General features: G+C 45.3%; 2 protein-coding genes across 3 annotated transcripts; both read left to right on the top strand.

Annotated features, from left to right (window-relative positions):
* Positions 1-33,422: 33,422 nt before the first annotated feature.
* Positions 33,423-35,015, top strand: LOC135388316 (uncharacterized). Its single transcript, XM_064617794.1, has one exon. The coding sequence runs from the start codon at positions 33,423-33,425 to the stop codon at positions 35,013-35,015; it is 1,593 nt and encodes a 530-aa protein (XP_064473864.1).
* Positions 35,016-50,869: 15,854 nt separating this feature from the next.
* Positions 50,870-58,362, top strand: LOC135371794 (uncharacterized). Of its 2 annotated transcripts, none has more exons than XM_064605751.1 (12): positions 50,870-51,043; positions 51,105-51,260; positions 52,144-52,206; positions 52,369-52,416; positions 52,484-52,531; positions 52,604-52,618; positions 53,069-53,125; positions 53,337-53,417; positions 53,487-53,683; positions 56,346-56,505; positions 57,628-57,744; positions 57,963-58,362. In XM_064605751.1, coding segments are annotated over exons 1-7 (444 nt in total). In that variant the 5' UTR covers positions 50,870-50,931; the 3' UTR covers positions 53,071-53,125; positions 53,337-53,417; positions 53,487-53,683; positions 56,346-56,505; positions 57,628-57,744; positions 57,963-58,362. The 2 variants fall into 2 exon arrangements, with proteins under 2 accessions (XP_064461821.1, XP_064461819.1); XM_064605749.1 differs by having other exon boundaries at positions 52,604-52,622; positions 57,963-58,361.
* Positions 58,363-72,089: the final 13,727 nt, after the last annotated feature.

Here is a 72,089-nt window from a genome sequence, read left to right on the forward strand (position 1 = left end):
TGCAATGACACACCACTAAAAGAAAATAAACGACACTATATGGAAGTGTTACTCGGTAAAAATGACACTAAATCAGACCGTCTGAACAGAGGTACTACTATGTAAATGATGTTCCAAGTACATGATACTAATACACTTCACTTCAGTGCACTTCATTTTAATCGCATGTTTTCCTGCTTTTATGGCATATTTCTACTAGCGTGCAGTGTTTAAAGTGCACTGAGAGGGCAAGTATTGTATTAAAGGGATCGTCATCATGTGCGTATAATCGAACATGTCAAGCGGCACGCATGACTGGCTCAGTTACTGTTAGTAATCTCTCTACATCATGCAACGTTTACACACCATTTTCGCACTATAGCTAACCCGAAATGCATCTCTTTAGATGGACAGATCGCATCCGAGAATGTATGTCTGAGACCAGGACGATAATCTTTGTCACCGCTTCACAGTCAACTTGGCTAAGTTCCTCTTCCTGAAACAGCTTATATATTAAATGCACGAGTTTTAAAATAATCGCACTCCGTATGCAGCTAACACCATCATGACGTAAGCCAGGCGCACGAATGAGAGCGCATCGTAGGTGATTGTCTCCGAAGACGTCCGCTTTGCGTTTGCATCGCAATATAGCAGTATGTGAAAAGTCATCGGTAAATACGCCGGCTTACAGTTTGGGTTCTGACATGAGAACGTTGCATAGACATAGTGTTATGCTCCTAGCTGTACGAACATGTCCGGCGCTTACTTGAAACAGCATTCCGCAAACCTATCACAAGCCAGACACCGTCCCCTAGTATTCCGGCTCTTCCGCCCGCCGGTCCGTCGGTCGGTCGCCAGTGCTACCAAGGGGGTGTATACCGAAATAAACTGTCCCAAAATAAATCCGATTATAACTCCCACGATTTCGAAAATTTGCCACCCTCAATTATGCCCTCTCTCGTCCCTCGGTCGTCCGCAGTCATACCGACGAGTTTCGAAATCCACAAACGAAAAAGCGCCTCTACGTCTCTCTCTCACCGGTCATCTACAGTAATAGCAGCGGTGTCGGCTCGCGTCCCGCACCGACGAGGTTAAAGCTCACCAGCCGACGAGAAATGCAGCCACTCCAACCAACAACAGTCCGACGACTGGTGGCCACCAGTGCGGCCTCCAGGTAGCACTCACAGCACGCTGCCCGCAGGTGCATGTGGCATCCAATTTATTGCTCTGTAGACGAAAGCGTGCTGGACAAACGCAATGTATCCTGGACAGGCCCTGGTCGCAGGTCACAGCAAACGTCAAGGCACAGGAGACCTTAAATATGGCGGCGCCCGTGATCGGCGGCTAACCTGTTTGTAAACAATACGGTTGTTGTTTCTGGACAATATTTTCGATGTCTTTCGATCGCGGTAATTATTTTTATCCAATAATCTCGCAGTAAAACGCGTAGTTTTGCACATAAGGCCTCGTAGTGTTCATGACTTCCAAAGATGTGATGACGACCGCACGTTAAGACAAATGGGATACCATGTTGCGGAAGAAGCGCCGCATAGCTTACGCTGTCAAAATACGTTTATCTCTTGGCTTTATGACACGAAAATATGGCGGTAAGCGGCAAAACGACATGTAAACAAAGTGACATGACCTCAAAATGACGTTTTCTATGACAGGACAAGATGGCAAATTTGCCAAGAGCACCCGCTTGAGGGTAGTTACAACAATGTTGGGTTTGTGTCACCATTGTGGGCCAGTAAGCATCAACTGCGTACTGTTGGGTTTGTGTCGCACTGCTCGCGGAGGAATAGAGCTCTGGGTGTCTCTCTCTTTACGTGGATCATGGCATTGAGTCTCGTGTCGTCCAATGTGCTTCCCGCCGGTGTCGTTTTCCCTGGACTCACCGAAACGCTACCACTCTCTAATGTACACTAGCTCGCTTGTGCGCCACACTCCTAAAAATTAACTTCACGGCATAGCACGCTTCTAGCCGGCCATTATCTGGAATGACATCGTTATCTGCCCTGACTTGTCGAAAACTGGAGGCCTATGCCTATCTTTTTGTGACACTTATGCTCTTCATAATTGTCACAAATAAGGCGTACGCTTCCCGTTTTCAACAAATCGGGGCAGATAACGATATCGTTCGAGATGATGGTTGGCTAGGAGCGTGCTATGCGGTGAAGTTCATTTCTAATCTAAGTTTATCTCCCCATCAACAACACCCCCATCCCAAGATGCTAGGCTTTCCGTTATCTTGGCGTCACCATTGACAGTGCTTTACACTGGTCTAGGCTAGAGTAGTATTGGATAAACACAACTTAACGAGCAACATGACGCCTTCCTCCTCTCTCACCCCCCTGTTACCCACAATTTTGCAATTTCCACCCCCACCCAATTTTTTCTTTACATTTTTTCGATTTTTTCACTTAAAATCGCTCATGCACGCATAAGAATGCGATAATAGAGCGTAGAATATAATTTTCAATTAATAAATTCAATTACTATTCATTCCAACGAGAGAGAGAGAGGAGGAAAATATCAAATTATCGTTAAGTTGTGTTATTCTATAATGAGACACACGAAAAGAAGCGCACATACACATAAATGCACTTTCTAAACTCATTTAATAATTCAAGTCATTACTATACACATTCAATTCATTAATGTGTTAGTCCAGGTTCGGTAACAGCATCAGCCCATGGGCGCCGCCATTTGCAAAGCGTCACACCAGGCAGGTCGGAAAGCATCACGTCAGGTGGCAGCACCGCTGTCATCATGGGGACTTCCGTGGAATGCAGAAAGAAACAAAACAAAAAAGTGGTAACGAGGGGAAAACACGCGCGAAAACAGGCACACACACACACACACACAAAATTTTCACCATCGCGAATATGTGCGGACATGCACCAACGAGAATAGCAACAAGGGTCATTGACAGAATGGCGTACAAGGGAATTGCGAACATGTTTGGGCATGCACGGACAAGAATAATAACAACAAGGGGAAGACTTTCTGCTAATCGCAACAAGGTAAATCGACAAACATACACTACTCCAATATATGCTGACAAGTAATCGCAGTTAGGGGGTAGGTAAACGCGACAACAGAAGAAGAAGTATTAAAATGACAACTCACCGACATCCAAGCATATCTGTGTGCACACACACCACCCTCCATCTTCTTTACATGACTAAAGCATTCACCAGCACATCAACGGTCACGATACGAGCGACGCGCCAGACGTCCGCACCCGACGAGAGGCAAACAGAAAACTGAATCTGGCGCCCTCTCCGCGGAGCATACGTCACACGCGCGCAGCGCCACCACGTCTGCCGTCGGACGTTTCGGTTTTGGTCTCGTCGCCCTTCACGTCTCGCGCGCTCGCAGCGCCACCACGTCTGCAGTCGGACGTTTCGGTTTTGGTCTCGTCGCCCTTCACGTCTCGCGCATGCGCTTCGAGCACGGTGGTGGTGGTGGTGGTGGATTCGCTTTCGTTCTGACGCCCATTTCTTTATGTTTTTTATTTGGAAGCGCCGTATAAAGGGAGAGCGCGCTATCCGCGCGTTATCAGACCAATACTTGGAAAACACCATGTGTGGTTTATTCTCCTGCGTTTCTCGCCGTCGCCAGGAAAAGACAAAAAACGAAGAACTTCGCGAATTTATTTGCGGCATCGTGGAGGAAGCTTTTCAAGTCCACCGCCTGGAATGGTTGCAAGCACGTCAAGAAATGTGTCAGGACAAGATGAAGACGCTCGACCGCATCTTAGCGGCGGACAGACTGACGAGAAAAAAGTCCACCTTTAGTCTGGATAATCTGTATTGGGAACGCAGTTCGGACTTAGAGCACGACGACGACGTGTAAATAAAAGAGATGTATTTCTCTACGAGTCTCAGTCTCTTCTTTTTCTTCGCGCAACGTGTGCACACACGTCATGTCTAACCCCGAACCTTTTCGTTTCCCCCATCCTTTTCGTTGTATTTTAAGTGGCCCCTCCATGTGCGGTAAATTCACATTCGTAACGAACGTGTTGAGGAACCTGAACAACGTCGTGGACAAGCCTCCCTCGCAAATATTCTACGTGCAGAAATATGCGTCGCCGAGCATGCAGGACGAATTTGGGGACTCCGTAAAATTTACCAAGGAGCTACCTCGCGAGTGGGATACGTCGCGCGCCACGCTCATCATCGTCGACGATCATATGACCGACGCCAATTCCTTGAAGGAGGTGACCGATCTTTTCATTCGGGGTTCTCACCACGCCAACGCGTCGATCTTCTTACTCGTACAAAACATCTTTTTCAACCGTAGCCATTTTAGAACAGTATCCTACAACGCCAGTTACGTCGTCCTGTGGCGCACCGTGCGCAGCGTGCACCAGATGGAACATTTCGGCCAACAGCTATTCGGTAGAAAAAGATTAGAGTATTTTCTGGACGCATATAAACAAGCGATGTCGTCACCCCACGCTTATTTACTCGTGGATCTTTACAACTATACGCACGAGGACCACAGGTTGCGTAGCAATATTTTTCCGGGTGAACGTCAATATATCTACGCTCCGAAATGAATCTCCGTCCTAATCTCACTTTACTCAAAGTACTTTCCACTTTACCCCCTCCGCGCCGTCGCCATGTCTTGAGACGTTCTTCCTCCTCCGACATGAAACACCTCTCCGAAATTTGTCTCAATGTATTGAATGGAAAAGTTTCGTTGGCTCCAGATACGTTCGCGCGTTTGAAGAAGCACAAACGCTTCTTACGCCGGCTCGCATACAAAAAGATTCACAAGAATCCGCAACGTTTGAAGCACTATCTGTCTCAGCAGCGAGGACAGGGCGTTCTTTCGTCGGTGGTTCCTCTCCTGCTTTCCGCCGTGTTGAACCTTTTCGACAATGGCCAAGAGAATTGAAGTGACCAGTTCTATCGGAAATATTCTTTCTTCTAAGGAGAGTGACGACGTCAAAGTGAAACTCATACTGCAGGCACTGTACCGCATACTCAAGCAGTACGGATTCGATCCCTACGACAATAAAAACAAGACGTCCGACGCTACAAATGACTTTGACTATTCGCTCCTCTCTCCAGAGGTTGACGAAGAGGAAGCGGAAAGAGATTCGTCTTGGAATTAGAAAAAGTTATTTCCTGGGATCGCGAGGGTTGTGTCTTCGTGTCGGGCAAGCCCATCAGGCACTCGTTTACGAACTCGTTAATTATTTGTTACAACGTAAGACGGAGAACAAAGTCTCGAAACTATTGCGCCTGATTTCCCTGCCCAAACCTCGCGAGTCTCAGCAGCAGCAGCAGCAGCAAGCCTCAATTGCGTGGACGACTTATGGAGGGATATGAGAAACCAGAGGGTGGTTTGGGGGGCGTGGACCGCTATAGAAAAGCGCATCACTTGAGCAAAAAGAAGGCTCTTGCCATTCTCAGAAAGCTGGATGCCTACACCCTTCACCATCCGGTGAGAAGAAAGTTTAATAGGAGACGCATCATCGCGCTCAAGATCAACGACGTGTGGCAAATGGATCTCGCCGACTTTTCAAAATACAAGAGATTCAACGGTGGCTACCACTACATTCTCGTGGCGATTGATTCCCTCTCCCGTTTCCTGCGCACCCTCCCGCTAAAGACGAAACGCCCCGCCGAAATGAAAAAGGCCATGATGCGACTTTTTCGGTGTGGTAACGTGCCTACACACATCTTTTGCGACAGAGGCGGGGAATTCTACAACAAGACCGTCAAGGAGTATCTCTCACGAAAGAAGGTACACATGTATTCTACCTTCTCTCCAGTAATCAAAGCATCGCAGGCAGAACGCGTCATACGCACTTTACGCGACAGAATATTCCGTTATTTTAGAGTAACGGGAAAATACCACTTCGTTTCCGCGCTTCCCAAGATCGCGCGCGACTACAACAACACCAAACACAGGACTTTGGGCATCAGCCCGTCCGAAGTCACACCCGAAAACGAATTGGAGCTGTTCAATAAGATAAATGGGAAGCCCGTCGTACCCTCCGTGAAAAAGAAGCTCAAAGTGGGGGATAAAGTGAGGATCCTACTACACAGAAAAGGTTTTCATAAGAGCTCGGAAGGGAGTTGGTCGCCTCAGATTTTCACCGTCTCCCGCCTGAGAGACACCTCTCCTCCCGTCGTACACCTGGAAGATTACCGGGGTAAGAAAGTAGACGGATCTTTCTACCCGGAGGAGGTACTCGTCGTAACCCGTGACGCCAATCAGCCTTGGCCAGTAACGAAAGTGCTGAGAAAGAAGCAAGTGAACGGTCAGAGCTTCTCCTTGGTTCACTGGTTCGGTTACGACAAAGAACACGACAGTTGGGTTCCCAGCAGCGACGTGGTCAAGATTGGGAAATGACGTCAGACATCTACGTCCACCTCCTCTCGAACGCCAGCATAGATAAGTTTCCTTCGAATAAACTCAATGCCTTCACGGTAGCTTTCGATACTCCCCTTCAACTCTCGGATCGCTATAAAGTCGGACTGATGGATCTCAGCATAAGTAACGATTTTTTAAATATCGGAAAAGCAAGATGCAAAAATCGAGGTTTCTTTCGAGGACAACTTTTCGCGTCACCTCGGATCTCGAGAGGGATTTGGGAAAAGCCCTTTCGGAATTTAATGTTTCTTTCGTGTACAATAAATCGCGATACGACTTTGTATTACCCGAAGACGTGAAAGCCGTGGAATTGGACCCTCGGCTCGCACAGGCGCTCGACTCGTTACTGGCATCACGCGAATCAGGTCGTGCGGTGAAGCCTCTCAAAATGAGCGAGCGCGAAGCCACCTCAGTCTTATTGGAGCACGCTGCACCCGTTGCTTTCGGCGACGTCACTTTGAATTCGCAAACCACGTCCCTTCGTAACGCACTCAACAAGTATTTCCAATCACACAAGATGGAAGCAACGCTAGAATTCGCGGATAACGTCTACTCTCTGAAAACACCGAAAGAGTTCAACATTCCAGAACCTTTTTTTAAAGCTGCTACAGTTCACACCCGTCGAGGGGCAAGAAGGAACTCTGCGCACCTCGCTCCCTGTAACGCGTCAATTTTCTTTCGTGATCAAGACGAAAATTCCTCGATCATTGCAAGTACATCTACCTCCCGGCTATTATGCTACGCCCCAAGCACTTCTGGATGCGATTAACCAACGCGTTGGTGAACGCGTGCACTTCAGCTTCGATCGAGCCGAACAGAAATGTAAAATTCGGCTTTCCGAGGGAACCACCACATTGAGACTTTCCGAGTACCTGGCCGTGCTTTTAGGTTTCGAATCGCGTACCCTGTTCACAGGGGAGGAGGAGGAGGAGGATGCCACGAGCTCAGTCGAGGTACTCCTGGAACCCCCATTTCACAACATAATCATCTACACGGATATCGTAGAACCCACCTACGTGGGGAGCGGGAAAAAAATGATATTAAAAATACTACCCTTTTATTACGAGAATGACAAGCACGTCGTTACCTACACGTTAGATAACATCCAGTATTTTAACCTGTCTCAATTCGAAATTCCCTCAGTGACGATCGTTCTCACAGACGAAACGGGAAGACGTTTACCGTTGCGATCTAAAGGTAGAACCAATCTAACGTTGCATTTCAAATATGTACCGTAATTCTTCAAAAATAATCCCCGTGTATACGGGTCCCCTTTTTCAACGCGGTGGTGGTGTGTTGAGCAACATATCCAAATTTATTGTACCCATCTGGCAACAAATAATCGCCTATCGCCAAGAAAACGTTGAAGCGCTTGACGCGGAATTTGGCCGACGGCGAAGGAATATCGCGAGCAGTAAAAAAAACGGCACTTGCGACGGGGAGAGACGTGTTGGATTCCATGCAGGGCTCGGGGAAGAACAATGGGAGGCTACGCCGCAAAAGACAACAAAAAGCCACACCTGTCGAAGCACCTGCACACGTCTTTGGTTCTTTTTGAGCGAGAGGGTCACATATCCACTTCGCTCCCGTCATGACGTCAACGAAAGGAAAAATACAGACGCAACGGTCACCGCATTGTCTTACGAGTGACGTGATGATATTCGACCCCCCTTCTGTTCAATACGGAGTGGAAGATACTTCGTACCAACTTTTTTATCCGGTCAACCCAGGCAAAAATCTGGAGTGGGACCACTTCGAAGTGGATTATCGGACAGGAACCACTTGGAATGTGGAACCATTCAATGGCTGGGACCAGTTAAAAGTGGAACGAGTTTCACGGTGGTACCACTTGTAGTGGAACCAACGGAAATTATCCAGTGGTCCCCTCTGCTAAGTGGTCTTGGATCCGACCACTTAGCAGATGGGACCACTAAATGCATGACCCAAAGTAATGCGTAGAAAAGCACATACTGTTGAAGTAAATATTGTTTATTCTGCTATGAGCATACACTAAGGATAAATAAAGAATCGATACATCTCTCACGTACTAAGTCGCACACGGGTAATCACTCACTGCGTTCAGACGAGGCATGTGCTTGTGTTGAATTTGCGATGCACTCACGGACAACAGGGCACATGGCGTTTTGTTGACCACCTCACACTTGTATTTTCTCAGAGGAGATGACATCCGTCCATGTAGGTCGCGGCATGTACCATTTTCCTCTTCACCAACGATCCTAATCTTTATACTCGTCTTAACCATGTTTCTCAGGTTCCTCTAGCTCCTGAAATAAAACACATAATCAGTAGTAATCGAAGCACCACGGTAAGCACTTATACCTCTTAAAATCGGAAGAAGTATTCTGTGCAGTCCGTTTGGCGTTTCATCGTCCGGTTCTTCTGCGGACGCTGTGTCTTCCTAGCGTCGAAACTTCTCCGAGATATCGCCAATATGTTTCACATGACTCATTGTCATCACGTTGTCTTAGAAAACGCACTAAAACCACGTAAATAGTGCACAGGAGATGCCCGATATCTGCCACGGCAACCGAAGAGAAAAAACGACCTCGCAACGACGCGTCAAGTTCCAACCAGGGGCACGAAGCTGTAGTAGAAATCTATTGTAGCTGAAAACTCACGTGACCTCCGGAGCTCGACCAATGACTGAGGACTAGCCACCCTATTTTTTTTCTTTTTTGATTATGTCGCGAATGACGTAAATGACGTGTCATCCGTTTCTCTCTTACTACTTTCCTCCTCTCTGCTCTGCTTCCCGTCTTCTTTTGTTGTTCCTTTTTTTCTTCCATGCACTGTTTTTTTGGTGCGCGTTTGTCGGAATGCAGTGGAAGTTACAGGAATACGACGGAGCCTAGGTTGTTTTTGTGACATAAAGTATTTTATTGTGCGACATACGGTTATACAAGCAAGACGTACATAGGATGATATTAATATTGCTCCAGAATTTGCTTGAAGAAGCCTGATAATGTCGGACTGTCTCTGGCAAGGACTGCTACTGGGAACTGGAGCTCAGTGGCTGCAAGATGAAAAAAATGTGTATCAGAAAGCCCAAATACGGGCGAAGGCTCGAGTCTAACCAATGGCTGGGGTTTCTCGACCAAAGTCCACCGCAACGACAGGTTCTCAGCTGATCACCAATCCGCAAAAAGAACGTCTTCGGAGGAGGCTTGAAGGTTAGGACCAAGGGCAGATCTCCCGTCAGTAGCCATTCGTAATCTGCACGAAAGCAGTGTAAGAAGCACGTATTAAAAAAAAAAAACACAGATACACGCACAGTCTTCTTCAGTCACAGAGTGACACTGATGATCCATCTCCTCCATCTTCTTCTTCTTCTTCTTGTTCTTGTTGCTTTACGAGACGAATTCCTTTACAATGCACGTCGAACGGTACCGTCCGACAGCCGAGAAACGGTCGAATCAATCGGTCCGTCCAATGCTTTTGCTCTGAAAAAGTGCTTGAATATAAAATAAATAACACAGAAAAAAAAATATAATGTACCTTTGGACCACAAACCACCGCAGTTGGTGCAGAAGAACCGTGCGCTGCCAATCTCCCGAAACACGTGAGGTGGGAAGAAACCGACTTCACGAGCCGCAAAGTTGTTGAAAACTGAAAACGAAACACTTCAAACAAACTTTTTTCTCAAAACGGGCATCACTTACGAGGATCTTCCAAGCTGAGCATGGTTTTCTATACGATTGCTCAAACTGTCGCTACTGCTTCGAAATTTATACTAACGTTTATTCCCTCTCTCTTTCTCTATCGTCCTTGAACGTGTTGGAACATGTTTGGAAACAGCGGTCAGAACCATCATTTGGAAGCAACGATAGCAACTGTCTTATTAACATTTGAATTCGCGCGCACGCGCGCGTCATATTGAACGATAAAATGGCGGTTTCGCGTATGCGATACTATTACGCCGGATGCATGCGAGCGTGAGAAAGCACGGTTATAAGATGGACCGTTCCTCTTGCCACCTCATCCTCTATTCCCTGCCTATCATCAACCAACCAACCAACCAAGCGATATGGCTCGTCGTTGCCAATCCATCTTTGACCTCCTGGTCCACATCCGTCCCCTCTTCGGTAAGTCTGTTCGACATTGTATAGCGTCTTGTTTATTTATTTATTTATTTTATTTCATGCATTTCTGTAGGGTTTACAGTAATCGCAGTGGTAGAAGTGTTCTTCCAACTGATACCGGCGACGGGGTGCGACGTTCCCCGCATGGACGTGGAGGCCTTCTTTCAGTGCTTCACGTTCAATGAGGACGTTGAAATTCAGGACGCAACGGTGGCAGTGTTCATGGGGTACTACGTGACTGAGTGGACGCAGATTGCTATGCATCGGGGAATGGACGGAGAGGTATTTTTTAGACTCCCCCGAAACTTAGAGGGAGAGCTCTGTCTTGAAGGTAATCTTCCCCTAAGTTTTGAGGCCGCAGAGCGCCTCCTCCGGTCCCTCACCACTCAGTGGAACCAAGTGAGCAGTGCGGGATGGAGAGACATCCTCGAACGGTGGATGCGCACACAAATCCCGTAAGTTTTCCGAGAGATCTTTCTTGTTCGATGTTCATTCTTTTTGTTTATTTCTATAGGCACAACCCTTGGATCCTCGATGAACATGAGGAGGAGGAGGAGGAAGGAGGAGACGTCGACCAGGTCGAATAACTGTATATACAGAATAAAAATTTTCCCTGTCTTCATTCTCTCTCTCTCTCTCTCTCTCTCTCTCTCGCGCTAGCTAATCGTTCGTGAGAACCCAGCTCAATAGAGGAATACGAAACCGTGTAACCTGAGCATGACAAGTGAATATGGGGGAGCAACCTACAACATGCACTCAGTCAGTCAACCAGTTAGTCTTCCTTCTAAACGTCCATCCGAAATTCGCGATGAGGCGTTTTGAAAGTGTGACGCAATTGTTGCAGGACATGGTGAGTGCTCATCATCATAGAAAGTGTTATTTATTTATTTATTTATTTAACATTTGCATAGGGTACACCATCCTGGGTATCGTGTCGCTGTTTTTTCAACTCATGGATTACAACGACGTCCCCAGGGTGGTCTTCGAGGACTTTTTAGAGTTTCTCGTTTTCCCCCTGGACTACGTCGTTGAGGAGGCCCTCAACACCATCCTCCTCGCCTATTACAGGGCGGAATGGGAGGGCAGGGGTCTCCATCGCCACCCTTTATACCAGAACCTTTTGTCAGTGCCCAGAAGCATGGTGGATGACCTCACCGACCTCGATGTCGATGAGGGCATCCCCCTATCCACTGGAATGATCGAGGAGATTATGCACTCACTGATCTTCCAGTGGAATACCTGCGCGCACAGGCGAAGCGGACCCCAATTCGTAATCCAGTAAGCTCTTTATTATTTTATTTTTGACAAGATAATCACTCTCGTGATTATATATTAGCATGTTGATGGTGCACGACCCGGAGGATGATGCGGAGGACGTAGGGCGAGGACGCTAGGTTAGGATACTCGTTAAAGAAAAGTTGTCTTCCTAACGGCGCTTTTGATTTCATCCTAGACCCTCCCTTCTTTTTTTTTTGCACGTGGTAACGTGCTTCGAAACAACGGTTACAACAAACACAAGCAATGTGATGAAAACAGGAGGCTGGACACGAACCCTCATCTTCTGTGTTCCAGCCTGAGAACATCAATTGCCATCATGTACAAGCAACGAGCTTCGAAACAATGGTTACGGTGACAACAACAACAACAACAACAACAACAAAAATCAAGGAGCATCGAAACGACGGTTACGACAGAAAAAAAGGTGGAGCTTGGAACGCAAGTGTCGGTTTCACTCCGGTAAGACTGAGAGGGGGAGAGAAAGAGGAGAGCGGTGTCAACTATAAAAAGACAGTCTTCGTAGGAATTATTGCAAGCCCGCAAGGGCCATCCCTCAACGACGTGGACCGTTTCGTGGAAAACAAACATGTAAGCCGAATGTGTTTGATGATTGCTCTGTTTGTTCTAAATTGTGTACTTTTAGGGGATGATAGTCGCTGACACAATCTTTCATCACGCACAAGTTCTACAGGGGCACCGTTAACTGTGTCCATCCTTTCCCCAACAACCACAACATCAACAGAAACAACTACTACCTCAAGTGTTTCTTATCAAGAAGGAAGAGTGAGTATTTTTTTTTCTTTAGAGGGGGAATCTCGTATTGATTGTGCTTGGCCGCAGTGCCACGCTCCCTCGTATGCCAGTACGACCCCATCGACGCCATGCTCGTGGCCGTAGAAAGAGAACACGAGGATAGAATAGAGAATCTCAGTAACAGCCCGATAGTCATTTCAGATGATAATGATGATGATGATGATGATGATGACGAAACACTTATCAGTCCGTCTTTTGTAATGAATCAAACAGATGATGAAAACAACGACGACGACGACGAGCCCCTAGATGGGCACGACAATGCGGACGAACTACTCATGTGGGAAGGGGATCAGTCGTATGCAGATTTCATTCCTCTGTCTGGGTGGGTGGGAGTTGAAACACCAGATGCAAGCCCAGAATTTCGATGGGAAGATGTCCCCGTGGAGGGTCGCAGAATCGTAGAATTACGAGAACACGTCGTAGAGAATCATCCCTCCGTCACGGAGAGACGATTCCTTCCTTTTTTTGTCACAGATGAGGCATTTGACGGAACGGCTACTAGGTACACGCTTCTCTGTTCCCCGCACGACGACAACGTTGACGACTCTATCTACCGAGCATAGCTCCTGTAATCATGCGCGTGCTGGAAGCTTATCCCATGCCTTTCAAATTTTGTCTGTGCTCGAAGGCGCTCATGGTTAAGAACGGAGCCGACGGGATAACTTCGCACCTCCTTCACGTAAATCTTCACATGAGAGTGGTTTATAACCGTCAAGAAATCGAAGGCGCGTTAAATGCTGCCATCGCAGAGTCCTCGCAACGCGTCGAAAACTATTCGAGAGAAGGGTCGGGCTTCACTTCCAGAGACGTTCAATGTGTCGACCTAAAAATAATATGTTTGAAACCGAAGCGGGTTGGGTGCACTATCGAACTTCCCGCGTCCTTAAAGAAAAAAAAGAAGGATCCTGACAAACGTCAAGTTACCGTGGAACCACGAAAATGAGTGTTTCAAGTATAGCGTGCTGGCGCTCTTACATCCGCTAAAAAATAACCCCAACGATTTCGTCAGATACAGAAAATACATGGATCCTACGAATCCGGAGACGCGCGTAACGTACTGGCCGCCCTGCTTCCCAGTCACTTACGAAGGCATTTCCCTGTGGGAGAGAAAAAACAAAATCTCCGTGTACATCTACGTGTTCGAAGAGCAAACGTCGACGGTGAGCACGGGGAGGGTTCCCTCTATGCTGTATACAGATAAAGTACATTTGCTCGAGGTTAGGGGTCATTTCTATGGAATCAGAAAATTTAGCACTTTCATGGGACGAAGTGACTATTTTTATTGCGAGAAATGCACCAAGGGGCATCTAACGAGAGAGGCGTTGGAGCGCCACGAACGCCTATGCCGGGACGTAAATGAAACGATTTTGGAAATGCCAAAAGCGGGAGAAAGCGTCTCCTTCACCAAGATACAGCACATACATCCCTACCCCTATTTCGCGGTACTGGACACGGAAAGCGTTTTGGAAAAGGATGCGCTCGTTAAGGACGCAGTGAGTGTGCACAGGATGAGCTCGTACTGCATCGTTCTAGTGCGAAGTTGCGATGGAAAAATAATGGACGCAGATGGGTATTTGGGACCTAACGCGCCAGAAAAATGCTTGCTCGCACTCAAGGGATTTAGCGAACAAATCGATAGGTTGAACCGCCTCCCCTCTCCGTTGGTCATGAGTCCGGAAGACCACCTTTGTCACCAATGCGCAACACATTGTAAATATTGTGGGGTAGAATTTAATCGTGACACGCGGAAGGTGTCCCATCACAACCACACCCGTTTCGTAGAGCCCGGATCCTCGAATTTTGTCGCGACGCTGTGTGATACGTGTAACCTTACGTGTCGTAACACCAAAGAACTCGTCGTGTTAGTGCACAACCTGCAATACGATTTGAGCTCCCTTCTCCGCCACATGCACGTTCTAAATCTGGGTGAACCGTGGATCTTAGCGTCTACCACAGAAAAAATACGAGGGTTCAGCATTGGCGATCTCCATTTCCGCGATACCACACAGTTTTTCAACCTGTCCTTGTCGAACCTGGTGGAAACGCTACTTACCAGCGGTGGCGAAAGCGCCTTCCTTTGTACGCGTCAAATGTTTGATGACCGTTTCCGCTGTCTCCTAAGGAAAGGCGTTTATCCGTACACCTTCGTCGACAGTTTCGAAGCGTACGATTTGCCCGCGCTACCGCCAAAGGAAGCTTTCAAAAATGACCTGAACGATGAAGATATCTCGGACGAGGACTATCAGTACGCCCGTGATATTTTTGAATATTTTGAATGTAGCAACCTTGGCGATTACACGCGTCTCTACGTCACGCTCGACACCTGTCAGCTCTGCGACGTCGTGGTGTATTTCAGGAAGATTACGCTAGAGACGGATGGGATAGATATCTTACGCACCGTATCCCTCGCCAGTTACGCGTGGAGCAGCGCACTGAAGCTCACCAAAGTCAAACTCGAGCTCATGAGCGATCGTGAGATGTACGAAACGATCGAGAAGGGAATCAGGGGAGGCATTTGTAACAGCTTCCACAGATATTGTCGGGCTAATCACGAGGGATACGACGATTACGACCCTCAACAAGAGAAAAAATTTATTCAGCACTTAGATGTAAACAGTTTGTATGCTTATGCCATGACTTTCCATCTTCCGACAGGAGGTTTTGAGTGGGTCGATCCTTCCAGCTGGGGCGATATCGATTTTCTCAAAATTCCTCACGATTCAGAAGTGGGATACGTGTACGTGGTAGACCTGTCCTATCCCGAAGAACTGCACGCGCTCACGAGGGACTTCCCTCTGGCACCCGAACACAGAACCGTGGACGAGGGTCAACTATCCCCCTACCAAAGGAACTTGAAGGAGGCATTGGCACTGAACGCGCCACCCACGAGGAAATTGTTACTGACATGTTACGACAAAGAAAGTTACGTCGTGCACTATTATCTGCTCGCTCTCTACGTGAGGTTGGGCATGAAAATACAACACATTCACGCCATCCTCTCGTTCCGCCAAGACAATTTTTTGTCCGCCTTCGTGCATAGAAACCTCGCATTGAGGAATGCCTCAACCACGAAATTCGAGCGTTTACTGTATAAGACCATAACAAATAGCACGTTCGGGAAAACGATTCAAAATGTGAGACGCATGAAGAGGTACACCATAGCCTACGACAAAGAAAGCGCGCTCAGAAAAGCTAGTTCCGTCGACTTCCAGCATTTCCACATCCTGAGTGACAAGTGCATCTTGTACGAGATGAAACAGCGTCGTGTCAAATGCACGCACCCCCTTTACGTGGGCTTTGCCATTTTAGAGATATCCAAAGTCCGAATGTACAGCTTCATTTACGAGTCGCTCTTTTCTCGCTTAACCTGTCCAGTGCAGTTGATCTATGGAGATACGGACAGTATAATTTTTGCTCTCACGTGCGAGAGCCTCGTAGAGCAGCTGATGAAAATTCAGCACGAGCTAGATCTCTCCTCCTATCCACCGAACCATCCACTTTTCAACGCCGAGCACGCGAACCAGATGGGGTACTTCAAAGACGAAACGGGAGGGGGAGTTATTCAGGAAGTCGTAGCCATTCGAGCCAAAATGTACAGCATTCTCTTGGCCGGAACACACAAACAGATTGCGAGAGCGAAAGGAGTTAAGAAAGACGTGGTGAGGAGACACTTATTGCACGAAGTGTACCGAGATTCTCTATTCAATGAAAGGGCAGTCTCTCAGAAGCAGTGCACCATCCAGAGCATCAAGCAAACAATGTACACCATTTCGAGAGTCAAGAAGAGCTTGGTCCCCTACGATGACAAGCGCTATCTGGTCGACGCCGTACGTTCCTTTTCTTACGGCAGCTGCGAATACGAGGGTAATTTCCGCTCTGTGTGTCTCAATGCATTGTAACAGAACACTCTCGTTTTCGCAGCACCGGAAAACCCGGAAGAGAGCCCTCGAACGTCATCGGGGATTGAGTAATACAACAAAGGACCAAGTCTGTGCACGCGTTGTCATAAGAATCGAGAGAGTCAAAAAAATAATAAAATTGTTGCTCAGAAATATAGCTTCTGTCTTTCGCGCGCGCGAACGCAGGAAGAGGATGTGGTTGGTCATCGTGCTAGCACGATGGTGAAATTGACGTATAAACGACTGTCTATTGCACCATCACTCTAGCCCGGTAGTCAAGCGTAAGGTCGACACTGCGATAAAAAGACGAAGACAGGAGGAGCACGGGTCATCGTGGCAGTGTGGTGGCGGAATGGATGTATAAAAAGAATGACCATTCCGACATCGTGCTGGTTCAGTGACCCGCGCAATGACGTCGCTGCGATGAAGATTACCCGTACCTTTTTTGGCATGTCCGATCTTCTCGTAATGTTCTGTTCGTGTGGATCGAGCAAGTCAGGGAGAGTGCGAGCATCTATCGACGTGCTCAAGGGAAGAGTATATGTTTAGATTCAATAAAGATGTTTCCATGAAAAAACAACAACAAAAACAACAGAGTCTCGTCAAAGTTATTCAGACTGTTTAATGCGTTCCATTTCGATGACTAAACGGTATTTCAATAAATCAGTGACAAAATTGACAATGTAGACTGCTTGCAGATGATGTTGGTTCCGCAGTGAATACTTAATATGAGCAACGGCGCGAGCGAGGAGGTCCACGATGTCTGCAGACACGTAGTTGAATTCGGTGTTCGTCGACTTCAAAAATTCACTGATCACTCCGAAGGGTCCATCCAGAACGCTTATAGAGACGTTCTTGTAACGGGCGTATATCCGACGCACCATTTCCTGTAGGGGGCCTGGGGATATCTTTCCTATATTGCCAAAAGCCACCATGTCTATGACGTACCGAAAAGCAGAGATGACAAGCTCGTTTCGGGGACTCTCCTTGCTGAAACAGTCATTCTCCAGCTCTTCCCAAGAAGCGTGGATACGAGGACAAGTTTGCAAAGCGTGGTAAGTGAACATTTCCAAGTATTGGTCTGAATGATAACGCGCGGATAGCGCGCTCTCTCTTTGTACGGCGCTTCCAAATAAAAAACGTAAAGAAATGGGCGTCAGAACGAAAGCGAATCCACCACCACCGTGCTCGAAGCGCATGCGCGACACGTGAAGGGCGACGAGACCAAAACCGAAACGTCCGACGGCAGACGTGGTGGCGCTGCGAGCGCGCGCGCGCGCGAGCGTGTGACGTATGCTCCGCGGAGAGGGCGCCAGATTCAGTTTTCTGTTTGCCTCTCGTCGGGTGCGGACGTCTGGCACGTCGCTCGTATCGTGACCGTTGATGTGCTGGTGAACTCTTTAGTCATGTAAGGAAGATGGAGGGCGGTGTGTGTGCACACAGATATGCTTGGATGTCGGTGAGTTGTCGTTTTAATACTTCTTCTTCTTCTTCTGTTGTCGCGTTTACCTACCCCCTAACTGCGATTACTTGTCAGCGTGTATTGGAGTAGTGTATGTTTGTCGATTTACCTTGTTGCGATTAGCAGAAAGTCTTCCCCTTGTTGTTATTATTCTTGTCCGTGCATGCCCAAACATGTTCGCAATTCCCTTGTACGCCATTCTGTCAATGACCCTTGTTGTTATTCTCGTCGGTGCATGCCCGCACATATTCGCGATGGTGAAATTTTTTTTTTTGTGTGTGTGCCTGTTTTCGCGCGTGTTTTCCCCTCGTTAGCACTTTTTTTGTCCCCCAAGTCCCCATGATGACAGCGGTGCTGCCACCTGACGTGATGCTTTCCGACCTGCCTGGTGTGACGCTTTGCAAATGGCGGCGCCCATGGGCTGATGCTGTTACCGAACCTGGACTGACACATTAATGAATTGAATGTGTATAGTAATGACTTGAATTATTAAATGAGTTTAGAAAGTGCATTTATGCGTATGTGCGCTTCTTTTCGTGTGTCTCATTATAGAATAACACAACTTAACGATAATTTGATATTTTCCTCCTCTCTCTCGTTGGAATGAATAGTAATTGAATTTATTAATTGAAAATTATATTCTACGCTCTATTATCGCATTCTTCTGCGTGTATGAGCGATTTTAAGTGACAAAATCGAAAAAAAAAATTAAAAAAATTGGGTGGGGGTGGAAATTGCAAAATTGGGGATAACAGGGGGGGTGAGAGAGGAGGAAGGTGTCATGTTGCTCGTTAAGTTGTGTTTATCCAATACTACTGGCTAGTGAACCAAACGGTGTGTAAAGGCAAGAAGACTCTTAATTTACTCCGAAGCATCTGCGGCAAGTCATGGGGCTGCAGTTCAAGTTCGCTGCTCACGCTGCACAGAGCCCTTATTTTCTCGCGTATCCTGTACGTGTCACCGCACGTAGATCTGGAACCTTCACAATGGAAGGCTCTTGAGCGGCTCCATCGGGCAGAAATAAGAATGGCGCTTGGAATACCCAGCTTCTTTGAAATTACCCAGACTTACCACGGCAGTTCTACTGACAGAGTCGAGAAGCGCTCTATGGGACGTGATGGACACCGACCTGGGCTGCAGCAATATTTTGCCAACTCCACACGACACTGACAGGCAAATGGCCGTTCAGTAGCTTGTTGAACTGCACCACCCTGGGATACGGGACATCATGCACCATCATCGCACCCTTCGTCCCATGAAAAACCTTCCTCGAGGCTTACAGACCATGGCCTATAGGCTAACAAGTGGACAACTGTCAACAACCTGGAACAATGGAACACATCCTGCGAGACTATCGAGCATACGATTCTGCGCGCGAAACCTATCTCCCTCGCTGTAGCTCGGGAACGCTAGCGGACATCCTCTATCCCGGTGGTTCTGCCGAAGGTTCCGCTAAAGCAAGAAACTTTATTCTGCTTCTGCAGAACGCAGGTCTTGCTCAACGACCCATCTAACACTTTTGCTCTCCCCGACCAACTCATGCACACTCTACGCATCTCCACCCTTCATCCTCTATCCTCCATCCGTCTTCCTATGCTTTCTTTCCTTGCTTTTTTTTTCTTCTATAGTCGTGACGACGCCCACTTCTGTGTGGCAAACGGCGAGCCGACTTCCTCCTGACTTGCTCCTGTGTTGCTCTTCGTGCAAGACTGATATTCTTGTCATCTGTAATGTGAATTCCTAGATACCTCTACGTGCTTGTCCTTGATATTTCTTGCCCATTTAAAAAAAAAATTGGGGTTGTGGTCTTTGTTTAAGTTGAAACCAATCCAGTTTGTTTTGCTTGTGCTGGAGGACATTTGGTCCTCACCTGCGATAACTGTGCGCAGCGAAAGGAGGTCTTGTATGTCACCTGCAGTCTCTGCAAAGAGAACTGCATCATCCGCAAAAGCTAGGCTCGAGGTCTTTTTGTATCCCATTTCCCCTTTCGTAGTGAGGGCGTTTTCCTAAGGCGCGGTCCGGGTGTGGGCGATGCGTACAAATTTACAAATAGCCGCCGTCGGCGTCCGGACAGCAAACGCATCGGGTTTTCGGGGTTTTCTGCCACCGCCTTCGCCGCTCTTCTGTATCGGGCAGGGCTTCGAAATACGCGTCCGGGTCCCTCTTCGTGTATCCATCTCAGGAGATCGTTCAGTTACACATTGAACAGGTTTGGTGATAGCGGACAGCCCCGTCTTAGCCCTGTAGTAGTTTTGGTCCATGTCTAGCTTAGCGCGCCACTCGATTTGGGCCTAGAAATTTACATACCTGAATAAATTATCCAAGGTGCATCTAATCCATAACACGCTCTTTCAATACTCTTTCTGGTCTGGAAACTCCGCCGGAGTACAATAGAACAGTTTCCGTAGGGTCCGGAGCCGTCGCGAGGGGATCGGCCGTGTCGATCTGAGGGCGTCTTCCTCGTCTTGCAGACGACGCGGCAATAGCCTTACACGTGTTCAGTTGACAAGCGGAACATTTGTTTGACAGCATCGACAGTTCATTTGCGTTATTGTGTGTTCGCATTTGCGTGCGAGAATGCCGATGATATGTTGTGTCACCAGTTGTGATATAGGAAAGCGCACCTGCAAGGTTAAAGCATCGCTTTTTAGCTTCACGGCGGACTCAGCTGAGCGCGAAAGATGGAAACGTGCGATCCGACGTGTGGAGACTGCAACCTTCAGGTTTGACTCGCCGCATACAAGAGTGTGCGCCCTGCACTTTGACCCGACGGACATTATCAGGACCGACGACTTCGTCATAAACTCCTAGGTGGTGTCCCACGACCGCGTCGTGCCAAAAACTGCGTCCCGGGGCCGTTCCACGGAACTTTCCGAATTGCCCGTCGTACTTGACGACGCCGAAGCCACAGAGCCGCGTGCGTCAGGCGCGCGTGCCGGAGTGCTCGCCCAATGGGGAAAGACGTGGGACAAAGCGGAAACTGCCTACAACCACCCCCACCCACGAGGACCAGTGCTCGAAATCTACGCCCCTCCGCAAAATTCTGAGGCTGCATGTGAATGAGAACGTTTGCCCTCTAGGTGATCATGACGACGAAAAGGAGAACGAGGACCCCGCGTACAACGCTGACGGGGCTCAGTCTTCAGTGGCTGACAAGTCCTGCCAAACACAAGAAGTAGACGCGACAAAAACTGAGTTGCAAAGGACAAAATGCAAGCTCAGGCGTGCACAAAATGCACTACGCAGTCTCCAGCGGAAGCTTGCTCAGAGGACAGCACAGTGCCGTACGTCCCATGTAAACAGAAAGGAACCCTCGAAGCAGAAGATGCTGCCAGAGCGCCAGAAACTGATACTGGACTAATGTGTCATGAAGGTTGCTGCAAAGTCCTAAAAAAAAATGAGGTGTGGTTCAGATTCCCCAGGTATGCACTAAAACGTGACTGAAATCACAGTTGGCCAGTGATAACGCACTCTTACAATAGTAAAACATGGCTTTGTGACTAATAATCTCTATACTAATTTCTGCTACAGATACAGCTTGGAGCGGATATACGATGCACTGCTCCTGAAAATAAAGTCCACAGCCGTGTATACCTTCCTCATGGAAAATGATTACCTGCCTGTCCCGGATCCACGGACACTTCGCACATACATTGGGAAACTGGATGCGAACTTTGGGTTCGGTCCTAATATCTTCGGACTTTTAAAGGAAAAGCTGAAGGATACGCCGGAAAGGGAGCGTAAAGGTATGTGCCGACATATTTCGAACTTTGTGTAGCTAACCTGTCGCCATCCATAGTGAGCATATCTAACCAGCACTGATACAATTTCAGGAGTTCTTATGTTCGACGAGATGAGCGTGAGAAAAGTGCTACATCTGCGGCAGTCGGACATGGTTCTAGTTGGCAAGGTGGATCACTGTGACCAAACGACCCCAAAGTTAAAAGTTGAAGATGCAGACCACGTATTGGTTTTCCTGTACAGACCGTTCTTTGGTGGATGGTCCCAAACCATTGGTACCTTCTGTACTGCGGGAGCGACACCTGGCCATGTTCTCGCAAAACTCATTCTGCAGTGCATCGTCCACCCACCTTTCGAATGCATCAGTCCTGGTAGAGAGTATCACATGCGACAATTCGACTACAAACCAGGCTGCACTAAGGAGTGATGGCCGCTAACTACTTCTACAGTAGTTTTAATTATAACCAGTCGACCCCCGTTTATCCGGACTTCAGTTATCCGGATCCCGCGGTATCCGGACAAAAGGCACGGGAACGGATTTTCCTCCATGTATTTTGTTCTCGTTTATCCGGACTTCAGCTTCCGGACTCGGACAAGAATTGCAGGGAACGAAAGTCGAAAATTCTTGTAATCCAGCTTCAGTTATCCGGACTACCGTGAATAAGAGGAGACGCTGACTCCACTTCGTCACCATTTTCGCTGCGTTTGGGTTATTCCAGTCACACGTCAGTGACCTACATTCTCCCGAAGGGGACACAACCGTGCACGATGACCCCCTTTTGTGCGTTCGGTCACGTTGACCATAACCCAAGACGGTGCCGATGACGCCACTGAGAAAGAAGGCCCCGTTGAGGAAGAAGCCCCCGTTGTGACAGTTGAGCATGCGAGATCGGCATTAAGGACTGCACTGACATTTTTCTAGCAGCGCAGCAACGTGGCTCACGTCTATGCAATTAGCAAAAGTTTGAAGGAATTCAGTGCCTACACTACTATGAAACAACTGTCATTCACGAGCTTTCTGTGTTTAAATTAAACCTTGCTCTGTATGACGTTTCTGTTCGGTCGTTTCATTTATCCGGATGCCCCGGTATCCGGACGATTTTGCCGGGAACGGCACCGTCCGGATAAACGGGGGTCGACTGTATTAACTATTTTGCGATGGAGTAGTTTAACTAGTAGCTCAACTACTTTTCAGTGGAGGTAGTTAAAACTACTTGTTTACTACTGCAATGTATTTTAACTACATCTATAACTACTTAACGTTGTCCATCAACGCGAATCTCATTCTATGTGTTCTTGGACACCTAAATATGAATCACAAGCAGCGATATAAGTGGAGATTTAGTACACATGCACGGCACAATTGCTCTGCACCTCCGTTCTCATCAAACAAGTAGCTCGAGGTAAAAGTCGGAAGCACAATCGTGCCGTAAAGCTTGCGGTAAAATCGGAAGTAGTTGGTGACTGCAGTAGCCTAACTACTCTAGTTAACTACCCGAAATAGTAGTATAACTAGTAGTTTCCACTACATTTCTGCAAGTAGTTGATAACTACTTTTTAACTACAATCAGGTAGTTTAACTACATGTAGTTAACTACTGGCCATCACTGGCACTAAGGAATTTGGTATACATAACACTCAACTTTACTCTCATTTTAAAAGTTGTTGTGAATAGAAGCAGGGAAGGAACTTGCTATGGGATTTTTATTAAGTAACTCCTGTATATTAAGGCTATTGTTTTGCGTTCATTGTTTAATACTTTGGACATTACTGCACCAGAGACCCATCCTGAACGCCTTGCTGAAGATGATGTTGCACTGAAACTGTCTTTTTCTTAAGGGATATCAGGAGAAGGTGACCCCAGTACATCATTTGAGCATCCCAGTATTCCAGACAGGCGAATTTTCTGCATCATCGATGTTCCGCACATCTTTAAGTGCATTCGGAATAACCTGCTGAAAGTTGGGAAATTCATTGTAAGTTCATGCGTTACATATAGCTACATAACACGAATTCCAACTGATACTTTATCTGCAATTCTAGCTTCCTGGTGGAAAAGAAGTGTATCACCGTCATTACCACGCCCTACTCGAAGAGCAGCAAGCTGGTCTCCGCTCAGTGGCAAAACTTACGAAGGCTCACGTGTTCCCAAATGGGTTCCAAAAGATGAACGTAAAGCTTGCTGTCCAGGTGAGCTTTTTCTTTTCTTAGAGTCTCAGCCATTCATACTTGCTGCTAAACGTTTAATATTTGTATGACATCAGCATAGGGCATCATTATGCTGAAATGGGTTTTACTTCAAGGAAGAATACAAATTCGTTTTCTTTTTAAGCTTTTCAGTGAATCGGTTGCTCCATCCGTGGAGTTCTACAGCACTAGACAAGAGTGCAACAAGCTGCATGACTGTGAAGCGACAGTGCCTTTCACGCGGAGGCTGAGTACCCTGTATGACTGCTTGAACCTACAGCGACCGGAAGATGTTGCTAAGGCTGGGCCGGGACAGCTCAATGTAGCTTTTGGAAACGCAGTGGACACTCAGTGTTGCAGTTTCAATGCATTTGCTTACGGCAAACTGAATACCTCTTATTTAGGTCATCAAAGAGAGCATCACGTGGCTGGAGGACTGGTGCAATTATAGGAAAACGCTGAACCAACAGCAGCAAGCTTGCTTTCTCAGCAGGCAAACCTGTGCAGCGTTAAGGATAACTCTGAAGAGCACTGTTGACTTAGTCGAATCACTAAGCGCCCCAGGGTACAAGTATGTGCTCACTGGAAACCTCGGTCAAGAACCCCTTGAGGTAAAAACAGTGTTCTGTGTTACTGGCCATGACCAGACCCTTATGTTGAAAGCCGGCAAAGCACAGCTAACCCTAAAATATATGTCTTGCAGACATTTTTGGCATCATCAGACACGTCACCGGGGATGGTGGGCGCCCGACAGCTGTACAGTTCTTGTATATCTACCGTATGCTGTCCTTGAAGAATATTGTGAAACCTCCACAACGCATGAACGTCCAGGCCCAGGAACCACAACTCCTACTGACGCTCCAGAGCCTGTTTGATCAGAAGTCGCCTTCAAGTAACCACGTAAGGGAAACTACAGCACTGGAACTACAGGAACTAATTCTACAACATCGCATGCGAAGTACAACATTCCATGCTGATATGACGCTAGTATTTGAACATGTATGTTATGGGCCAAGGTAAACTTCCAGGTCATTTTATCTATTTTTACACTTCTAGGTCAGTGCCCTGGTGGAACAGCTAGACAATGTCCTGCTAGATCCAGAATGTGCAAGGGATGTGGATCTGCACCAGGAGGCTGAAAGTGGAACCAGGGATGCCATTTTGAAGTACCTCGGCGGCTACCTTGTGCACAAATTTCGTGGAGGAGATGGCGTACCATGCCTTGCACCGTTGGAAAGCCAAGAGCAAGAAACTGCGCAGGACCTGATTGCCTTAAAGACCCATGGAGGCCTTAAGAGGCCATCGCCAGGGCTTATGAAGTTGATCAAGTTCGCGGAATTGCATGTGGAGGAATCCACGCAAAGACACGTCAAATTTTCCATGTATGCAGACATCATCGAGGCTGTTCTTATCGATGACGACTGACCAAGTGCTGCAGTTGGGTGCAGCGAACACTATGTTGCGAAAACAGCAGAGGTGTTGAACTTCTTCCTGCGATGCCGTCTGCATTTCTTCACACGAGAGAAGAACAAGAAATTCAACGAGGAAGTACGAAGGACTGCACCTGCTGGCGGAAGGAAGAAATAAGGCAAAGAAACCTCATGAAGGATCAAACTGAATGGTTGAAGACATCATTGCTCTGATACAAGCGCAAGCCAAAGACCATAAAAGCCCTTTTCAGGGCCAACCCCTATGGTTTCCACAAAGGCATACACCTCTGTCAGTGATGAGTAAGGTGCATTAAAAAAATGTACTTAAGTAAAGCACCAAGTACACACCACAAACTCCACTTAAAATACTGTACAAGGTACCCCTCTCCACTTGATTTGCAACTCACTTGTCTTCTTGCAGAAGTGTCTCTTTTCAACAAGTTCACCCATGCGATTTTCGGCACACAAGTTAAGCAGTCCTCCCGTCGAGCACATCACAATATCCGAGGCTCCACTATAATTACGCAGCTCATGTACGGGTCAGAAATCTAAAATATAAGCACTGCGTTAGCACCGAACATTGTCCGCCAATGGGGGAAGTTTTGCTTACCACCCCCTGTCCGTCGTTGTCAGAGTTCGATCACCGCAATATGACATGCTGCTAGCTCGGTTCGTGGTCGGCGCGACCATGATTGCAATGCCTTGTCCAAGCTATATGACCGCAATCATGAGTGCGGATCACGAAACACTGGTAAGACTGCCGCGATCGTGATCGCTACGAGCTATGGGCTGAGTAGAGGGTGCGATATGATCCCCAAGCAGTGCTCTCTGGAACGCGAGTGTGCTTCGACTTACCTCGCAGAGTGCCAGCGGGCATACGGCGAAATCGCTGTAAAATCAATCGTGATTAACGCAAAGGAGGCTTTATCATGTACATTTCTTAAGTTGTGCATCGGCACCTCACCTGGAACACACTCTGTAAGTCATGTGTTCTTAAATACAGCCAGAGAAGCGCGGCCAGGCGCGGTTTCGCCCGTAGCAGCAACCCAAATAACATCCGAACGGTCGCCCTCAGACTAACGGTGGCGCCGCCATGCGGAAGCGCGGCGCCCTACGGAAACTTTTAGCGGAGTTTCCAGACCAGAGAGACTATTGAAAGACCGTGGTACAGACAATTCGTTTTGATACTATCCGAAAGACCGTGTTCATAATAAATAAGCGGCGGTCGGTTTCACAAATTCTTCAAGAGAGGATTCCCCAACGGCAACTTTCGGCGTCGGAGCCCACGACCATGTGCATATGCCCATTGTTTACAAATGTGTGCCTTCGCACTCCTTCTGTTGTCTCCCTCTCCTGTACCCCCTTGCCCTTTTTCAGGGAATTCGTTTGGCTACCGGCTAGGGAAGGAACATGTGATAACAGCTACCACGTTCCTTGGTGCGCATTTCTCGAGTTAGCTGCGAACCGTGTTGCTTTTCAGGGCGTTCACGCTGGCGCTGCAGGTGGCACGTGTTCCGCGTTGCAAAGGACATGGACTCCACTGCTCTACATATCCAAGAGGCGGACTTTCTAAACATGTCGTGACCGAAGTTCCGAGAACAAGGGATTATTTCCAATGCGATAACGGCGGTTGTGATGGTAGAATTTGATAAAGGCCCAGATACGAATAACCTTTTACGAAAGCCTGCTGCCCATCTTTGAATGAAAACATTTCTACGCGTTTTCATTTGTCTAATAGTATTACAACATTGCACAAAACAAGTTTGAACTGGAAACTTAAAATGTATCCGCTCGTAGAGTGCCGGCTGTCTTATGTGGTTATTTCACAACACTAGACTTTTTCTTCTTTTTTATTTCTTTTTTTTTGTAACGGGGTGGTTACTTTTCGTTTTATTTTTATTAATTTATTTGTGGGGGAGGTGAGGGCAGGTAGCGCCTTTCTGGTAAGCAAGTTGTGTGTGAGGCAGTGGTTACTATTCTGATCCATTCTGCAGAAATTAAAAAAGGAGGGGACGCGTTAAGACGCCAGACTGATACGATAACTAAAGTCATTTACGCAAAGGAATACAGCAGAAGCGTGTTTTCATCGCGCAGTTCTTGTTGTTTTCTTTTATTTGCTCAGCGGAATACTTTGGTCTTTTTTGAAGGCTTTTGCGTCTCCATGGACACTTATACTTTACACATAGTTTCGTGCTTCCCGTTCAACTTGGCACATGTATATAAGGCCTGCAACCGGAGCCTGCCGGAGCCTGCACCAACACCCTTGAGGGCACATGGACACATGCAAAGCACTATATCCCGGCAGGTAGGCATATAAGTTTCAAATGTTGTAATATGTTTGAATAAACGTAAATTATGCACGCAGGGCGCACAAACAGACAACACTTCGTGGGCTACCTGGCGAAGTTCATGTTTGCCAGGTGGGCCGCTCCGCACCCCGGCTGGGACGAATTCAACTCCTTCATCGCTGTCGCCGCTGAGCTGTACAATCCCGCAGCTCAGCTGGCAATACAAGGCAGGGATTCCGACAGCGAAGAAGGCGATTAGGCGCGTACAGGAAACCAAAGGCCACCAGATCCACAACAGAGAAGGAGAGGACATGTTTTTAGTATTTTAGTTTTTAATTTCACTTTCATCCCACCCCCACTGCCTAAATTGCAGTTTCAAATTTCACTTGCATCCCGTCTCCCACTGCCTATTGCAGTTTTTAATATCACTTTCATTCCGCCCCCCACTGCCTATTGCAGTCTCAAATTTCAGTTGCATCCCGTCCCCCACTGCCTATTGCAGTTTTTCATTTTCACTTTCATTCCGCCCCCCACTGCCTATTGCAGTCTCAAATTTCAGTTGCATCCCGTCCCCCACTGCCTATTGCAGTTTTTCATTTTCACTTTCATTCCGCCCCCCACTGCCTATTGGAGTTTTTAATTTCACTTACATCCCGCCCCCACTGCCTATTGCAGTTTTGAATTTCACTTCTATCCCGTCCTCCACTGCCTATTGCAGTTTTTAATTTCACTTTCATCCCATCCCCCACGGCCTATTGTAGTTTTTAATTTCACTTTCATCCCGTCCCCCACTGCCTATTGCAGTTTTTATGTCACCCCACTGCTTTTATTTCATTTGGTAATTTGCTTTTTGCCCTCTCCTAGAAGCAATCTCCGTATATACCCATCACTGCTCTGAGTATCACTGTTCAGTGACAACTGAGTGCTGCAAAGTGTACATGTTGCTAAGAACCCAAAAGACTCTAGACAATGTATTGTTGCCAGGTCATTGCTCATTAAATCATGGAGTTGAAATGGTTTGTGCATCTGCATTCTTTTCTTTCTTTGCTGGATTGGAGGAAGAACTCTACTGGCACACCCGTGAGCTACGGCAAGAAACCGAAAGACCATTGCGCCATGGTTATAAAAAAGAAAAAAGAAAAACAATAGACAACGAACGACGCTCATTTGGCTGACCGAATACACACTCAGTTATGGTTTGGCAGAAATAGGCTTGCACGCCTTATATACATGTGCCAAGTTGAACGGGAAGCACGAAACTATGTGTAAAGTATAAGTGTCCATGGAGACGCAAAAGCCTTCAAAAAAGACCAAAGTATTCCGCTGAGCAAATAAAAGAAAACAACAAGAACTGCGCGATGAAAACACGCTTCTGCTGTATTCCTTTGCGTAAATGACTTTAGTGATCGTATCAATCTGGCGTCTTAGCGCGTCCCCTCCTTTTTTAATTTCTGCAGAATGGATCAAAATAGTAACCACTGCCTCACACACAACTTGGTTACCAGAAAGGCGCTACCTGCCCTCACCTCCCCCACAAAGAAATGCATAAAAATAAAAATAAAAGTAACCACCCCGTTACCAAAAAAGAAAGAGAAAAGAAGAAAAAGTCTAGTGTTGTGAAATAACCACATAAGACAGCCGGCACTCTACGAACGGATACACTTTAAGTTTCCAGTTCAAACTTGTTTTGTGCAATGTTGTAATAATACTAGACAAATGAAAACGCGTAGAGATGTTCTCATTCAAAGAAGGGTAGCCGGCTTTCGTAAAAGGTTATTCGTATCTGGGCCTTTATTGAATTCTACCATCACAACCACCGTTATCGCCTTGGAAATAATTCCTTGTTCTCGGAACTTCTGTCATGACCCAGGCAGCACAATGTACCGAAAGTCGAGTGCAATAGAGGTGGACGGTATGTGTCTATCAATGTTTTTTAGTTGCAAGAGCGTGTTCAAGGCCTTCCACCTACCCGTCCACCCCTATTGCACTCGACTTTCAGTACATTGTGCTGCTTGGGGACATGTTTAAAAAGTCCGCCTCTTGGATATGTAGAGCAGTGGAGCGACCACTCCATGTCCTTTGCAACGCGGAACACGTGTCACTTGCAGCGCCACCATGAACGCCCTGAAAAGTAAGACGGTTCGCAGCTAACTCGAGAAATGCGCACCAAGGAACGTGGTAGCTGTTATCACACGTTCCTTCCCTAGCCGGTAGCCAAACGAATTCCCTGCAAAAGGGCAAGGGTGAACAGGAAAGGGAGACACCAGAAGGAGTGCGAAGGCACACATTTGTAAACAATGGGCGTGTGTACATGGTCGTGGGACTCCGACGCCGAAAGTTTCCGTTGAGGAATGCTGTCTTGAAGAATTTCCGAAACTGACCGTCGCTTATTATGGATTACGATGCATTCGGATAATTTATTCAGGTATGTAAATTTCGAGGCACAAATTGAGTGGCGCGCTAAACTAGACATGTACCGAAGTTATTTTCTTCTACTAGGTTCCTTAGACCTCCTGCTCTTTCTTCCCGGCCACCAATTTCCACAAGGAGTGAGTTGAAGTCGCCAAGAATAACTGTTGCCTCCTTCTTGCTTTGTTTATTTATGTCATTCTGTAGGCAGCTATGTATTTCTTGATTCCAAGTTGGGTTCTCATTTCTACTGGCCATTTAGACATTTTTGAGCATTACTTTTATTCAGTGCATGTGTTCCGAATCGTTGCAGTTATCTTGGATCTCACAAGTAATTTCTTCGGCATTTATGAGGAAGCCAACTCACCCTCCGCTCTTCTGCCTTCCCTGTCTCTTTTTCCCTACCCATGTCCACTTTGGTCCCAGGAGGGGTGTCTCGCTGTCTCTAAGATGTGTTTCAGTTAATGCATAAATATGCACCCCTTCTTTCGTAGCATTGTTCTGGATTTTCTGCCATTTCAATTTGCTTTGTGTTTTCACTTAAATTTAATTAAAATTTCACCTTGAATTTTCATAGCATCTTGTAACAGAAAGTTCTACACAGATGAACCACGCAGAACCAACACATCTGAAATGCAACTCAGAAATGTGAGGCTCTCCAAACTCAGAGAATATTCGATTCAAGATCATTATTTTTATCAATGTGAATTTTAGTGAGCAATTGAAACAAATACAAGACAACATTTATTTCAGGCAAGCATTCTCTAAGCAAATAAGAAACACCTAAAAGTTTCCTACAGAGGAACACAACTACATAAATATCCTACACAACTCGTACATCCTGCGTACATAATTCCCAGTTCACAAAATATTTTTCTTAATATCAATCCAGTGAATACCTCAAACAAAGTCAAAACAATAATTAACTCAGGAAAATCATTTCTAAGCAACCAGCGTGAGTACACCACAGAATCAGTACAGCAACTTGTCTTTTTCAATGAGCAAACAGGACCAACTAGTGGATTTGAACAATTAAGTGAGAGATGGAAGCCACCGACCATAAACTCCCCCCCCCCCCCCGTTAAGGTTACGTCCGTAGGGAGGGGAGGATTCTCGATCGGTCTGGTACATGGAATCATTGAAAGCACGCGTCTTTCCTACGCATCACATATTTTTGTGAATCAATTTCCATAATTCACATATTAATCATATTCTAAACCTGATAGCATAACAAATTGAACATAGATACCCTATTGGAAAAAAAAACGTACACACCTCTGAATGGAGTCTGTACGGTATAACTGAACGACTCGAAAGGACTACGTTGCCCTACGGCCTAGTCCATAGACCATAGGCCATAGACCGTAGCCCCGAGGCCATACACCGCTCCCTCCGGACCACAGCTGTACGACACTGCTCGGGGTCCTTACACGTACGGTCGTAAGGCCATAAAAAATGTGGACCGTACAGCTGTGAACATGCTGAGCCTCCACAAGCATCACGGAATGTAAATGTGTATCTAAATGATGTGCACATGCTGGCTCTTTGTGTTTTCAATACCGTTTATTGTTTTTTCACGTCACATATTTTTTCAAGAAATCGGCGATGTAGCCATTGACTTTGTGAAACCTCTGCATTATGTCTCTCCCTTCGGGACAGCTCCTTTCCTTCGCATATTGTTGGAAGCAACCTGAAATTAAGGATGTGCTTTTAGTTCTCGGTCCTCTCTTGTTAGTACGCAGCTGCATACAAATCCAAACAAACACAATGAAAGCTACTAAGTTGGTGAGCCTGCTCTCATCTGCTAACATTTGACATGTCTCACATTTACGCAGTTTTGAGTGCCTCTGCCAGTATCAATACAGTCAATCCTCGTTACGGTACGCCTGACGGGTAAGGGCACAGGTAATGTACAAAACCTAAGTACCCGAGAAAGACATGGGCAGGGTGCATCATGAGAAATTCAGCAGAATTTGTAAAAATAGATTTCTTTAGTATTAGCCCTTAAAATTTTTCATATACTAAGTATAATTTCAAATTATCAGATATGTAGCGCTTAGTTAGCATTACTAATTTAATTTGTCTAGAATCAGTAGGTGGTGTAAATTAAAAAGGCAGCATGTGCCTGTGGAATTATTTTCCCCCAATTGCGGGCATTGAGCAACCTCCATTGGTCGTTGGTCAGTAAAAGGGATATAAAAAAAGTAATAACCAAATAGGAAATATACATGTGCCCAAGGGACTCCTGTGTGCTGTGATGCAGTTTTTTCCTCTCCCTTATTGGTGCTTTTGTTTCTATTGTACATATTGAACCTCACTTTGCGAGAATGCAGATATCATCGCTACATGTCCTTTCTCTTTTGTTTTGTTTTCTCGGAGCAGCATCCACCTTGTAAGGGTTTCTGAAGTTTATAACCGAGATGGATGGAAAAAGAGGAAAGGACGGACAGACGGACGGACTAAAAATAATACGGAGAGGTTGAACTTGCCACCTGACAAGTTCAACCTCTCCGTATTATTTTTAGTCCGTCCGTCCGTCCGTCCGTCCGTCCGTCCTTTCCTCTTTTTCCATCCATCTCGGTTATATACTTCAGAAACCCTTACAAGGTAGATGCATCACACAAACACACACGAGGAAGAAGCCCAAAACTGAGAGAGCAAGAAGACTGGCATAACAAGTGGGGGTCGGTCGCATGCACAAAATGTTGGAATCTACCCGAAGATATTTTACTGGCCATGGAGGGTCAGTCAATGCTCATGTTGTTGGCACACAAATTCCAAGGGCATACAGTACAACTTTGCAATTTTGACAACCCATCGATTCATACCAATTAGCGATACTAATTACAGGAGCAAAGTAGGGCCTGCACTAATTCCTAAATTGAAATTACTTTTGAGTAGGGCATGTGGGAAATAAAAAAAAGTATTTTTTTAAATGCCTATGAGCTTCTCGTGACACAACCTGCATACAACCCCGGGCTGGACAATTCAAGCACTGCGTCATCACAAGGTATCACAACACCTTCCATACCATTGGGGACCCTGAGTCAGCTACGAAAAAGAAAAAAAAAAGCTGGGTTGGGTCAAGCTATCTTTACCAGTACTTAATTTGTTTCGGATATGTTACTCGTGCAGGAGCGCAAAGAGAAGCTGTTCACAGCACTATACTTTTTGGAATTACATGTTCTTTCTTCGATCATTCTTTCAAACTGTCTCATCTGTAATGGTGTTAACGACGACGAGCGCTCTGTATAGGCTCGCGAGATGGCTAAGACAAAGATGAGGAATAAACAGTTGCACCACGTGTGACATGGTGGCAGGGGTGTTACGTCGATGACGTGGCCAGCGTTCGAAGCGAAAGGATTAGCCCTAGCTGGCAGAAGTTCGCAATGGAAACGACTACTACGCCGATGACTTCAACGTTGGTAGCAGCAACGATGACAAGTATCCTGCCTCCACCCAAGCTACTCGATGTTACCGGCGATCTTTGGAAAGCTTGGAAGTTGTGGAAAGGCGAGTTTAGACTCTTCTCTACAGCGACAAATCTAAAGGCGCAGCCAAAGGAAGTTCAGGCCGCGACCTTCTTGGTTACACTGGGTGAAGAAGGCAGGAAGATATGCAATACGCTACAGCTTGAAACCGAAGCGGACCGTGACGATGTCGACAAGCTTATCCAGAAACTGGAAGAGCACTGCAAACCGACGCTCAATTTAACGTACCAGGAATTTCTGTTCGGATCGCGAAACCAGAAAGAAGTGGAGCGATTTGACGAGTGGCTGACAGAGCTTCGGATACTCGCTGCTAGCTGCGAGTTCGGGACCTTGGAAAAACGCATGCTGCGTAGCCGCTTAATCCTTGGAGTTCGCGACAAGAAACTTCAGCAAAGGCTGATCTCGGAAAATCCGTCATGTGAGAAGGTTATAGAAACATGTCGGATGAGAGAGCTCAGCAAGCAGCAGTTTGACGATATCCAGAAGGAAAAAGATGAAGTGAAGGACGTTCACGCTGTCACGAAGCGAACGAGAACTTGTTCGAAGTGTGGATATACGCACGATAAAGATGCATGTCCGGCGCAAGGTAAAGAATGCAAGAGTTGCGGTAAACTTAACCACTTCGCCAGTGTGTGCAGAAGCAAAGGACAACGAAAGAAATATAGAAGGAAGCCGAAGGCAAAACAAGTCCTTGAAGTGGAACGTGAAGAAGACACTTACTTCTTGCAAATGCTGTCCGTAAATAACGTCGCATCCAGCGATCTCTGGTCTGCTGAGGTTACGATCAAGGACGTGAAGCTAAACTGCAGAGTAGACACTGGTGCCAATTGTTCCATAATCTCAGCCGGGCAGTTGAGAAAAGTCACTAACAAGAAGACTTCAAAATGCAACGTTACTTTGAACACCTTCTTTGGCTTCAAGCAAAAGGCCGCAGGCAGGATTCCTCTGCAAGCATCATGTAACGGTCAAAGCAGAAAGGTGCTGTTCTTCGTCGTACCACATGAGGTACCGCTTACCGTGAGGGGGAAAGCGTCGGAAAAACTAGGTCTGATCCAGCGCACAGTGCATTCGGCAGTTGCTACAAAAACAAGCGACGAACATCACTTGTACGGACAAGCACAACCTTATCGCGACGTCTTTGAAGGCCTTGGAAAGCTAAAACGGGTACAGTACCACATGAAGTTAACACCCCATGCAAAAGGAGTTGTAAAACCAGCAAGGCGGATTGCCGTTGCACTGAAAGACAAAGTCAAGCGCGAACTCGACCACATGGAAGCCGACGGAGTAATCGCCAAGGTGACGGAACCTACCGAGTGGGGGAGCAACATGGTGGTCGTGGTCAAGAAAGATAAGGTCAGGATATGTCTTGATCCCGCAGATCTCAACAAGGCGCTCCTTCCGGAACACTACCCCATGGCGACACTCGAAGATATCGCGCCGCGTCTGGGAAAGGGAAAGTACTTTTTTCGACACTTGACGCATCGTCTGGCTTTTGGCAAATTCAGCTCGACAAGGACTCCTCATACATCTCTACTATGAGCACACCGTTTGGGCGATACCGTTTCCTAAGGATGCCGTTTGGGATTTCAACAGCTCCTGAAGTCTTCCAGCGAGCTGTGCACAGGGTCCAACAGGATCTCGACGGTGTCGATGTCGTAATGGACGACATCCTTGTCTGGGGAGGGACCAAGGCTGAGCATGATCAACGCCTTATGAGGCTGCTGGAGCGATGCAGGGATGTAAACCTCAAACTAAACATCAGGAAATGTTGTTTCCTTCAACAGCAAGTACGGTACTTGGGACAAATGATCACTTCAGAAGGACTTGCTGTGGATCCAAGGCGAGTCGAGGATATTCTCGCCGTTACTGAGCCAACAAATGTCAAGGAACTTCGTACCTTCCGGGGCATGATCAACTTCGTGTCAAGATTCATCCCCAATGCATCACAAGTGTCGGCACCGCTACGTGAACTGCTCAAAACAGATACAATTTGGGAATGGTCAACCAGACACAAAGACAGCTTCAAAGAGTTACGCGAAGCGTTAACGAAGGCACCGGCTTTAGCGTACTTTCAAGCAGACAAGCCTGTGACGCTCTCAGTCGACGCTAGCCAGGATGGAGTTGGAGCTGTCTTAACACAAGAAGGGCATCCCGTTGCGTATTCCTCCCGTTCCCTTACGGAGACTCAACAAAGATATGCACAAATTGAAAAGGAGATGGTCGCCATTGTACACGGCTGCGAGAAGTTCCACGAGTACATCTTCGGACAACGCAGCGTAAAGGTCGAGTCCGACCACAAGCCGTTGGAAGCCATTTTCAAGAAGCCTCTCCACGGATGTCCACTTCGTCTACAAAGAATGAGGCTCGCACTTCAAAAATACCCGATTAACGTTGTATACAATCCTGGAAAGAAAATGTTCATTGCAGATGCTTTATCACGCTTTCCGAAGCAGGAATGCCTGAGAGAAGAGGAGCACTTCTATGTAAACGTACTTCAATACCTCGATGTTTCCGACGAAAAAATATCGGAAATATCGCGAGCGACACAACGTGATAGGCAGCTGCAGAAGCTCCGAAAATACGCCGAAACAGCATGGTCTAACAATAAAAACGAAGTTGACAACGAGGTGCGTCAGTACTGGACCTACCAGGAAGAAATTCACGCGCAGGATGGTCTGCTGTTTCGTTCCAACAGACTAATCATCCCAAAGGCAATGCGGCAAATCACACTAAAGCTGTTGCATGCTTCACACTGTGGAGAAGAAAAGATGAAGGAGAGAGCGCGGGACGTCATGTTCTGGCCAGGGATCACGTCTGAGATTGAACAACTAGCAAGAAACTGCGCTCTATGTGAGAAGCATCGACCACGAAACGAGAGACTTCCTATGATAAACCATGAACTCCCTAAGTTGCCATGGCAGGTTATCGGCGCTGACCTTTTCAGCCAGGGTGGAAGAGAGTTCTTGATCCTTCTGGACTACTACTCTTTCTACTACGAAGTCAAACCACTAAAGCGATCTACAGCGAAAGAGGTGGTAGCCATATGCACAGATGTGTTCACCACGCATGGAATTCCAGTAAGGTTTCTGAGCGATAATGGCCCACCTTTCGGCAGCCATGAGTTCCGAGAAGGCATGAGGTTCCTCGGAGTCACGCACATTACTTCTAGCCTTCATTACCCGAGGTCTAACGGCATGGCTGAACGAGCAGTGAGGGAAGCGAAGAAACTACTAAGCAAGTACGCCTGTGAGAGCACAGAATTCAAGACTGCTCTGCTCGAGTGGAGAAATACTCCGCGGGACAAGGTGTTAAAATCACCAGTACAACGCTTGATGGGAAGGAGCACCCGGACATTTCTTCCGGTGCATTCAGAATGTCTGCAACCAAGGCTGGTACAGCCAAAGGATGTGGTATCACGGCTTCAGCATCTCCGCCAACGTCAGCAGGTCTACTACAACAGAGGAACTAGACAGCTGCCTCAACTGCTGCCGGATAGTCCAGTGACAGCCTACAACAGCAAAGTCAAGACTTGGGCACCAGCAACAGTTGTGGGGTCCGCCGGGGCACCAAGGTCCTACATCATAAGGACAAGCGACGGTGCTGAGCTTCGTCGTACTCGGGAGCATCTTAGATCATCGCAATGTCAGCAGCAGCAACCTGCTTCCACTCCCGCAAATGAACCACGGTCGGGTCCAGCCATGGAGTCAGTACCAGTTCGTCGAGGCACCAGACAACGTCGAAGCCCTCGGAGGTACCCCCCAGAAGAGCAATCTGTGGCTCCGTATCATGCAAGGACATTTCAAGAAGAGTCAATGAAGAGTTTGGGTTTTGAGCTTCGGGACAAAATATCTTTTGTGTAATATTGACTGGGTTTTTTTAGACTGACTTGAGAAAGGGGAGATGTAATGGTGTTAACGACGACGAGCGCTCTGTATAGGCTCGCGAGATGGCTAAGAGAAATACGAGGAATAAACAGTTGCACCACGTGTGACATCATCCACGCACAGTGAGTATCAACAGCACAACAGCACCGCAGAGAAGGATTTGCATTAATCAGATTATCCAGGCTAATTGTGACTAGAAATTAAGACTTGTGGTCCCACCCTCCTCATCTATAAAACCCTCTGTACGACAAATCTTACTTGGTTAAAAATTGGTAGATTTTTGCTTCTACTTAAATTGGATCAGACCACAAGAACATGAGAGGAATGCACCGGTAACTGTAATCCATGCAGAAAGCCCAATTCATGCATGGCTAAAGCTATTGTTTCCACAGAAGTGGCTCCATCTCAAAGCAAGTAACATGCAACACAGCATCCGTGGCCACTGCTACATACTCTCGTAGAAAACATATCGCTTACGCTTCAGTGCGCTTACGCTTCTTCTTTGGTGTAAGCGCCCGCTTGCCTGTGGCCCCCTCCTTTAAAAACCGCTGACATGGCTTTCCTGTAAGGCTTCTGCCCTGACGCTCTTCTGTTGTCCACATGGCCCTTGCAATTTCTCTAACAAATACAGAGTCAGAGCTGCTCTGCATGGCAAGCGACAGTTTTTCGGCAGCAATGAAGATACCATCGCCCAAGTTAGCATGAAATGCAGGAAGAACAATATCACTATGTAATAGACACAGAATGACAACGAGGCATAACGCACAGCACCCATTAGTACACCATGTGTTGCAGCGCACAATGCACAATTCTCTGACACTACTTTCAGTACAGGACTTCCTTTTCAGTATAGATTTATAGACAATAAGGATTTATTTTCGTGGCACACAGACAGGCTAAATGTAAAAAATGATGACGATGATGATCAAATAATAATGATAATACGAGGGGTGTTCAAGTTAAACCGGGACTTTTCATTTTTCACAAAAGTAAAATGAACTTACAAGCGGTAAATTATTTTTATTTTTCTACGTAATCTCTAGCTGCACTAATGGACTTGTCCCAGCGTTTCACGAGGGCTTGGATGCCAGCAGCGTACAAATCCTTACCGGCGCGTAGCAGACATGATCTGACCGCATACTTGACCTCGTCGTCGCAGCTGAAGTGGCGGCCCCCAAGGAACGCCTTCAGTGGCCCGAAGAGATGGAAATCGCTGGGGGCGAGGTCTGGCCTGTAAGGGCGATGTGGCAGCAAGTCCCAGCCAAGTTCCCGTAAGGCGCGTGTTGTGAGATGCGCGGTATGCGTGCATGCATTGTCCTGTAGGAGGATGACACCTTTGGATATGAGGCACGGCCGCTTTTGCTTCAGCGCCTTATGCACATCCCTGAGAACCTGGCAGTAAAATCCACCATTGATGGTGGTACCACTGGGCTGAATATCAACATGAACAACGCCAGCCTTGTTCCAGAAAAGCGTGGCCATGACCTTACCTGCAGACCGGGTGCTTCGGAACTTCTTGGGAGCAGGCGAGCCTGGATGCTTCCACTGTTTTGATGCGCATTTAGACTCAGGGGTGAAATGGTGCACCCACGTTTCATCGCACGTGATGATCCGATCAAGGAACGGCTGTCCCTCAGTGTCGAAACGGTACCTTAGCTCTTGGGAGATTTCCAGTCTTCTCTGCCGGTCAAACACGGAGAGCTGCCTCGGGACCCAACGGGCACTAACTTTCCGAAACTGGAGGTGTTCATGAATGATATTGTTCAACGTTCCCACAGAAAGGTCCGTCTTTCGAGCCAGTTCGAGACATGTTATCCGCGCTCCACAAGTTGGATGTTCTCAGGAACTCTGACACTGGGCTCTCAGCCTCCCCGACCGGGATCGTCCTGCACTGATGTACGGCCGTCTCGGAACCGTTTGCACCACTCAAACGCTTTGCTGCGGCTAAGTGTCTCGTGGCCATACTGAGCCTGAAATCTTCTGTGAATTTCAGATGACTTTACGCCTTCATTCACGATAAACTTCATGACAATTCGCTGTCCGATGTGCGCGCTCACCTCGTTGTCGCCCACCTTGTCCAGCACGTGTCTTCTGTTTTGCACAAACTTTGGACCACCACGTGGTGAACGCGGAGGCCTGTCGCGTCTGAAAATGACGAAAAAGAAGTAGCGCGAGCCACTTGTACACCCAGGAGACAGAAAGTCCCGGTTTGACTTGAACACCCCTTGTATTTTGAGACAATTCCTATGTCTACGGGTATTGCACATGTTGTTCATTATTAATGTGCGTTTCTGCACCATAATGGAATACTGTGGGACTGCCAATCTGGATATGGTATTGTGGGACTATTCCCATGTCTACGAGCTTTACCCATGATATTCATTACAAACGCGGGTCTCTGCACTGTAATGGGTACTCCGGGACTGCCAATCTGGATTATGATATTGTGGGACTATTTCCATCTGTGCTGGTATTACCCATGCTTTTCATTAGATATGCGCGTTTCTGCACGGTAATGGGATACTGTGGTACTGTCGATCTTGACTACGATATCCTGGGTCTATATGGACGTCTACGGGTATTCCGCATGCTTTTCATTAAACATGTGGGTTTCTGCACAGTAACGAGATACTGTGGGACTGCCAATCGCAATTACGATATTGTGGTACTGTTCCCATGTCAATGGGTACTACCCATGCTTCTCACTGAAAACGCGGGTTTCTGTACTCTGATGGGATACTGTGGGACTGTGTATCTGGACTACGTTATTGTGGGACTATTTCCATGTCCACGGGTATTACCCATGCTTTTCATTCAAAATGCGGGTTTCTGCGCTCTAATGAAATACTGTGGGACTGTGGATCTGGATTAGGACATAGTGGGACCATGCCGGTGTCTACGGGTATTACCCATGCTTCTAATTAAAAACGGTGGTTTCTGTACTGCAATGGGATACTCTGGGACTGTCAATCTGGGTTGCAATATTGTGGGACTATTCCTATGTATATGGGTATTACCCATGCTTTTATTAAAAACACGGTTTTCTACATTGTAATGGGATACTGTGGGTCTGTATGTTGAATACAGTATTGTGGGACTATTCCCATGTACATAGGTATTACCCATGATTCTCATTCAAAACGCGGGTTTCTGTGCTCTCATGGTATACTGTGGGAATGTATCTGGACTACGTTATTGTGGGACTATTTCCATGTCTACGGGTATTGCCCATGCTTTTCATTCAAAATGCGGGTTTCTGCACTCTAATGGAATATTCTGGGACTGTCAACCTTGATTACGATATTGTGGCACTACTCCCATGTCTACGGGTATTAGCCATGCTTGCCATTAAAAATGCGGGTTTCTGCTCTGTAATGGGATACTGTGAGACCGTGTATCTAGACTTCGATATTGTCGGACTATACCCATGTCTTCGAGTATTATCCATGCTTCTGTCTATCTGGATTACGATATTCTGCAACTATACCCATGTCTACGGGTATTAATCATGCTTTTGATTCAAAGTGCGGGTTTCTGTACTATAATGGGGTACTGTTGGACTGTGAATATCGATTACTATATTCTGGCACTACTTCCATGTCCACGGGTATTACGCATGCTTTTCAACTAAATACGAGTTTCTGTACCGTAATGGGATACTGTGGGACCGTCAAACTTGAGTACGATATTGTGAGAGACTCCCATGTGCGAGGGTATTACCGATGATTTTCATAAAATGTGTGGGCTTCTGCTCTGTAATGGGATACCGCGGGACTGTCGATCTTGATTACAATATCCTGGGAATATATGCATGTAGTATACGGATATTCTCCTCGCTTTCCATTAAAAACGCGGTTCCTTGGACTGTAATAGGATAGTGCGGGTCTGTCAACCTGAATTACGATATTGTGGGACTATTTCCCTGTCTATAATTATTTCTTATGCTTTTTATTCAAAATGTGTGCTGGTATTACCCAAGCTTTCCATTAAATATGCTGCTTTTGCCTTGTATTGGGATACAATGATCCACATAGACAGTCCCACAGTATGCCTTACTGTGCAGAAACTCGTATTTTGAATGAAAATCATGGGTAAGAACAGTAGGTGTGGAAATATTCCCACACTATCGTAATCCAGACTGACAGACCAGCAGTATCCCATTACAGTGCATAAACCCGCATGTTAAAATGAAAAGCATGCGGAATACCCGTAGACGCCCTTATAGACCCAGGATATCGCAATCAAGATCGACAGTACCACCGTATCCCATTACAGTGCAGAAACCCGCATATCTAGTCAAAAGCAAGGATAATACCCGCACACATGGAAATAGTCCCACAATGTCGTAATCCAGATTGGCAGTCCCGGAGTACCCATTACAGTGCAGAGGCACGCGTTTTTAATAAAAACCATGGGTAAAACTCGTAGACATGGGAATAGCCCCACATTACCATAATCCAGATTGGCAGTCCCACAGTATTCCATTATGGTGCAGAAACCCACATTAATAATGAAAAACAAGTGCAATACCAGTAGACATGGGAATTGTCCGAAAATACAAAAAAGTCACGTAGCCCACACATAGTCACGTGGATTAAATTGCATGAGAAATGGATTAAATTATGTGAAATGGGGATTAAAATTAATGCAGCATGATTAATTCGGATGGCAAAATGATTAGATGGCATGGTATAAGGATTAAAATGTACAAGAGGATCAATAACGGTGGAAAAAGCTGTAGTCCAATTACTTTTTTGTACCATATTTCCGGATGGCCAGGTGTGAAGGCTTTCTGTTTTATGTGTGTGTGTGTTTCCATTTAAAGTATTGCTGGCTTCGGGAAGGCTTTAGGGCCTCCCAGGAATTTCGGTTAGGGGTGTGGATGTTGTGCTCAGTCGCCACCCTGGCTGCCCCACTGCGTGAAGTACTGTCCGCAAATGTTCTAGATCGTTTTTCTTACAACGTCACTTGCGCCTTTGCATGGCGTTGGAGTGCATTCGCTACGCGCGTATCGTCGATGGGTCATACTCCGCTTTCTCCACTTTCTTTACGCTTGAAGATGGGTGGCGTTCGCATTTCGGTTATCTCACTTTTGCCCGAAATTCTCTAATTAAAGAGTTCATTAATGAATTTCAGGTAATTAATTAATCACCTTGTAGTTAGATACTTCCTTCCACAGGATGTTCGCCTGGCCGTAGAAATACTGCAAAAACAACATCGATGTTGCTCTCATATCATTTTTAATGAAAAAAAAACTGTAAAGACTAAAGAACACGCTATATAATACAATAGTTTTTTTTTCACATGATAACACCGCAAAGCGCTCGATTATAAAAAAGGAATGACACGTATTGCTTGAAAGTGTGGAAAAGTTAAAATAAGTCACAACGTTATAGCATATAGCCAGCAATGACACGGAAGTGTAACCGATGAATATCGCGGTGACATAAACGTCCGACAAGGTGACACGGTGGAAGCAGGTGAAAAGAGCATCGTGCATCTTATCTCTTCTGGAGAATACTTTTGCGACTAGCTGTTGCCGGATTGAAGGGGATAGAAAAAATGCAGAAGGCGCGTGGAGACAATATGTGCCTTTATATAGACTTACCTGGTGATAATTCACTCTCAGTGCTGGGCGACTGGTAGTCAGAGAGGTCTGAGGTGAGTTCAGTCATTTTATACTTCGGTGAGCTGTTTTTTTCTTCGCTGTATCAGTGTTGCAAAGACTGGGCCGAATAGTTGCTTATCGCGAGAGCATTACTCTTCACGTTACTGTTTCCGCAGCTGTGGAAGTGACCCAACAAGTGTACTTAGCTTAAAGTTACGCGACTATAAAAGTATTTAAGCTCGGGAGAACCTAGTATTTTTTGCCGACGATCAAGCTATTGCGAAATTCGCGACTTCCTAAACTTTCCACGAATAAGAAAAATAATAAAACAAACAATAAGAATCTGCAACGAATGAGTCGCACGAAGTGGAATCGACACACAGAGCCCTATTTATTGGTAGCACTAATACACACACTGTACACTTTGATAACCTTTACACTATTACAGGCACCCATTTCCATCTTTTTTTTTCAAAGTCTACTAACACATCACGGAAAAATGACGTCCACGAAACTCGTGAAAACTGACTGTGTTCGGAGTAACTACGGTTAGCCGCCGTTTCAGTCTGTGGATGGAATGCGAAAAGTATGCGATCGAATGCATACGAATGTTATGAGGCTAAAAATATGTGTATATATATATATATATATATATATATATTTGTTTTTCAGTCCCAGTCCGCAGAAGACAAGTAGAAGCCATGACGCGTGTGATACTCATCTCTTTCCTCCTCTCAAGAGCATGGGCAAACACAGGTAGGCTCTTAGACGAATATGTTTGATGCCATCGACTGATTTTAGACTGAATATACATTTTCGAAGCTTCGTCCACCAGAGCATTGTAGTTTTTTGAGATAGAGAAGAAAAGTAAATGGCGTGCACACATCCTGTGCAGTACAATACGTGCATCACGTAATGATCTATATACGTGCAAGTGTCACAACGCATTTATCTATTGTCTACATAGAAAACCATTGACAATATTAGAGAGTTTTAGCAAACCAGTTTCGTCTGTACTTTAGTAACGATCCCGCGGCGGACGGATAGGGATAAATTTAGCCATGCTTCTGCACGTTCGGCGATTTCATTGGTGCCCGAATATGGATTTCGAGATATGCGCGCGATAATGCATGGTATCGTGTGCTAAAGCTGTATGGGAAGTAATATTTTAAATTGCTAAAGAATATGCGATATATTTAATATTTGAAGTTGTAAATTAGGAAGTGGACACGTCAGGAAAAAGTGAACATATAGCAGCTTTTAAACTTCATACAGTAGGAAATCTCACAAACAAAAGGCAGAAAACAAAAGCAAAATCATGTCTGATGCCTTCCCAGCAAACCACAAACGTCCTGGTGATATCCAAAATAAGTCGCAAATGTCTCAGACATCTCAACGTCCACCAGATATCTGTGGGATATCCATGGCTTCGTCCAAATTTGGTCGGTAACGTCCCAGACGTTGTAACGTCCTTTCAATATCCAGTGGACATCCGAAGTTCATGTCATTACAAAGCACATTTTGGTGAACTGTACACATGTAGAAACTGCTTTTGGAGAAAAGTACGAGACCAGTGCATGGTGGATGAAGCTCTGACAACTTAGCATAACAAAACTTTCTTTTTTAGCATGTTTTATGTGCTCCAATGACGCGTCCTTTTTGCTTTCGACAGCTCCCATATATTTAAATAACATGATGTTGCAGGCGCAATCCTTACTTATACAAGACCACTTTTGATGTTGCGAATAACAAACAGCTAAAAAAATGGAGAAAGGTAAGCAAATAAAATAAAAACTCTTACATCACTCTAATTTGATGTATTACATATTCGGAGAACAATAATTGATGCTGCATATCGTCATCTAATGTCGCATGTCAGGGCTCGACTATACACTAGTGTATGTTAGCATAAATTGTGGGGTAAATTGTGGGGTAGCTTTGACACTGCACATGTTAATGTGTAGAGCGTGAAGTTTTGGAGAAATAATTTTTCCTAAATTGGGAAGGTAAAAATTGGGTAAGAAACGTGCTCTAAATTAATGAAAATTTAGATGGAAAAACTTCCAGTATGCTAATTCCTGAGAAATCTGGCACAGTTACTCCAACTAACTGTACTGGCTTGCTATAGTGGGGTTATATAACTGCATTTACTGCCAAACAAGTTAGTGCGCATTCCTGCAGATGTGTCAGTGAAGGCAATTTGGTAGGTGAAAATCGGGTTTCACCATATGGAGGCAACCTTCAATGTAGGGCGGAAATTCAAGGAAGAACTGGGTTAAACCCTAAAACTTCTGGCCCTAGTCATTAACTCTGTCTGCATGCAGGGGATAAAACCTGTCTCTACAACTAATCACTGCACACACGGTACCTGTTCAAGGCTGCGCCGGCAACCAGTCAAAGTGGGACATTGCACTCGACAATACGGGGAAAATTGATACACTGTCCGTTCCATATGGGGACCATGTTATTCCATGCAAATGCGCAGTGCAATATGTCTTATGAATCATGTGGGGCTGGTAAGACAATGTTAAATGATTTGCACATGAGGAAATAAATGTTATTACTTATTTATTTACCTTTTATCAAAAATGCTATCTGGACAATGTGCTCAATAGGTTTATGCCGAGCAACTGCTAATATTGTAACCTATTATTTAATGCTTTGAGAGTTAGCAAGTGAGCTACTCATAAGAGAAATTTTTCAAACTGAGGACAAACAATTTAGACACATGGTGGATTTGCGGATTACAGCCTTGCTTCACTTATAGTGTGCCAGGCACATTCCATTCCATATGTGTAAATGTAATGTAATGTAAATGTTTAGGTAAACATCGGTCCTTGTGTGGCTACATAATGTTACATTGTGATACGGTGCCTAGATGTATGATGACGAAATTACACAAGGTAAAACTTGAGATGTAAGAAATAATTCTCAAGCACTTATTGCGTTCTCTATTCTGCTATCTTACCACGAAAACTCAAAGAAATCAGTCATAAATATCGGATTAGTGCTGATTCCCTGAAAGTGGCAAAAGAGGAGTCACACAAACAGGAAATATAAACGTTGTCCCAGCTAATCTGGAGCGGGCTTTAAAAAATGACAAAGTGCTCTACGCAGTGAAACCAACTGAAATTTGTTTACACTCGTACTCCCCGTCCAGCACTTTTTTCATTGTACCTCATTTGTCAAGTTAACTTGAATAATAAATTAATATTTCTTCATTAATGTTGTGGAAGTAGAGGTAAAGTTGAAATATTCTAGAACATGCTGAGTCACATCCGACATAGGTGTTGCTATCTGCGTAAGTCTTGATACATTTTTTCCTAAAAAAAGGAAAGTGCAAAAAATACAGAACTACCCAGCAACAACCTACACACATTATTCATGTGCGACTTGATCGCACAACCCTCTATTGCACTCTGAATAAATTGAATCCTGCTTCTCTGTAAAAACACTGTCCAATAGCCAGCCACTCACGGCAAGAATCCATTTGAGGTGAGGAGAGTGCGGTTTGTTTGCTGTAAACTAAGGACTGTGCTACTGAGCTGCATTCGCATTTGAGTCCCACATGCAGCTTGTCATGGGGTGCACACACACCCGATACGCACCGGTGTCGTCTCCATATCACGGTCTTATCATTGCTCATGAATTCCTAATTTCTTGATGCCACAGGTTTGACATAGCAAAATAAAATGGTATAGATAGAACACGTGTTCTGCAGGTTTCACTTGAATGATGATCAGGTTTTTATATCACACAGGCAACTAACCCCATATACAGGGAATGCAAGGAAGATAAACGTGGGGAATTCTGAGACATATATGTAGAACCATAAGAAAGAACCTGCGCTATGTGGACTGTACCGATGACGCTTAGGTGAAAATCAGCCACATAACGAAATTGCAAAATATCAACCTGGAATGCTGGAGCTACCATCAGAGTGCTGAAGTTTGGTGCATGCACACATGCTGTGTTCCTGAAAATTTGACGGTATATACGGTATGTACGGTTGGGTCAGAAGCGCGTCGTGTATATAGCAACTTCCGGTTTTGGCGCACGACGTCGTGCATATAGCAACACTCTTCTTCTAACACAGACTTGCCATTCCCATTAACATTGTTGTACACTTAAGGCTGCATTCACGATGTTGAAGCACCAGGAATTTTTTACACCAGTTGTAATCTCCAGTTGACGTTGTGGTAACGCTACCCACCACGAAAAAGAAAGCTTCTACTGCCCCGAGAATCTACTCTAAAAGTATGAAGTCTCTCTCGCTCACACCAAAATTAGTAGCTTGTTTACAATGTTGTTATCACAGAACCGATAGCGATGGCCGTCGTTCGCTCTACAAAACTGGAGAATGATACGGAGCACGATTTTTATGGGAGCATAAATGTATCTAGGTCCTTCACACCTCTTGACAGTAGCACGATGGGAAGTGCATCTAGAGCTGCATCGATTGCATATGTTTGAACTAAGAAACAGCGAAAGTAGGATATGATGTATCTTCTCTTGCAGCCAGCAAATCAGCGAAGAGTGAACTGAACAAAACGCTACACTGCACGGCACGCACAATAGCTGCATCACTTTAGACCGCGGCTGCGGAACCACGTTCTGAGCACTTCAAACACATTTTTCACATTGTTGCACTTGCACAACGCATGTTGCCCCTTCGTTCATTCGCTACACCACAAATGCTTCACCTGTAAAAACGGCAAAACAGCTAACGGAACCACACGCTAGTGCGCCACATGTTTTCATGTTGGACGAACATGCGCTGGAATATAGCATAGGCACTAGTCATAGCCTTGATGAATGGATGGACTGTAGTATAGCCAACCTCTTGTCGATAGCGATTATAACACCTCCCAGAAAAAAAGTAGCAAAGATAAATATATATATTTACCGCGACCGCCTTTACGCCGCTCAAATAACTTTCTATTACTGACTATTACTAAAGCGCGTGGGTTATTAACCAAAAGATCACCTTCAACATCCCATTTCGGCATGTACACACGGCGAGCGGCGAGTGGGCAACTCATTGCCATCGGTATGATAATCCAAACTTCATAGCCATTCTGTTAGCCAGTAGCTTTTGCGCGCCGTTTGTGCGTTGTGTAAGTTCACGTGGTATCATTGTTTGAAAGTGGACGCCGCAGTGTTAAAACCACGAAATTTCGAGCCGCCTGCGAGCGATGAAGCGAGCTGGAACAAATGTAAATATAGTTTTTAATCGTTGCTAAGTAGGAAGTTTACTTATATGTAAGAGCCTGAAGGCTGTTCTGAATCTATGCTCCGGACAGTGCTTCGTTTGACTCTATAAGATAGCATGCCGAAACAAAGAGACAAATACCTGAGGCAAAAAGCGTCAGCGCTAGCTCAAGCAACGATATCCGTGTTTAGCGATTCACGTCCGGCTAGTTCTACAACAGGCCCTGTCACGTATTCGACGCCTTCAGTTGAGTTACCGGCAGTATACCGCCCCGAGACTCCTGTGGCTACGGCAACAAACGCTTGCAGTGACTCCGCACAACATCAAAATTTGACTGACGAATGTTCTTCTCGACCATCTACGTCCTTCGTCACTCAGCAAGAGTCGCATGTCAGCGATTCCGATGCGAGTAGCCTACTCGAAGAGAACAGAAACTTCAGTTTTTCCGCCGATGAGTTATCCAGAGATATAAGATCATGGGCTGTTGAAGAAACCGTAACACAGGGCACGTTGAGTAAGCTGTTGTGCATTCTTCTGAAGCATTTTCCGCATTGCGAACTGCCTCGTGATGCGCGAACCCTTCTGCAGACCCCAAGAAGCAGCGCAAAGCACCTCATACAAATGTCTCCTGGCACATATTGCCACTTTGGCGTGAAGTCTGGCGTAGAAACAATCCTGAGAAACGTAGATGAACAGCCACAAAAAATTGCACTGTCCTTTAATGTGGATGGCCTTCCTCTATATAAAAGCTCTAGAACTGAACTATGGCCAATCCAGTGTATCATGAAGGGTGTAAGCAACGTTCCGCCATTTGTAGTGGGGGTGTATTGTGGAACGTCAAAGCCACCAGCCAATGAGTACCTGAGGAAGTTTGTTGATGAGATGTTAGAGCTCATTCAAATTGGGGTTACTCTCAACAACAGCATTGTCAATGTGGAATTTGACTCCATGATCTGTGACGCGCCTGCACACTCCTACATATTTTGTACAAAAGGCCATACGGGATACTCGGGGTGTACAAAGTGTATGGATGAGGGCGAATTTCACGAAAACAGAACACATTATGGCACAACCTCTGCCATTCTAAGGACTGATGAAAACTTCCGGTCCCAAGAAGACAACGAACACCATCGAGGAACATCAATTTTAACGGAACTCCCAATTGACATGGTGCGCAGTGCACCCTTGGACTATATGCACCTTGTTTGCCTTGGTGTAATGAGGAAATTGCTTTTGCTGTGGCTCAGTGGACCTCTGTGTGTGCGTCTAGGCCCCATGGACAGGAGTACCCTTACAACTCGGAGCATCTCGCTGCAACAAAGCATACCCCGCGAATTTGCACGCAAGCCGAGGGGCTTGGATGAGATCGATAGATGGAAAGCTTCTGAGTTGAGGCTTTTTCTTCTCTACACAGGTCCTGTGATTCTCGATGGTGTGCTTGCTAAACCGGCTTACCTCAACTTCCTGACATTGCATTGTGCAATTTCTCTACTTGCACATCCTGAACTCTGTCAAACACAGACCAGCTATGCGTCCTCGTTGTTGTCCCATTTTGTCCAAACATTTGCTGAACTGTATGGGGAGCACTTTGTTTCCTACAACGTGCACGGGCTTTTGCATTTGGCTGATGATGTCAGAAATCGTGGTCCGTTAGATACTTTCAGCGCCTTCCCCTTTGAAAACAACATGAAGTCTATAAAAAGGCAGTTGAAAAGACCAGGAGCCACCCTGACACAGCTATATAATCGCCATGCCGAAGCTATCCTTGCAGATGTCCAGCGAGCTGCTCAGAAAAAGAAGGTCGGTCTAACGGATTCCCATAACCGTGGCCCTCTCCCTCCCGAATGCATGCAGCCTCAGTATGCTGCATTCACTTGTGCCAGTTTCACTCTGCGAACCACAGGTCCAGACAGATATTGTTCCATAAATGGTCATGTGGTAGAAATACAAAATTTTGCTACATTGAGGTCGTCCGGCCAGCCATGTGTAGTTGGTTGTCAACTTGTACGGGTGAGGGACTTTTTCCAGAAGCCCTTTCCCTCCTCCTTAATCGGAGTTTCTGTTGTTGCAAGGGTCAATGATGTGCGTGTCTGGCCACTCGAAAATCCCACAAAAGTTGTCTGCTTGCCTCATGCCACTGGAATGATTGTTGTGCCTTTGTTGCACACAGAGTAGATCAAGTTTGGTACATACTCACAGTCACAATGATGCAGCTGTTACAGCAGTGGAAATAGAGAGGTGTAATGATTCATTTTGGACATCCAGTAGGTTTGCCGTGGCTCCAATCAAGTGTATTTCCTCAATCTTCACTATGAAATGTGGTTTTCTTGATTTTTTGTTACATTGAATCTGTTGCCTACTTGCGAATGTTGTGATAAAAATACCTTGTGAACTGGTTAGGTCAACTTTTTCCTTCCCAAGTAGTTGCTGGTTCTACACAGCTGGCTTAGCTGTTATCTGTGTAGCTAATTTGAGGGCAGCTGGTCATGCGAATGAAAAAAAATATGGCAGTTCTGTCTCTATTCTACAATGAAGTCAGACCCTGGTTCTGGAGTCTTTGTAAGTGTTCTCATGAAATGAAGTAATTTGTCAAAATATGTGTGCACCAAATGCCAACAGTGTGAAGAGTCCGTTGCTGCTCTTATTGGTTTCAAGCTAATTGGACTTTTATTCTAGGTCCCCTATACAATCGCACACTTCATCGAAAAAGATGAAGTGGAAGTCGTTCCATGCAGCTGGGTTTCTGGTAACATGTGCAGTTGGCCTAGGCAGGCCATGAGCAAAGTTCACAGCATGATAAGAAAAGGTTCTCCCCCTGGCCTTGACTGCGACGAGTTTGAAGTTGTTGTGAAAGGAATTTTTTGTAAGTGTTCATTTTATAAACATCACCTTGTTTCCTCATGGATAATACCTGACATTTGCAGCATGCTATAAGGATGCCAGGGAGAAGCTTGCAATTTCAGCATTTACGTCTGATCTTGAGACAAATGAGCTCCCGCCAAAGAGGATTCGCCGTCCTCCTCGACTGTTCGACAGTGAAGATGAAGACTACCCGCCTATACCAGACAGCTTTGTGAAAAGTACAGCGTTATTCTATCTCAGCATCTCGATCTCAATATTGTGAAGTGTAACATTATTTTTGTTAAGTGTTACAGAATTTTAATCTGTAAGAGAAGATTATCTAGGCATGGTTTTTGCTTGGGGGCTCAATGACCTGGCGTACGCCGTGTACGACATCTTTTAGGGGTGCAATGTGGTTAGTTAATTATGCGTGATCAAGCGTGTTAATTTTGTATTCCCTTTCCCCTTTAGAGAAAAGAAATAGCAAAATGCACAAAGTCATCTGCTGTATTAAGAATTTCGAAAGAACTTCATGCACCAAAGAAACAAAACGACAAACTAAGATGAAACTACACTCATTGAGCGGAGAAACTAGAAGAGCCACAGTCAGATTGCGGACTATGACACTACTCGCAGTGACAGTCTTAACAGATACAAGATGGCTGAATGCAGCCAGTGCTGTGCTGTCACGTGTACCCCAGATTAGCCTACAGTGTCAAGCGTTGTAGTTTGCAGTGTCACGTGAACCATGTCATATTTTGCGATCAGCTGACTGTGGCCTTTGCACTTTCTATATGGACTGTTTCATCCTACTGTTGTCTCGTGTCTGCATAACGTGAGAGATTTTGAACTCTTTGGATGAGTATGTTGCGATAGTTTTGGGAGAGGGGATGATTTAAACGAAGATTGCCAATTCTGGTGCATCAGTTTCTTAAAAATGCACTAATTTAAAATATTTATTTATGAACCAAATTACACTCACAAAATACCTTGCACATGTTGTCCAACAGGCCGTAGAACCCACCTCCAGCCTAGGTAACTTTCATGATTTCAGTATAAAAGTTCTGCATCGCTTTAAGAAAATATATAGCCTTTACCCCACCTGACACAATGATTCTGCAGACAATCCACTGAAGAACCCGAAGCATCATGGCCAAAAATTCAGTGAAGCATCAGCCAGCAACGGTGTGTATCATTTACCTTCAGTTGGAGATAACACTGAGCCATTATACCATTAGAGAAACAGCGAGCTGTAGTGGTGTCAAATCATGCAATGCAAAATATTTGATAGCTTATTGATGATGACCAGTTGATAGATTAGTTGGCACATATGCTTATACTTTGCAGTCCAGCACACAGTTACGTCGCCACATGTGCCATGTGTTACAAGCAAAGGTAGGCACTACTAAACTACCCTGCCCAAAGAGTGAAAACCTATCATTTCTTGCTTTTGCACGTGCAGCGGGCAGAAGTCACCATTCTAGTTCACCTTACAGCGACCAAGCCCTCGGTATGTTTGATTCTGATTAACTTTTTCAGTTTTGGAATTTTGTAGCATTGAAGTTACTTGCCTATCCCACAGCTTTTCCGCTGAGATGTGCGTAAGTATATATTGTGATATGCATCATGCTTCTATATGTCGCTAACTATTTACTAACAAAATTTAAGTCATAGGTTTACCTGGAAGGTTGCAAGATTGCGATGAAATGCAAGTTGTAACATGGTAATCTCGGAACTGGGGGTTCCTGTGCGCGTTTTAAACAGTTTACGATGATCGTTTTAATTATGGGGAGCCCCGGGATTTGATCTGAACTAGTGTAGCATTGGGTACGTTAGCACTGGATACCGATAACTGTCTCCTCATCCTTGTGATATGCCTGTAAGATCAGAAACATACAGATACTGTGGGTTCTTAGGCCCATTTTTCTTTTTGCATATGGAATATTTATGTAAACTATGAGCAATCCATTTGCAAACTGAGCTTTTACTCATCACTGCATAAAATTCAATAGGTCATTTTTGCCCTTTTCTTTTTTCTCTATACTAGAAATTTCAGATCGCTCAAGGGATTCCTCCCCAGCATCCCAGAATGAACTTCCCACTGGTAATAATTTTTTGGTTGATCTTTATGTTGAAGTACAACCTGCATTTGCATGCCACTGTACGGAGCATTAATTGTCTCTTTGATCCTTATTGTTAACGGGCTCCTTATTGCTTTCCCCCTATCATCACCAGCAATGGGATGGAGTATCACCCCTGGCAATCAAAGTCCCCAGTGATCATCTTAAAGTTGTTTTTTGATCCCAATTGTCTAGATAATGAAGAAAGGTACCAACGACCCTTGGAAACTGCTGCTAATTCTGAAAAATCTTTTGAAAAGGCACTGCCTAAGCATGGTAGGTGTTCATTATGCAGCTTTTATCATAGCTCCATGGTTTTGCTAATTATGTGAATTTTTCCCACAGAATTTCAGCGTCAGGTGCTCAAAAATTTTCACATTCTGCGTTTGACGGTGCAGCAGCTCAGTGATCTAGTTTGTGGGCTTGTACCACAGGAGCCATCTACAACATGTGCCCCTTTACTTCTGACTGAGGCACTTCAGACTGTGGAGCAGTTAGAAGGTTTTGAACGGAGCCTGACGCAGCAGAAAGAAGACCAGTTGGTAATTTCGACTTTGTAGGAAGTTCTCGTTAAGATATCCACTTATAGGCAACAGGCTCAGCTAGACCCCTAGCTAGCGGAATAATGAGCTGGGTAATTCTATTTTAAATCACCTAAGGTCTCCCGATGACATTCTTTGATTTCAGTTCAAAAAATATATGTTGTAGACGACCTTAAGTGAAGACGAAAGCAGGTTCCAGGAGCTTCCTACGATCAACCAGTGCACGGATGGATTGTGGGTAAGGTGGTGCCATCTTCGCGCTGTATTTTTTTCTGGCGACTTTGCAGCCTTACTGATGCCACTTCATTCGCATCACAGCCCTCATAGCTAGCACATGTAAAGTGTGGGCACTCTAGTATACCTGTACGGAGTGAAAACGGTGTCACTTTAAAGGGACGCAGAAGAAAAATGCCAAAGTCTGCAGAGATGACAAAAATTTCACGTTTTTTAGCCCTCATAGCTTCTCGACGGCAGGTCACACATTCATAAATTGAGTATGCTTTAAATGTGCAATCTTTCCTCTATCGTTCAATATGCTATAGAAAACCATTCTAGCTCGTTTTGTTGCCGAAAGAGATCTCAGTAAAGTTTGGTGAGAGCAGAAAATTGCTACTATGTGGTATGGCATACCTCAGCCCCTGCAATACTTATTCTAATAATTTAGCAGTTACTGAAAGACCAACGTATTCCCTAAGTCCAGCTGCAAAAATATGTTGCACTATTTTAGTAGGGTGAACGCAGTGAAATTTTTTCTGAGCCCAGGTATTGCCGTTGCGGCCTTCACTCAGATTCCACTTTCGAGTGACATGCTATAGCGCGTTATCCATTTCACAGGGCCTTCGGTCTCCGTTATGTTGCATTGATTCCCGCCGCTGGCACTTAATTGTGGACATGTCCACGTCGGCATTCTTATATTTACGCGCAACCCTTTTATATGGCATTGCGAGACCAACAGATGGCGTCTGTCTATTATACCGCAGTGACTGAGAGTGGAATACTGACTCGCGACAAGTTTTGCAGCAGTTTTGTCAATACTGCACAGGGTGTGTGCTTCAAAAAATCTGTACTGGGAAGTGGTACCAAGTGGCGCATTGCTGAAGGTGCCGTCTTTATTACAGCTGCAAAAAAAAGTAACAAAAAACTGTCCGGCTACACTGCATAGGTAGCACATGCATCCCCTGAGTCCCGACATTATTTGGTCACTTAGACAGGATTCTGTCAATAAAGAGGAAGGTTGCATCACGCCAGACCAGGTGAAGCCTTGTCGTGAGAACGCGTCCTCCATTCTTTTTCATTAATATATGTCACAAGTAGATGTCACGCTAACTTCCATCACAGAAAGGCATGGTACCTATGCAATGTAGGCTGACCGTTTTTTTTTTTTTTTTTTTTTTTTTGCTGCTGTAATTAAGACAGCACCTCCACCAATCAACCACTGGTAGCGCTCCCCAGTTCAGATTTTAAATTTAAGTTAAGAAATTGACACCTTGTGCTGCATTCACAAAACTGTTTCAAAAGTTGTTGTTGCTATACTCAGCTACATAACGTAAGTCAGTACTCTACTCTCTCTCTCTCTGCGGCATGTTACACGCCATCTGTTGGTCTCCCAGCGACATATAAAAAGGTTGCGCGTAATTAAGAATGCCAACTTGGACATGACCACAATTAAGTTCCAGCGGTGGGAGACAGTACAACATCAGAGAGACAGAAGACCTTGTGAAATAGGAAACGCGCAATGGCGTGCCACTCGAAAGTGGATTCCGAGTGAAGGCCGCAACGGCGATACCTGGGCACGGAGAAAAATTCGCTGCGTTCACCCTACTGAAATAGTGCAACATATTTTTGCAGTTGGATTTAGGGTATAGGTTGGCCTTTCAGTAACAGCAAAATTATTGGAATAAGTGTTGCAGGGGCTGAGGTGTGCCATACCAAACATCGGCAATTTTCTCCTCTCACCAAATTTTACGGACATCACTTTAGGCAACGAAACGGGTTAGAATGGTTTTCTATATATTGAACGATACAGGAAAGATTGCACATTAAAAGCGTACTTCATTTATGGATATGTGACCTGCCGTCGAGGAGCTATGAGGGCTAAAAAAACGTGCAATTTTTGTCATAGCTGCTGACTTTGGCATTTTTTCTTCACTGTCCCTTTAAACTGACATCGTTTTCACTCTGTACAGGTATACTACAGTGCCCACACTTTACGTGTGCTGGCTATGAGGGCTGGGATACGAATGAAGTGGCATCAGTAAGGCTGCCAAGTCGCCAGAAAAAATTACTTCGCGAAGACGGCGTCACCTCCATCTGTGGACTGGGTGACTGTAGGAAGCTCCGGGAACCTACTTTTGTCTTCACTCAAGGTCATCTACAACATATATTTTTTTCACTGAAATAAAAAAATGTCATCGGCAGACCTTGGTCGATTTAAAATGGAATTACCCAGCTGTGTGTGCATTTGTAGCAGATATAGCATTCTATATCACAAATATACGCTAATACATCTCTTTCTCTGTCTTTCTTGATACTGCTGCAAATATTGTTGCTTTAATGCTGGTTGTATTCTTCACTCTCAGAAATGTGAACAATTAGGTGCCCAAACAGTTTCTCATGTGTATTTATTTTTCTTTTTTTCCTACATCTAAAAATTATATTACAGAGCCAGGAGCTTGCTCTCCTTGGTGGAGGGTCAGTAAAGGCTGTCGTAAGACGCATAATGGGTCACCTCTTTACTGATGACGTTGGAGAACAATTCAGCTGGGAGGGCAGAAAGGGAAAGCATGTATTCAAGGATTTGAAACTGTGTGCTGCAATAATAAGTAAGTGTCCTCTATCATTTTGAAGTTGTTTTATGATTTCATTTATGTTACTTGCTCTGCATATTACCCGACAAAAATGTGTTACTAAAGGCATAATTGCTGGTAATGTAGAAATACGGGCGTTGACAAAATGGGCGAGCAGCAACAGGGCCTAAACCACCACTTCTTGGTTGCCCCGAGGAGTACCCTGCTGGCATGCTTTCAGACAACTAACCATGAGCCTTGTGCAGATTTCCACGTTGCGTTCCACCCTCGGAAGGAATATTTCATTGTGTTCAGGGGACGTTGCTGCCTTGCTTTATCCTATTTATAGACTCTACAGGTGAATGAGATATATTTATAGTGAGGAGATGCAGTGTGTGTCATTTCGTTTCTTTGAGGCCCCTTGGTCAGTCATCACAAAGCAGTGCTATGTAACTTAAATGATTCATGCACTTGGCATGAAAGGAGGAGGTGCTGATTAAAGTCCCATTTGTTCATGGCTTTCACTCTCTGGCTTTTGTGGTGCTGAAGCATTCTACGCTGCTGTGCAATTGTGCTGTTTTTTCTCTGGAGTGCTCCAGCCCGTCCTCCCCATATCACAGTTCGCATCCTTTTGTGTGAGAAGTGAATAATTTCACTGTGTTGTTTTGCAGAAATTACTGTATGGGCTATTTGCAACGCACACGTCAGGAATTACCAGTTAGGAGGCTCGGCAGCCCGTATTACCTTGGTCGCATGAAATATGTTGCACGAATCTTGTATTTGGGGGTGGACCATAAGACTGCACACCATTCGTATTTTGCGGAAATAGCCTTGCAGGATGTGGTGGCATTAAACTACGAGGTGCTGATATAGACAAGTGTGTCCCAAATGGCATATCATAGTAACCATAACAAGAGCAAAAAAGAAAAGAAAAGTAGCGTGCATCTTATATCAGTGCATATCGTTCCCACACTGTGCAAGTGTGGGAACGAGAAAGCCACTCATAAAGGCTGTTCATTTAGTGGTATCAGGCAATAACAGGATGAGGGGAAGGGGCAAATTTCTGGGAATGCGCCACAAATTTGCTGAATCGCATGGCTGCTTGTGATGCCTATGTGGTTTGTTACCAAAGGAGTTTAACACTGTTTCATATTTTAGGAGCTGTGCATTCAAACAAAAAGCTTGGAAAAGCCACACACCACGACATAGAGAAGGAAGTAAAGGAATGGCTACGCCACGCAAAGGAAAGGAAGGACAGGCGGAAGGCTAATTAAGGCAAGTGTTTTTGTTGTGAAAGTCTATGGAGTTTCTGTGTGTGTGTGTGTGTGTGTGTGTTGCCTGATAGGTCTTCAGCTAACAGATTTTATTATTGTTTTAAGTACTGTTAGCTGCATTACTATTTTTATAGTGTTATACCTTACATTTTGCATAACATGTTTGTCCAAAAAGCAGTTTCACATATCTACAATGCCAGCATGTTTTGTATCTTTCAGTTGGCTCAGTTATTTACCTGCCTCAGTCCACAAGAACTTACGCTGTCCTTGGAGGCACCCTAGCACAGTATGCTGTTGACGAAATCTCGCCACCAATATATATATATTTTTTCTTTTTCTTCTTTTTTTGCTTGAGTGCATCAATACCGCCCTGTGTACAATTGTGGATCATATTTTGTACAACGCTATGATGTTCATCTTTGTGTCTTTGTGTTAATAGATGTAACACGAAATGTCTCAACATATAGCACTGTTGTGTTTGTATCACAATCTTGAGTTGTTTTGTTATCTGTTGAAGCTGGGGGAGGGCCTCAGTTTTATAGACTACTTCTACGCAGGCACTTGGAGTTGTATATGTATATATATATATCCATTACAAAAAGACCAGCAACTGCTTGACTACTGCTTTTTCCTTTGGCTTATACACCCTTAAAAATGAACTTCACTGCATAGCACGCTCCTAGCCAACCATCATCTTAAATGATATCGTTATCTGCCCCAATTTGTTGAAAACGGTAAGCGTACACCTTTTTTGTGACAGTTATGGACAGCGTAAGTGCCACAAAAAAGGCGTACGCCTCTCGTTTTGAACAAATCTCTGCAGATAACGATATCATTCGAGATGATGGTTGGCTAGGAGTGTGCTGTGCGGTGAAGTTCATTTTTAAGGGTGTATAAGCCAAAGGAAAAAGCAGTAGTCAAGCAGTTGCTGGTCTTCTTGTTAAAAATCTGTAATGTATATGAAAAACACCATTCAGGAGCAAATCATTTTGCATTTGCCTGATTGCATTGCTAGTCATCGATGTGAGTCCTTTTGTCCATTGATTTTAATACGTGCTGCAGACCACCTCATGCAGTCACCACGACAACATTGAGTTCCTGCATACAGGGTGTCCAGTGAGAAAGTGTAATCAAATTTCTAAAACTTGTCTTTGATAATTTTCTTAAGTAATTAAGAAAATTATGGAACTACTTGTAATACACACAGAGGGACTTCAGCCATATATTGAGGCCGTTTGCATTTGTGTCACATTAATTAAGCTAGTTTTGCTAATTGAACTCTAAAATTAGCCAAGCAAACATCACGTTTTTCTTGACGAATTCGGAAGCCGATGACCATAGCACACTATTCCAATCAAAATCAGTTTTGTTTTTTTTTTCGGAAGATTTCTAAAAAAATGATAGCGGCAAAACAGTCTCTTGGCGAGGCGTGGTCGATGAAATTTGTGTTTGCGTAAATGCTGGCTCTGCCTTTATCGAGACAGAGTGGAAACAGCCACACCCAGTCGAAGGCATTACTGTGGTAACAGACGTTATCAGTGGCTGAGGATTGACGGCATGCACATTGATAAAGGAGGGAGGGCATCTGGATGGAGCGTGAAGTTCCGCAAACACAAATTCCGTCGACCACTCCTCGCCCAGTAACTGTTTTGTGGCTATCAATGTTTTTTTTTAGGAATCTTCAGAAAAACCTATGGTTTCAATTGGAATAGTGTGCTATGGTCATCAGCTTCCGAATTCGTCAAGAAAACGTTACCCTTCCTTGGCTAATTTTAGACTTCATTTAGCTTAATTAATGTGTGACGCAAATGCAAACAGTCTCAGTCTGTGGCAAAAGTCCCTGTGTGTGTATTCCAAGTAGTTTCATAATTTTCTGAAGTAAATCAAATTTTTAGAAATTAATGTCATTTTCTCACCAGACACCCTGTGTATAGTATTACTTGAGTGCACAGGATGCTGCACATGTTTGTATTAATACATAGTCGGGGTGGACATAACATACATTATCTCTGAGGATTGCTGATTTTCGGTACGTGCTGTACAAGAATACACAATAAATATTCTTTGCTGGTACACATTTGCAGTGGTCTCTGCGCACTTGACAAACATTAAATATCACATGCATGAGATTTTTAAAAGTAAAATATGTATGATATTGGTAACCTCCCATATATATCCAAATATCCGTGAGAGACGTCGCAGGGACTTTCAGTGGATCTACAAACATGGCAGAAATGCTAGTCCCAGGGATATCTCATGGATGTAAAATGGATCTCTAGCAAACTCCACTGGATATCCAAACGTCCCGGGCGAGATATCCTATGGACATTTTCTGGATGTATCTGGTTTGCTGGGTTCACTTGACCGAAGAGGAAAATGGCCTTGTGCCAGCATTGACTTAGGCGAGATAGTATGGGTGCGGATGTCTGGATCAGACAACCAAATTGACCAAGGTTAGGTTTGGGGTATCGGGCACATTTCGAGGGGCAGACGCAAAGGGAACACCCTGTCACCAAACAGGTGGTCTCTGTTGCGTCGCAGATCCGTAGGTCTATCTCTAGCCTACAAGGTATCTTCCGCTGCCAACAGTTGCGATTCTGGAATTTCAAGGAGAAAAGGTTTTCTTTCGCTCTTTAAAAACCCAGTAAAAGTACCAGTTCAAAAATCAAACCCATGTCCGATACATCAGCGCGCAAGATGTAGTTAGTGCGCCAAAGTCGGCGTCGAAGAAAATACGAACTTAGACCCAGTGTAGAACAGAATGTACACCGAACGTTACGAGTGGGTTATCAACAAAATGTTGTGTCCTCCGCTGGCAAAAGTGTGCTAAAAGCAGCCTATAAGAGTTCAGGAACAAGCTCAGTGCAAATTTATACAATGTCAGCTCGCTGAAACACAAATACAAAACGACTTACTCGCGTCGCATAAACCGCGCTCGTCAGAATGACAGCTGTTTTAGAATGACCGTTATCCCCAGAGTCCCGTAAAACTTATCTAGATAGAAGCACAAATACATGTACAATGCACATTTTCCAAATTGGCGTCGTATCCTAGGGGCTTCCAAGCGGAACCAACCTCGGCGCGCGTAAAAACAAACCAAAGTGGGTAGCAAAAGGACCAAGACCGGTCTTGGAGTGGAGTCGCCGAGCTAGCGCGATGTTCCCGCTGGTACCCACTGCTATGCCCCTGGTCCCAGCCCTGGTCCCCACAGGTCCACTGGCTCTAGGGACGAGCAGAGAGGAGAATGCAGGAACGCTACCCGTCGTCCCTATCCAGCGCCATGTATTGAACACGGAGATCACTTTTTCTCCGGCGCAACCAGTGTCATCAGCGCCGGAGCTCACGAGCATAAGCAGGCGTGAAAAAGAACAATTTGTTGCACACGCGGCTTTGCTTCTAGTGTTCTCAGAATGGGAAGGAATCGCAAACACAACGAGTGTGCAATTTGTGGCACATGGAGTCCCACGAAGTGTGACTACAAAAAGGACTATGAAGTATGAGCTAGTCTCGAAAACATATTTTTGATATGAATGCAGCTGCAGCTAACAGCCTCGGTAGAGAAAGGTATGCTTGATGACCAACACACACAAAGAACTAGCTCACCTTGAGCGCTTACTTTTTGTGGCAATTAGAAATACTAGAGATGGGACGAATCCAGAATTTTCCAAATCCGAATCCGAAGAAGGTTCTGGAAATCCACGAATCTCATGAATCACGAATCTTTCGAATCCTTTCTTGAAAAAGAGTGAAAGACCCAGGTGAAGAAACACTTCTACTGAAAAATGTTTTGAAATAGAGTTTGGTATCTTGGTTTAATGAAAATAATATTAAATATTAGTTCACTTTCAGGGTAAAACATACTCATATACTTCTTTATAATGTGATTCATTTAAGTTCTTGTTCGTCGACTACAGAAAACACAGAAACTCTCGAATGTGAATTCTTTCCATAAAACTACGAAACAATCAATAGCGAAACCATTTTACTTTTCAACTTGTAATGTAAGATTCCTGCCTGAACTCTTTCACTATAGAGCATTGTAAAGAAACAAACAAGAAAACAGAGCTGAAAGTTTTAAATTAATGCATATTGTTTTTCCAAAAACACCAGCAATCTCACCCGCTCGGGGTCTAGCCCACAGCTTTTTTTATCAGCTATAACACCTGAAGTGCTCAAGAGTCATTCTGACATTACTGTCGGTGGCGATGCGATCAGGAGCGTTTTAGGCAAATCAGGCTTTCGGCGGCTTTCGGCAAAATATCTAAACATATATCAAGACAAAGGGAGAGATGGAAATATAACCGTACATGTAAATATTGACTGTTACAGGAGACGGAGCGCACTTGACCATCACGATTCGCGTGGATAGCACTGTGAATCGTGATGTAGCTTCCGTAGCTTTCGTAGCTTCCGTTGCTTCAGTCATCATTCTTGGCTTCCTGCTCTTTTGTTACAGCAGGAAGAGAACAGGGGTAAAATTGTGTTTTTGGTTGGGCTTACAATAACATGACATCATCCATTAGCAATCAGTATCCATCGCCAATGTAACAATACGGCGTTAAACAATTATTTTAGCTCGCCCTCTCTCTCTCTCGCAAAATTACTTGGTCCCTGGACACATCCAGCCCACCAGCGCCCTGCCCTGAAAGCTCTCTTTACCTTCCTGGAGCTCATGATCGAAGTCGAGCACGGTAGCAATATGGGAGCGGTGACATTGCTTTCAGACACGTGTGCTTGCGATTTCCGCCGCACGTTAAATAACTCCAATTGTGAAAATTATCCGCTGTCCTAACTGCGGCGCGTGTACGATGTCGCCCCACAAGTCTTGGAGGACTCACCTTTACATCGGCTGATGATAAAAAGATAAAAAACACTGAAACTATTGTTTATTATCATACAGGTCCTACAAGCTTTCAAGCAGTGGACTGCATTTCATCGGGTACGAAAATATTTTCCATAATTATAAATTTTACCAATTCAATACAAATTCTAACTAAATAAACACTTAATTAATTTTGTACCTAATGGAACGCAGTCCTTTGCACGAAAGCTTGTACGATAATAAACCGTAGTTTCGGTGTTCTTTAAATCTTTTTGTCACTTGCGTTGACCGTACCAGGCTCAGTTTCAACATTCCCCGATTATCGGGTTAGTCCAGGTCATTCCCTAAATGTTATTCCGTTGCCCGTTTAAAGCCTCCATCATCAAGAGGAAAACAAACTAAGTACTTATGCACCCCCCCCCCCCCGAAAAGTCAGTTGAGAAAAGACACCACAAGGGAAATTCCAATGGAAACTTTATTTACAGGTCGACTGATATCCGAAGTAAAACTTATGCACCGGCAAACTGAGTTAGATACAACATTGTCCTAAAAGGGACGGATTGAGGTTTCACTCGTTTATTGCATCTCAAAAAGCAGCAATCCTGGCAACTTCGATTGACAAATGAGGGTTTGTCGCTTCAACGTCTGGTGCCTGAAAGAGGAAAGAAGAATAAGCACGTTTGCATCGGTGCAAAATGACGTACGTTACATGACAACTGATATGCGCAGCCGATATAAAATGCTGCAGACATTATGGAGTTGCAGTACAGCTTGGGACAAAAGTTCACGGAACACTGTGGTGTCGTATTTGTTGCTCTGCTCAATGATTTTTTAAAATTCTTGTGATACAATGGTTCAGCAGGATGTAAGTATTTCGGCTGTATCGTGAGATTTTCTTCGACTACATGCAAAGGGGTTGAAGAAGGTCTTTCCTAAGCGGCATTCTTGGTAGAATTTTTCAATGAATTCAAAAAGTTGCGCGACCCACGCGGTACTGTACTTTAGCCACTCATCAATTATTAGTTCCCACATCTAATTGTACTAGCGGCATAGAAGGGAGGGGCAAGGCGTCCCGATCGTTGGTGGTAGCCAAGGTCGTACTGAATACTGGGAGGTGGTACGTTCGAATCCTTAGACGGACTGTGCTGTCTGAGGTATTCCTTGGATTTTCCGAATACGTTCCAGGTGAATTCGGCACAGTTCCCTTGAAGTCGGCCCATGACGCACATTAGCCACCCCCACACTCCTTCCTGCTGTCCTCTCTCCATCTGTCCACGTCTGTACGCCGCTCATAGCCACAGTTGCTTCGCGGCGCTAACACGGAACTAAAATATCATTTAATTGCTTACATTTGTTTCAGAATACTCGCACGTTCCCCTTTAGCTATTCATCTTAACAAAGAGCATTACATCGAATGCTGTTTGAGAAGTTGCTAGAAGTTGCTTACACGCTTGGTGGCGCTACACTAAGACTGGCCGTGTGAGAGGGGCAGCGTCGTCCAGAAAATTCGATAGCGCGGGCAATGGAGATGGGGAGCGTGCTCCGGACTTCCCAAATCAGCACCGCAAATAACCTCGAGCAATGAGTTTAAATACGACTAGAGCCTCAATCTATCGGTCCGACCCGGCCCGTACCCGACGCCACGGAGGCTTATCCTACCGGAGCCCGACCCGGACGCCGTAAGTCCGGCAGAGGCAGCATCGCAGTTGCAATGGGGCGGACACTGTACACACCAATCAGTGTAAACTACACATACTTGGAACGCGCAAGCGCAGCTTTTGATGCGGTTTGTACTTCTAGCAACACGCGGGCGTCGAGTCTAGCGCGCCTGTCCACGGTAGTGCACTGCACTGGCCACATTTTTAGGCCCAGGCCCGGCCTGAACCAGGCCGTTCCTTGATTTACCCACCCGTGCCCTGCCCAAGCCCGAAGGATCCCGAGTTTCTCGGCCCAAGCCCTGCTCGAGCCCGAGAAATTGATAGGATACCCGGCCCAGTGTATCAGGCTCAGGGATCGGAACCGGTATTTTTTTTGGTTCGGTTCTGGTTCGGGTTCACGCATATTGGTTCGGTTCGGGTTTAGCTCCGCTGAACCGAAATTATCAGCTTGAACCGGTTCAGGTATATCGGTTCGGTTCGGGTTCGGCTCAGGGAGAGCCACCCCACCCCCGCACATACACAGACAAAAAAAAAATCTGTCAGCGGTCGGGGCATTTATAGGGATTGGAACAGTTACTTTTTTCGGCCTCGGTTTAACCGGTCCACGGGCAGTAATTTTGCTACATGCAAGCAAGCTTACGCTCACTGTACACGATTGTAAGAGAAAGGCGTGAGATAACCGTTTCAGGTGAGCAAAAAAAGGTCGGTCAGTAGTGAAATTAATTCACCTCTGAACCGATTCCCGAACCGGTAACCGTATCAATTTTTTCGGTTCAGTTCCGGTTCGGCTCAGGACAAGCAAAAAAATCGTTCGGGTTCGGTTCGGTTCGGGTTCGTCAGAAAATAACGGTTTTTTTCCGGTTTTCGGTTCGGGTTCAGTTTCGGTTCCGATCCCTGATCAGGCTGTAAAATTGTAAAAAGTTCGTGGCTATCTAACACTGTGGTAACACAGGCTCGAGACCGACATAAGCCCGGCTATGTACGGGCCGGCCCAAAATGGTCAAACCCGAGCCCAGCTCAAGCCCACAAAAAAGAAGCTTTACCCGGCTCGGTCCGGCCCACGCGCCGGACATGGCCGGTCCCGGGTTTTCGGATATGCCCGACCAAATGCAGTGCTCTAGTCCAGGGTGCATGACGCAGGCGAGATCCACAGCGTGGCGAAGTCGAGAATAAGTTGACGCCTATGTTGTAGCGTTTTAGAAGAAAGACGTCGGGAGCACCCAGCTCCATGGTTTCTTTGTTTTCAAAACGTATGTTGAGTATTATATAATGTGAAAGACCGACTCACACAAGCTCGGCCCGACTGCGACCCGACAACTCTCGGACTGAACCCAAACCCGGCCCGAGCCCGCAGTCAAAAACGGCTTTGAGGCCCGATTTCGGGAGCGGGCCGGGCCGGGCTCCGGCTTTCGGGCATGGCCGTCCCTTTGTAGCGCTCTAAGTACGACTACCCCTATCATCGTCATCGTCAATGCATTCCCGTTGCCTTGCTCATTGGAGTCTTCATAGTGCATAATAAATAATAATAATTGGGGGTTTACGTCGCGAGACAACAGAGATCAGTGCACAATAAAGCTTGAGGAACACAGCCTGGGAATGACGAGACGGACATGAAGGACTCCGCAATCCCTCTACATCCCTTCCGAGGCTGCACCGCAACTTTGTTTGTTAGTTTCCGTCTTTTCCCGGTGTCCTCATTAAATATTCATTGCATGTTTTGAGCGCTCTGTGTCGTTTGGTCATTCCCGGGTGTTCCTCAAGGTTTGTTCTGCACTATGAACGTTCACCAGCTGGCCGCAATCCTTTCAGTTCACTTCAATTCACACTTTGCAGCGCCTTTTAGGCAATTCAAGTTTAGTAAATGAATTGAATTAAAACGAAAATGGAAATTCTCTCCATTTGAGTCTTGTTCCATCCCGGTATGCTATGCCCCTTATGAAAATGGATTTTTCCTTTCTGCAGACTTCTTGTGGACTTCTTGTTCCCTGTCTTGACAGTGTGTTGACTTTGACTTCTTGTTGATCAAGCCAACAGGAATTGCCATTGACATCATTTTTACAATCTCTTGAACTACCTTATGTGTACCTTCTGTGGACAAGGTATATAGATGTCGCTGTTGACAGTTTGTGGACTTTCTATGCGCCTATAGTAGCAAGTACTTATAGTAGCAAGTACTTATTTCAACCGTTTTTTTTACATAAATTACGTACTATGAATTACCGCATTAATGGACAGTAATGTCCACAGAGGTCGACCTCAAGGGGGCACCGAGCATCCTATAGGGGGGGGGGGGGTATACAGGGTGTCCCAGAAAACGTGTCATTGAATTATAATAAAAAAAAACTACGCCACCTAGAATCATGCGGTCAAGAGCATTTGTTCTTACTAGGTTTTTGCCACCTCCTAATGGGAATGTCATGTACTCCAAGTTTGATTATGTAAATCTTTGCGAACTCAACTCGAAAATTTGCCAAGTAAAGGTCTCTTTTTTACCCCACCAATATGAAGAGCGTGCCGAATTCACTCAAATTCATGATAATTCACAGTGATATTCACGAGCTATCCCATCGGAAAAAAATAGCCGAATATCGTGCTTCTCGGAGCACCGGACCATAGCGCGCGATGACTTCTTGAGCGCAATCGCTCTCAGTGCGACGAAAGGAGGCTCCAAAGCCAGCCCACAGAGTGATAGGAGAAAAAGTAACAGTTCCTAAAATTGGGAGAGGGAAAACGTTATCCCAGCGAAAGTCGTACGTGATAAGCCGTGTCTGTTTTATCTCTTTCTGCGGTGTCGGGGAGGGCTGGGTTTCCAACCTCCTTTCGTCGGACTGACAAAGATTGCGCTGAAAAATTCATCGTGCGCTATTCTGTGCGACTTCCGTAGAGCATGATGTTCGGCTATTTTTTGTGATGGGATGGCTCCTGAATATCCCTGTGAATTATCATTAATTTGACGAAATTAGACACGCTCTTCACATTGGTGGGGTAAAAAAGTGACCTCTACTAGGCCAATTTCCGACTTAAGCTCGCAAAAATTTACATAATTAAACTTACGTTACACGACATTCCCATGAGGAGGTGGCAAAAACCCAGTAAGAACAAATGCCATTGACCGCGTGACTCTAGGTGGTGTAGTTTTTTATTATAATTCAATGACACGTTTTCTGGGACGCCCTGTATGTATATAGAGGCATACTGCTCTATTCATTCGGAGACAAGCTGGGTAATATCAGCAATTTCTGGGTGTGTTGTAAAAAACCATGTGGGATGTACACCAGGTCCGTGCTATCGGCTCTCTAAACAAAGCGGTATTTGGATCTGACCTTATAATTAAATGTAGCAGCTTCAACGCAACTTTGCCACCTTTTAACTACATTATTAAAACACTAAATACATTTTCGATGGCTTTGAAAAAACGGTTCCTCGTATTGTTTATACTTCAGTTCAGTACACAATATATTTCGAACTTATACGACCACATGAGGATCATGGGCATGCGACAGGTTTGCTGCACATTTTGATTCTGCGCCTCCGTGCCTCGCCCTCTCCTCATCACGAAGGAGCCATCGCCATTAGCATCATCGGAGTGTCGTTGGGACGGTTGCAACATGTTTCAGTTGTCTCAGGCTTTCAGCGTTCACTCGTCAATTACAGAACAAAGGAGGATATGATTTTGTGTCGTAAGAGGTAAGCAGTGTGACAGAAGTGCCATGTGTCATCAAGCTTCACTTATATTCACACGATGACTGTTGTGCTGTAGGCTTTTTCTGTTCGCTTCGAGCAGCGGCTGCGGTCTTGCGTCCCGTTAGGTAAGTGTACAAGTATCAGTTCGTGGCCGGTGTTGGTTCTGCTAATTTCATTATCGTTTTTGCAGGCCATGAAAGAACAAAGGAGGATATCATTTTGCGTCGTAAGGGTTAAGCTGTGTGATAGAAGTGTGTGGTCAAGCTTCACTTGTATTCATACCATGACTGTTGCGCTGTAGGGTTTTGTATGTCTCGAGCGGCGGCAGCAGTTTTGCGTCCCCTCAGGTAAGTGTACAAGTATCAGTCCGTGGCTGGTGTTGATTGTGAACCAAATTTGTTGTTGCTATGACCATTCTACCCGGTTTTACTCACTTGTGTTTGAACATTACTAATTTGCGATTGAACGCCCTATTCAAACACATTCCTCTCCAGCGCTTCAGAGACATCGCTTTCGACGAAATTCAGTGAATTTTGAAGTCCACCGTTATCGTGGGTCACCAGAAGAACTCAGACCACAACCCGTTATTGACTGTCTATTGTGCGACGCGACACTGTGTGGCATAAAGCATGCGTACGTGTGGAATACTTCGTGACTGTGTGCGCGGGATGTTTTGTATGATTGTGTCGACACTGGAAACCACTTTCAAGGTATGCATTTTCGGAATAAAATAGATACATATATAGTTTTCAGTACTTCATTTCGTGTATTTTATGCGTGTTGCGATTGAGTGAACAATAGAACGGAGAAATTCAACATCGCTCAAGTCACAGAAAGTCCACAAAAAGTATTCACATCATACGGGGATGACGTTAATCGGACTTCAGTAAATAATGTATCTTCCTCGATTAAGAAGAAGATACCGAGTGCCTCACGTAACGGTCGCCAAGCCTTTTAAAAAAGAACGAAGGTACACTCAGAGAAAAATCTATACCTTTAGAGGTATAGATCGCCTGCTCAATAAAACTTAGCCCTTCTTACGTATTATTTTATACCCCGCTTACAGGTATAAAAAAATAGTCCTCAAAGGGCTATATGCCATACCTTTAGGGGTGCAGCTCTATACCCCTGCGAGGGTCTGCACGAGTATACCATCATGGTATTAAATCACACCTAGGCATAGGCATTTTAGAGGAGGGAACTCACATTTGGAGGGAAGAAAAGTTTTTGACATACACACACATACTACAAACACACGCAAACGCATATGGTGGTGAAGTAGAAAGCAAAGCTCGTGCAAATTGCTCCCCACGTAAATCATCCCGAAATAAAGTTGTTGCTTTCCCCATGTCAAAAAAAAAAAGAGAATATGGAGTTAAAGACGAAAGAAAATTTTCAGGGAGCAAGATCGCTCTGCGCAGTCATCAAATGTGCATCGCGATGTGTTATGTGCATTGCGAGATAGATATTTACAGAGCAACAAATACTAATATACTTGTGGCGACTTGACAAACAGTGGCGCAGCCCTCGTCTGGTACGCAATCCTAGGGTTGAGGACATCTCGATTCAACATTTTAGCAATACAGGTATTATGCTGCCATAAACTAACCATGTGGATTCAGATAGTACTGTACTGATGTCTGTGTTTCTTAATTAACTATCTGTTTTTAGCTGATACCGTCTCAAGAAAAAATAATTATGATGTGATACAGCTCGTTGCGGAAGTAAAGGTATAAAAAACAGAAGGTAAAAGAGCCTCATCTATACCGTGAAGGGCATAGCCTTCCTGGTACCGGATATAAACGCGTGGTGATTAGGTATAAATATGGTACGTTAGTCCTCCTTTATACCTCTTTCATACCCTTGAAAAGGCTTGGAGGTATAAATAGAAAATTCGTACCTCTTCTATACCCTCCAAAGGTATACATCTGAAGCAGAAGCTATAAATGAGGTATAAGAGCACATTATTATACCTTATTTACACCTTTTTTTCTAACAATGTAGTTTCGTGGGTGACGCCGACTCATTGATAGCTGAGTCAGAACAAAGTCAACAGAGAAATTGAGATCACATATAACAAGACTTACACATGAAGGTCACACGAAATTTGTGTAAAGTATACGGTGAGTCTGCAGAAAGACGTGTTACCTTCCTGTGAATAATTGTCAACAAGACTTAAAGTTCCATAAGTCAACATAAAATCAATATGTCATGAAAGAAGTTAACGATGAAAGATGAAAGTCACTGAAAAGGTTAGCCAGCTGTAGAAGTCGAACCCACATCTTCTGGATTGCCGGTCCAGGGATCTACCAATTGAGCTAAGCTAAGACCCCTTCTCAACGACTTTCAGGGTGCGTCATCTGAAGGGACAAACCAGCCACACTCTCTCACTCATCCTCCTTTCACTGTTACATTTTTACTCACTCATACACACATTCATACGACGGGATCGACGCAGGCGGCAACTGTTGAACATGAGAGAAGGGTGTTCTGAGGCTGGAACAACATAGAAGGGACAAATACATACAAAGCCTCAATTTGCCTAAGAAATTAACGATGAAAGAAGATGAAAGAAGAAAGTCACTGAAAAGGTTAGCCAGCTGTAGGAGTCGAACCCACATCTTCTGGATTGCCGGTCCAGGGCTCTACCAACTGAGCTAAGCTAACACGCCTTCTGAACGACTTTGAGGGTGCGTCATCTGAAGGGACAAACCAGCCATGCGTGTGTATGTATCTGTCCCTTCTATGTTGTTCCAGCCTCAAAACATCAGTTCTCTCATGTTCAACAGTTGCCGCCTGCGTCGATCCCGTCGTATGAATGTGTGTATGAGTGAGCAAAAATGTAAGAGTGAAAGGAGGATGAGTGAGAGAGAGTGGCTGGTTTGTCCCTTCAGATGGGGCACCCTGAAAGTCGTTGAGAAGGCGAGTTAGCTTAGCTCAATTGGTAGAGCCCTGGACCGGCAATCCAGAAGATGTGGGTTCGACTCCTACAGCTGGCTAACCTTTTCAGTGACTTTCTTTCATCGTTAATTTCTTAGGCAAATTGAGGCTTTGTATGTATTTGTCCCTTCTATGTTGTTCCAGCCTCAGAACATCAGTTCTCTCGTGTTCAATATGTCATCCCCATATCATCGTCATCATATATTTATCTCTCTCTCTCAATATGTCAGGTGAACACAAGGCTAATAGGAAGTCTACTGAATGTCTGTGCTCTCTGTTGACTAAGTTCTGTAGAATGGAGACAAAAGGTCAACAGCCATTTTTGTAAGGGCTGTAATACCGAAAACTGGGGTAGTCGGCGTCTATTAGTCATGGCATCGTCAGTGCAAATATAACAAAGACCCAGACAGACGGGGGCAACGCTGGACCCTGTCTCTCTCGGTCCATGTTATATGTGCGTGTGATTACGTCGTGATTCTCATTGACGATCGATGGCAGGTGCTGTACATACCTGAACAAGCAACCAAACACTCAGTGAGTGACCTGAAGTTGTTTGCGTTGCCATCACAACCACCGTATATGAACTTTCGGCAAGTGCCAGCAGCCCGACTGTAGTGGAACCTTGTGATGTCAGCCTCACACAGTCCATGTTTTGGTGGAAGCAGGCAGGATTGCTGAAGTGGAATTGCCGCGTATGATTCTGGGAAGATTGAGAGCGATTGTTACACTGTGCGAAATCGTCGTTCAGTACTCCAAACACCGTGGGGAGAAGAGAGTAGAGAAGGGCAAGAAAGGGTGTGCACCCTTTCCTCACACATTGGAGGAGCGCGCCGTGTATCTTCGTTCTCGGAAGTTTGTAAAACTCTTATTCATGCAATTGCATTGACTTGGAGGCAGCTGCATGGATATTGAAGCAGAACGACAGAGCACCGACCTTCAAGCAACAAACAGCGACACGCTAGTAACCTTTACTTGTCTGACATCGCACGAGGGACGTCAGTAACAGTATAGTCAGTCTTAGTGCATTGTATACGCTATCGCCTTTGCATACGTAAGGGATAGCGCGGTGGATCTGCGCAATGTGCGAAGCCATCTTTAGGTTTTGCGCGTGCGCAGAACCACCACGCTATCCCTCACGTACACAAAGAGCGATAGCGTACAATGCAGGCTAATTCGACCACGCAAGGAACCTGACCATCTCCAATTCTTTTTGAAAAAATACATTCTTCAGGGGACGGGAAA

The sequence above is a fragment of the Ornithodoros turicata genome, chromosome 1 (assembly GCF_037126465.1).
Source record: "Ornithodoros turicata isolate Travis chromosome 1, ASM3712646v1, whole genome shotgun sequence".
NCBI classification, from domain to species: domain Eukaryota; kingdom Metazoa; phylum Arthropoda; class Arachnida; order Ixodida; family Argasidae; genus Ornithodoros; species Ornithodoros turicata.

Excerpts from the sequence above, each read along its gene's own strand:
- LOC135388316 (XM_064617794.1), top strand. The coding sequence starts at position 33,423 with ATGACAAGTATCCTGCCTCCACCCAAGCTACTCGATGTTACCGGCGAT.
- LOC135371794 (XM_064605749.1), top strand. The coding sequence starts at position 50,932 with ATGTGCAGTTGGCCTAGGCAGGCCATGAGCAAAGTTCACAGCATGATA. Across the intron at positions 51,044-51,104 it reads TGTTGTGAAAGGAATTTTTT|CATGCTATAAGGATGCCAGG; the intron begins GTAAGTGTTCAT and ends TGACATTTGCAG. Across the intron at positions 52,207-52,368 it reads TGAAGCATCAGCCAGCAACG|TCCAGCACACAGTTACGTCG; the intron begins GTGTGTATCATT and ends TATACTTTGCAG.